Source organism: Ixodes scapularis, unplaced genomic scaffold, assembly GCF_016920785.2.
Source record: "Ixodes scapularis isolate PalLabHiFi unplaced genomic scaffold, ASM1692078v2 PGA_scaffold6__148_contigs__length_123643588, whole genome shotgun sequence".
Taxonomy (NCBI): domain Eukaryota; kingdom Metazoa; phylum Arthropoda; class Arachnida; order Ixodida; family Ixodidae; genus Ixodes; species Ixodes scapularis.
This window is the reverse complement of record NW_024609881.1, coordinates 59211675-59283763: the sequence shown is the minus strand read 5'-3', so window position 1 is coordinate 59283763 and position 72089 is coordinate 59211675. Positions and strand designations below refer to the sequence as shown.

The 72089-nt window shown below is 44.5% G+C and overlaps 2 protein-coding genes across 2 annotated transcripts; one reads left to right on the top strand and one right to left on the bottom strand.

The window, feature by feature from the left end:
* Window positions 1–26863: 26863 nt before the first annotated feature.
* On the top strand, window positions 26864–31234 carry LOC115316865 (protein ANTAGONIST OF LIKE HETEROCHROMATIN PROTEIN 1-like). The gene is made up of 4 exons (XM_040220641.3): window positions 26864–26935; window positions 27144–27269; window positions 28221–28426; window positions 29641–31234. Exons 2-4 carry the CDS (start codon window positions 27148–27150, stop codon window positions 30459–30461), a joined length of 1149 nt encoding a protein of 382 aa, XP_040076575.1. The 5' UTR covers window positions 26864–26935; window positions 27144–27147; the 3' UTR covers window positions 30462–31234.
* An 18002-nt stretch (window positions 31235–49236) lies between these two features.
* On the bottom strand, window positions 49237–68296 carry LOC120836148. The gene is made up of 10 exons (XM_040220659.2): window positions 68162–68296; window positions 65511–65668; window positions 64493–64585; window positions 63988–64105; window positions 62921–62962; window positions 62368–62495; window positions 62157–62228; window positions 54673–54806; window positions 50496–50551; window positions 49237–49352 (listed from the first exon to the last, which is right to left on the bottom strand). The coding sequence occupies exons 1-10, from the start codon at window positions 68208–68210 to the stop codon at window positions 49237–49239; spliced, it is 966 nt and encodes a 321-aa protein (XP_040076593.2). The 5' UTR covers window positions 68211–68296.
* Between the last annotated feature and the right edge of the window lie 3793 nt (window positions 68297–72089).

Genomic DNA, 72089 nt, shown 5'->3' with positions numbered 1-72089 from the left:
GCGTGAACTTCCTCTTCATCGGAGGCGAAGGCAGACTGACCGGCCGTCCTCTTGGCGCATTTCCAGTAGAGATTGGGTTTTTTGATAAACTGGCAATGAAGGTTCTCGGCTTGAGTGGCCGCTCCTTCAGCTGATGGCTTTGGCGCCTGTGAATATTCCATGCATTTACGACGCAGATGAAGATAGCATGATATATGAGGTACGTGTACCAGCGCCTCGACCGAATGGTGTATTTGTACAGCGACACCTGATAATTATGCCGGTCGATCCCCCCCCCCCCCTGAAACTGTTGTACATACCAACAATTGCCGGGCGTGCGATGTCAATGTGGAGTTTGGTCTTTAGGTCTTACCGTTTGACTTCCTGAATTGACTCAACAGAGACGAGGTTTGGCACTAGAGTGACAGCTTTCCTGTCAAAACAGCCAACTACCACAATTCCTTTGTCATTGTCAACTCTGTAATAATGTGAGCCTTGGCCAACTTTTCTCAAAGTCTTCTCACCCTAGAGTTTGCAGTCTCTCACCCGATTTTGCTTCAGAGTTTCAACGTACGGTATTCCTCTCGTTAACTCTTCAACAAGGCTCAAAGCCCTACTGAAAAAACCTGTACAAATGTATACCGGCCTATACCGGTTCACACCGGAGTCCTGTATTCTCATATCGGTAACCGGTAGCTCTGTACCGGAGACCTGTAACCACGTACTGGCGAAGCCGATACGCCGTACCGGCTGCCCATACCATGTACAGGCGGCCGGTAAACGCGTACGGGAACAGCCGGTAGGCCACACCGGGAACCGGTAACCACGTACCGGCGAAGCCGATACGCCGTATCGGTTGCCCATATCATGTACAGGCGGCGAGTGAACACGTACAGGCGAAGCCGGTACGCCACACTGGTGGGCCGTAATAACGTACCGGTGGCCAGTAATCGATGCGCGGCTAACAGCAACCACGTATCGGAGCGACCGGTAACGCCTTACCGGCGCCGGCACTTAAACCGGCGGTCGGTAACCTTGTACAGGCTCTAGCGGTATACACAATAGACCGATCTCACTAAGCGTTGGGCGCATGCGTAAAGCCGCCATAACTTTAGTTCACAGGAGGCAGACGGCCGTGCACGCGAGGGCTCGTGCCTTCTCGTGCTCTGCACGCGAAGAGCTCCAGCGAGGTTGTCGCACGTGCCCAAAGACTACAGTCCCTCGCTGCATTGTGGCAGCGGTGGCGTAGTCAAACTGGCCGGTGAGATCGGTCTATTTAACGCGACCAGAAATTATCAGACCTCGACGGGAACGCGCTCACCGCGAAACTAAACTGTGATATTTTTTTCAATGAAGAATTTTAATCAGAAAATCACATATTAGGTCATTTCAGTTTAACAGTTTCAGCTATCAAACTCAACCATTTTATGACATGCATATTTAAAGTCATAAAATGAGAAAACCAAATCCATGGGAAGCGAGGCCGAGATAAACGAGAGTTTGCTTCATAGCTTTGAGCCGTGTACCGCGGTAGTTTCGGTTTCGGTTTATTGACGTCGGATTGGATTGGATTTCGTAGCTGCAAGCCAGAGTGGAGCAAAACAACCAACGACGGACAATGTTTTTCTTAACAATAAATAAACTTAACATGGTAAGTTTCTATGCTTTTAAATGTTCTAAAACTATTTTGAGTAATAATAGTATTAATATAAACTAAGGCAGATTATTTATTTAATCCAATCCAATCCTTACATACCAGCGCCGCTGGCTAGCCGGCCAGTGCCAGCCAGTGCTGTGAACCAAAGCCGCATTGACGTTAGGGCTATCTCGATCGGTGTGTATCGGTGTCGATATGTACTAAGCGTACGTGATTTATATTGATGGCGCGAAGGCAATAGTCAGCGTGGTGAACCGTATCAAGAAGTTCAAACCGGCGAGCGTTGGCGACTTCGACCCCGACGTGCCGAAAAGCGTCTACTGGGAGGCTGTTGGAGCGTGCGCCGGGGAATGGTAAGTTGTTGTCTACGCATCAGGGGCTCGAAGCGCAACGTATACTGCAAACCGTTAATAGGGAGTTTTCGTAGATCGTTTTCGCTGTCCCGCAACGCCCTCCGCAACTCGCTATATACCCGGAACTCTACAGTCAAGACTATCGGCGGGCAGGCACATCTTCGTTGCAGAGGGGGAAACGCGGTCTACGAACACTCCCTAATGTTCGCCAGCCTCCGACTTTTTGCAAATTCCACGCGTCCAAAAATTAGCGAAATTTAAGGGCACGTGGAAAGCGGAAATTTCGTGGGCCCCCGTTCCGGCGTCCCCCGTTCCGGCGTCTAAAATTCGCGAAATGTGGTGGGCACGAATATGTCCTTGCGCCCGATTCGGTCCTTGCGCCCGATTTGTGAAGAACTGGGCGGCAAGAGCAAAGGGTTTTACGTTGTTTAACTACAGGGCGCTCCAGACGGTAGCCACGACACTCAAAATAAATCGCAACAAATCGTCTTTGTAAGCTCGACAAATTTGCCACATAAGTTCGACTAGGTGGTGCATTTAATGTGTAAAAATATCGAAAAAAATAATTTTTGAAACAAGGGTTATAGCGCAGGCTGGCTGGTGAACGGTCATATTTATAAACCCCGATACAAGAAGGGAAAGGGAGACGAACACGACGACTTTGAGATGTAATTCAGTGTGCATGTTTTGTTTTACAGAGACACGAGCTGAGCTGGCTGCTGCTTTGAAAAAGAAGCATGTGGCCATCCCTATGGTATTGAACTCAAGGTTCGAGGTTTATGTGTGCCTTTAGGCTGTTTTTCTTACCTCATCTTCGACTCTGTTCAGAAGGAGGGGGTTCGTCTTTTGTTTCCCTTTTTCAAATCAGCAGCATACTTCACTTCCATTACCAGTGGGCAGTAATTGTGGGTAAAATTGAACGGTTAGGCTAAAGAATATCTTGCATTTTGTTCGCTTTATGAGTAATTGTGTCCATTCATTATGGCTGGTCAGGACTATTTGTACAGACACTTTTTTAAATTGCTTGCTATTCTGGTACACAGATCCGGTGGGTAGAACGCTCTATGAAAGTGGACCACAAGCCGCACTTTAACACACAAAGTGCCGCAGCTTGGCCACTCCTGGTCTCGACTGTGCTGTAGCTGCAGTTGTCCCTCTTCAATTTCAAGAGACACTCTCCTGCTCGTTTCTCGACCGCATTAAATCTGAATTCGACACTCTTCAGTCTTACGAGATGTGCTCACCTGCTCCAAGTCAAGTCAAAATCTCGCTGTACACGAAGTTACATCTCTTCTCCACTATCGCAAGACGTCCTATTTGTTTGGCGTCCTGCTTGTGTTGCAGCCGAAGTTTCCTCTCTTTAATCTTTTCATCCGCTTCAATGGTCCTCTTGTTGCTACTTGCCTCTCCAGCTTTCAACAAACATGTTTTATGTTGTTCCGAAGTACCCTAGGCACTTTGCTTTCACTGTGCCTCAGCACGCTTGCGTAATGTTCCTCTGGTGAGACCTGCTTTCGCATACCGACAACGAAAGATGATACTCAAGTCTGGTTCACAGAGCTCTCCTCAGATGTGGCTATGTGCGACTGCGACCAGATGCGGCGCACATTGCTATGGCAACAACGGCGTTGAGTCACTGGCACGTGCATCAACGCAGCTCTTGCCTGCAACCAGTAGCTCTTTCGCAAATGCTTACCCATGTATGCTCGTAGTGAAGCGGATACGATGCCCGGCTTAGACTTCAACGGTTGTGGGTTTGAGGCGCAGTGCCGGCGGCATGTTTTTCTTTTCTGAATTATAATGTGCCGGCACATGCTGTTTTCAAAAGCAGTTACAAATCCTCGGACCAACAGACGCCTAAAGTGCATATGCTTTGCTTATAGATGCTATCGTATTTAAAAGCACTGAATTGCAAGTACAAAGCAACTGAGAGTTTACGTTCCTCATAGAAAGTACACTGGGAGCAAAGTAGTATTATCATATTTTACTTTCTAACTTAGAAGTACCTTTTAACACAATATTTTATCATACTATTTCGTTTACCTACACAGTGTTTTCGGACAACAGGTATCGTCCTTTACACACTAGAGTATGTAAAGGACGATATACCAATTATTTCCTGTACTGACAGTGAATACCGGATATCTTGTCAGGGGCGTCTGGAAGCATTTCTTCAGGGAGGGGGCAATCACAGGTATAGGGCTGAAACCTGCACCCAAAAAATAAAGGGGGGGAGCAATTTAGTGTGAACTATGTGTGTCCCAATTATGTGTTGGAGTTTATATTAAATAAATATTACAACACCTGGACCTTTTTCTTTTCCAGATTTTGATGTCGCCATCCCCTGCAGTGGGTGGCAAGTACAAGAAAAAAAAAAAGACAGAGGACAGGACGTCCGCTGTGTCGCTTGGGGAGCATGCCCGACTGGTTGAAAAGCTGAGGTCGGCAAAGCAGAGGGTGCTGAACCTGGAGCAGGAGCCCCAGATAGAGAGGACGCTATCAAGAAGCAGCTGCTGGCACTACTAGGTAAGCGTGGAGGCACTTTCAGTTGCTTACCTCACACACTACACATTATGTGCTCACACTTTATCTGAGGGATCAAAAGTAATTTTAATTTTTTTGTTTTTGGTCGCAAACAGAAGTAAGCATATACTACAGGGGTGCCTCAATGTATCAATGAGTTTAAGAGGTGTCTATAATTCTCTTTTCTTCTCTTAGGGTGCAAATGGAGCTTTGAGAGTTTGTTTCTTGTTGCTGATGGCGATGAGCCCGTTTTGCTCGGCAGCACTTTTGCTTTGATTGAAGAAATATTTTTCTGGTTCTGCAGTATGTCAAACAATTATGTCATACCAAGACACCATGGTCTGTGCGCATAGATGAGGCTTGAAGTGAAAGTTTGTTCTGTCAGTCAAAACATTTTAAATATGCGCTTTCTGATGAGCCTGGCCAGCACACATCCTTTCGTCATTGGGGAGACAGGAGTTCTTTTTGTTGAGGAGGAGGGAGTGAGGAAGCTGGTCGTAGGCATGACCACAGCACCAACAAGGCTGAACTTTAATCGGGCGGCAGATTGTGCCTAGCGACGCAACTGTGCAACTGGTTAAAAGGTGAGCAGACGATCTGCTACAGCATTGGATTTCGTCAGAAAGATTGAGCTTATATCTCGCAAACCGTTGGAAATGCTTGGCATGAATATTCATTAGCTATTCACCGGTATTTTTTTTGTAAACTAAACAACCTCTCTGCCGCCCACTGCCGGCGAACTTGAGCGCATTTCTTTTCTTCCTCTTTTTCTTCTTTGGTTTTGTTTCTCATCCTTTTGTTTTGTGTCCTGCTTTCGCTACTTTTCCAGTCCCGGTGTGTTACGTAAAAACAAATAAGCACACTGCCGGTAGTCTTCTGTGGCATGAAGTACTATGAAGCCCTCATGCCATTAACGAACCAGGAAAGTGCTAAAGTCCGAATAATCAAGCTTGTCTGAATTTTTGGCGTCCGAAAAGTCGGTTGACTCCTGAACTGTGTCTTGTTTCTAAAGAGTGTTTTATTATGTTGCAGTGGACAATGTCCCGTCTGGCGGTGTTGGGTCAGCTCCTCCAGCTTGCCCAGCAGTGGTTCCTGCAGCTGGCGCTCCTGCTTCAGTTCACGTAGTGCGAGCTGGTGTGGATCACGCTCGACCTGTACCGGCCGCTGATGCTGCTGTTCCAGCAGCGGATCTTGTAGCAGGCCCGCCGGAGGCATTTCCCGAGTGTGTGCCAGTGCTTGCAGAGGCTGATGACGAGGTAAGTTCAGAATTTCATGGAATATGCATTCCAGATATTGGGCGAGTGACTAAATTTTATTGTTTCCACAGCTCCTTGAATGAGGTAATTTATATGCTTCCTTAAATTGAACCATCGGGCTGCTTCAGAATGCTGTTGAATGTTAAGAGTAGGGCCGGGCACTGATAAGATATTTCTTTCCCAATTAATTGGCACTTTTCTGAAACGTTTTCTATCTAGTGTCCTTGTCTTATTTCGAGCTTTTTCATAAATCATGTACCAAGGAGCCCAATTAAAATTGTGTTATAATTGGTACCCTCCTTTCGCTTTCTCTCTTTACTCTGAACTCACTTAAACTGACACTTAACCCCCCAATAAAAGTTTTCATTTTTGGCCAGCCGATTTTTAATGGTGTCGAAAGACTACCAAATTAATATTTTGCAACAGTCACATATATTTTTATTAAAGCCAAAAAACGCAACTGCTCAGAACTGAAACTGAAACCCGCGCACGGAGGTCGGAGAAGTGGAGAGGAGAGAGTGAGTGGGCGGAAGTCACGTGGCTACACCCGACCGTGAGCTTTTTTGTTTTCCCCTCCGTGTTTTTTTTGTGTGCATAGCAGACGACATGCGTGGCTGGAACTGTTTGCTATGCGATTCTTTTGCAGTTATGTTTGTTCCACTCTCTGTTCTGTACTTCAAGATGAGGTGTTCTTTACATTGAGAAGTTGGAGACGAGTAGTGAGTGCCCGTGGTGAATTTCTGTGATTGGCTTTGAAAAGAATACCCCCAAGATGTTGCGTGAAGAGCTGCCTTGCATGTCCTGCGTCCGAAAAAAGTGGCATTGTGCGGCAGACGTCTGCACAAGTTTCCGAAAGATCAATGAGATCGGGACCAATGGCTGGCTGCATTTCCTGTAGAGCATTTCTATCTATTTCTAGGTTCAGCTTTGACATGGTGTCTTGGTGGAAAAGGACAAACTGTTCTACGTGAGGGGAGCCCGGGGAGACTCCATGTTCGTTAAAGAGGCCACGAAGTGGATCTTCGGCAGGGAGAACCTGCGTGGGCGGAGTGTGACTGGGGTGCTATGCCGGCGCTTCAAGGGCGCTGTCGCCGAGAGGGCCCTGACTCCAGTCAAGTTGGCAGCAGTAAGTGCCCACTTCTCACAGATGTCTCATACTTGGTGAGTCACTCAAACCTTATGGCTTCTGAAGTTGCAACCTGCTACGACAAAATTAATGTGATAAAATATTCCAAGGCTTTCAGAACTTTCAGTGTTATAGGCTTTTGAAAGGTCACGGTTCGACTAGTTCGAGCTTTAGGAACGTGAAGCTCTGAGCGCAAAACCGAAATGAAGAAGCCCTATCTCCCTCTTTGTTTTTAATATATGAAGAAAAGTAAAGTGACCTTGTCACGGTCATCTAGGTGCCTTGGTGCTTTCTGATGTATTTTTTTTTTTACAGTAACGTATCTGCTAATCCCTGCAAGTTTTGGGGGAGGTCCATGATATCAGTGGCCTGCTTGCAGGACCTTCTGCTGAGGCATTTATTTTTTCTTTTGAACGAAAAGCTGGCACTAGCAAAGTTGTGAAAGTGAGTCTGTTTGTTCACTAGAACTGCTACAACCGAACTATGTTTGGCTCTGTCCTTTGAGTACTGCCCTTTTTCTGAACCGCCTTCTCACCGTGGGTGTTCCTCCTTTCTAGTGCTCAGTTTTCTTACCAGGGAACTATCTCGTATGAATAGACCATTGAAGGGTCGTAACACGGATATTAGATTAGTTAAATGGTTCTTGATATCAAATCTGTGTTGTCAATTTATATACATGCCCAGAACAACAATTGCAGGTCAAAATCTTTCTTTCGCACTAAGACTGCCGGTCGAGAATTGTGTGTTCAGTGTTCATTTTACTTGTTCCCATGGTGACATTGTTGGGCATGAAATAAGTTATAGCATCCTCGATCATCCGCACCGGTGCGCACCGGGGCACTGAGGTGCGCCCCTTCATCTTCGATCAAGTGCACCGGTGCGCACCGGACGTCCTCGATCAACGAAGCGCACCCTCCCGGTGCGGCTTTTCGTTGCCCCAACGCGCACCAGGAAAATCGGCGGCGCGCCGGGGGGCAGTCCCATCAGGCATTGCGGCCAGGAGCGGGAATCGAGAAGATGGCGGGAGTAGCAGACGCGCAGACTATCGAGATGGCGATCTTGCAAAAACGAACACGCCTCGCAGCTGCACTAGATAACTCCTCGGGTCTTCTGACGTCGAGACGACGAGCTTCTCACCATCGCCGCGATTACTGGCGATTGGTGCGGTGGCAAGGAGCGCCCGAGAAGCACGAACTTCGTGGAAAGCGGCGCGAGGCGTTTCGATGACAGCGAGGTACGGCTATTATCTGGTGTTTCGTTTTCTTGAACCAATAATGATGGCCAACATATACATATGGAATTGTCACCCCCTTCGTGACCCCATCGACAGTCACGTCCACGATGTTTATTTCTGTGGGACCGTCAAATCCGCGAGTAAAACAATAGAAAAAATTGACAGCAGACGGGCACCGTGCGCTGACCTATGCAAGAAAAAACGAACAAAACGCGAAGTGACGCAAGGTGGAGCTCGCCGCGGTGCACCGGCGCGGCGCACTTTGTCCTCGATGTTGCACCGACACCGCGCTGCACGACCGAGGAGCGCTGTGCACTGTGCTGGTTTCAGGGCGATCCTGGTGCGAGTTGATCGAAGATGCTATTAGAGGTTGTAGGCAATCAGAGGCCCATGTTCATAATTGAATATACATATTTAGATTTATAGAACATACTTTTACTTAAGTTAACAGGCAGGCGAGCTGGTTAAGGATAGACGTGGTTACCCGGGAACATGGGGAAAAAAAGGGACAGACAGACACAAAGCTCTGGAGCTTCGTGTCTTTCCGTTCCTTTTTGTCCCCTGCTCCAAGGTCTATAATTTTCATAAACACTGAAATGCAAGGAACACACTGTTGCAAGCAAACTTTAAGTGCATAGTTGTGGAAAGTCACACTAGGTCTTTTCGATTTGCTTGAACTGGCCGATCTAGTTCAAATAGTGTAAGAACTGACTCATTAGATTCAACCCGAAGTTGCATGGACGCTGAACTGGCCTGTTAGATTTATTCCAGTGCTGCACGAGCTCAGCCTCAGTTCCACAGAATCTTGCGCTGGCCGAAGTCAGTTCAGCGTTCATGCAGTAACAGATGGCAACTCTTCGGTCTTTCGGAAACCAATTACAGGGTCGTTTGTAACGCTGCAGCTTAAGTTCACGCAGCCGCAGCCCGACTTGCGCACTGCTTCTGCACTCCTCTGAACTCGGTCTGAACTGGTTCAAAACTTTCGGGCCGAATCATGCATGCCTGCTGTTTTAAGCAGACTGCGTAATCGTAAGAAGTTACTCTTGGGGTCTACATGGTATCACAAGATATTAACAAAGCATAAATTGTAGCGGAAATTGCTTACTTATAATTGCAGGAAGTAAAATATTAAATTTTTCAGGGAACTGTAGATATACATGACTTATTGTTTTATTCTTTTCCCCTGCAGATGCCTTCAACGAGTACCTATGGAGGCATCCTCGAGAGGCCTCTCCAGGGAAGAGGACAGCTCGGGTGAATCTACTGCAGTATGCAAATTTGTTAATATCCTACTGCAGGATATTAACTAGAAGTTTGACTTCTAAGCTTGCTTAGAGGTTAAGCTTCTTGTTGGTGTTCTGCAGATGCCAATTTGCGTTCTCTAAATACACGTATAACCTGAAATGACCTGGCTCATGCTCATTCTTTGCATGACAAATGCATGCGAATTGTTAAACCTGCAAAGATCCATCCATTCGTTTGCAAACGTTGGACACCATGTTGATTCCTATTACTGCGTCAGAAGGGATAAACCTTTAAAGATATAGGTTTCTCTATCTGAACAGATGAACATGCATAAATATTGGTTCCTATATCTAAATGGGTCAACCTGTAAGGTACGGGTTCCTATATCTAAACGGGTCGACCCGTACAGGCACGGTTTCCCTTACCTAAACGGGTCAACCCGTACAGGTACGGGCCCCGTATCTGAACGGGTTCCTGTATCTGAATGGGTCAACCTGTACAGGTACGGGTTCCCAGTATCATACGGGAGACCCGTATCCCATAACACCGTATGAGATATACGGGTCATCCAGTATGAATTTTTATACGGGTTTTTTCAGTAGGGAGAGCTAAAAAATTGTCAGCTGCAACCTTGAAGTCTTCATTTGAAGGTATTTCAGAGCAGATGCTCAGGACAGTATCACCCCCAAGTCCAAAAATGTAGTTTTCTTTGGAGTGGCCTTGGTATACCTCGAACTGGTAAAGGACACTGGTTGTGCCTGCCCGTCCCCAAAGCTTGAAACCCCACGGCGTCAGTTTGTTTGGGATGTACTGTTTTAACGAGATGCTTCCTGTAAATAACGCCACTATCTCATCCACCGCATTGAACTCTTCTTGTTCAATGCTCTAGAGGTTGTGCTGGAATAAGGAAATCCAAGAACGAATCTTCCACAACTTGTCCTCCTTCGCTTCTTTGGTGGTCTCCATGTTGTTTACAACATGCATGCATTGCATCAGCTTCAAGAAACGATTTCTGGACCTCTTGTCAGCGATAGGAGAATACCTTGTCCCATTCTCCCAGTAGCACATGACGTTCGGCATTTTCTAAACCCCATTTTCAGGTATATTCTAATATATTGCTCCAGCTCTCGCAGAGTTCTGTCACGAAGCTGCCGTATTTCTGCGTACTGTACACATTTGTTTGCTTCACTAGCATGGTGAACATATCAGTACTTAGAAACTGGCGGAAAAGGAACAATGGTGAATCTATGGCATCCGGCTCAGAGAATACTTTGGAAAATTCAGCATGACTGTTTTGGAGCAATTGCTTTCGCCATTTGTTGTGTGGACGAGAGGACGAAGCTACAGATGATCTGAAGGAATTTTCTCCGGTTTCTTTATCATCACTTGTCTCAGAGGGCTCAGCCGCGGCGGGGGGACTAATTTTTGTCACTTTCCGACTAAAATCGCTGACATCTTCGCCGGCGACGATGTTCAATATGTTCCTAACTTAAGAACCTAAAATTAGAAGGAAAAGTCAATAAAAAATACGGTTAAAACGTGTACCAAAACGTGTACCAAATCCGGGAGGTACAAAGAAGGGTCCTGATAAGAGGGGAGCACCTTCTTCCCCTCTTCTTTGGAGGGCAACGGAAATGACGTCCTGTGCAAGGAGCCTATGGCTCCTTGCACAGGACGTCATTTCCGTTGCCCTCCAAAGAAGAGGGGAAGAAGGTGCTCTCCTCTTATCAGGACCCTTCTTTGTACCTCCCGGATTTGTACAGGCGTCGCTATTCTCCCCCCAGAAGATTATAGAATATTAACCTGCCGCTCAAAATTCTTACAAAAGCGGCTTCCCTCTTCTCCTCTTACTTGGTGTTCAAAAGTGTGCAATGTGACGTCAGTGCAAAGAGCCTATAGACCGTTTTATCGTGGGTAGCCCCGTTTTGAGAGCGAGAGAAAAAACAGGAAAGGGCTACCGGCGCTTTCGCCCTTTCTGATTGTGTAGAAAGAGTGCGAGTCCCGGATGAGAGGCCTGGCCGGTGTTGGGCGTCTGCAGTGCCCCAACGTCGTTCGCGCTTTTTTCTACGTTTCAAGCTCCCAAACTTAATTAGAGTCATGGCTTTCGATGGCGACAGTCCCCCGGTCATCGGGGCACCATTGCTGGGTGATAGGGTGCACGAATAACGACAGAAAGCGTCGAATACTGTCCGAGGACTTCGTAGCTTGCATGGAATCCGGCAAGGCGAGTACGGCTGGAATGTTTTTAAGCTCCATTGCTTTCCGCGTGACTGGAAATGATGAACCATTTATACATTTTTGGTTGCAATAGGCCTATTTCAACGTAGCCGCTTTTAGTTGTAATCAACAAGTTATACACGAAGCGGGAACCTCAATTAACTTTGTAAACGCCCGGAGCTGCTACATATCGTCTTGCTCTGCTGGTTTTATCTTCAAACGTAAACATTTTCGACAGAGGTCTGTCTGGTTAGGGAGAAATTGACATAGTTTTTGCGGACTCTAACCAAAGTTTTATTAAAAACACATAAACCCGACGTTTCGGGACCCGCTCGGTCTCTTGGTCACGGGTGACCGAGGAAGCGAGCGGGTCCCGAAACGTCGGGTTTATGTGTTTTTAATAAAACTTTGGTTAGAGTCCGCAAAATCTATGGTTTTATCTTCGTGTCCCTGTTCTTATATTTCCTTGTGAATGAGCGACGAAGACGCTTCAGATGTAGTTTTATCGTACCGCAGAAAGCCTCGAAGCAGCCACGAATTATCTTACTATTTGATGCAATATTTTGGGTACTCACCTCCAATTTCTATACCTGGCACATTCGCTGCCGCTGTTCCCCCCGTCGCCACACTGGCGGATGCCTTGAGCCAAACAAAGAAACGTGCACACTGGGCTCGAAAACGCAGATCGCAACACACGAGACGTTCCCTGCAGCGACTATCAAGCGCCTCAAAGCGCCTTAGTCAACGGAAACTACCCACCAGCGGCACTCCAAGGACGCTTTTGCCGGCTCCCTGGTATCGCGCAGAAGATCGCGATTAAAAAAAAAACAAAAAAAAAACAACAATACAAATACGTTTTCAACAATTTCCAGCCCCACCCGGGGGCGGAAATGAGCCTTCAACTAAGTGTTGTAGATGATAAAATCGAGTCAGTCACCACTGCAAATTATGACTATTAAGATAAGTTCAGTTACAAAATTTTACAAGCTGAAACACCAGTTATCATGAGAAAACTCGCACGCACATTGCGAGCGTACCCCATGTTCATCGGCGGTACAGCGTTTGGTGCGCGCTCCATTCACGAAATGTTCCGAGCGAAGTCGAGAGAATGGCGTTGAGGAGACGCCTTTTCGGTTTACGGACGAAATCCACTGCCGCCGGAGACAGGGGTCATGTGGAAAGCGATGGAGCTCAAAGACATTGCAGCCGCTCTCGCCTTGCCGGATTCCTTGCAAGCTTCATATGTCCTCGGACAGTATTCTATGCTTTCTGTTTTTATTAGTGCAACCTATGACCCAACAATGGTGTCCCGATGACCGGGGAACTGTTGCCATCGAAGCCTCTGGCTCTAACTAAGTTTGCGAGTTCAAAACAGAAAAGAAAGCGCGAACGAAGTTCGGGCACAGCAGACACCCAACACCGGCAAAGCCTCTCATCCGGGACTTTCACTCTTTCTACACTATCAGAAAGGGGAAAGCGCCTGTAGCCCTTTCCCCTTTTCTCTCTCGCCCTCTTTCAGTAAAACGGTCTGTAGGACGGCTTACTGTTTTTCGACTAACATGACGCCGACGGTATGCCTTCGAGCGAGCTGCTGCGTGCGGCCATCTTGCTCTAGCTGCCAGCGGCAGCCTGGCGGGGTCTTGCTGAACTAACCAAATCGGAAAGCTCTGTCAGCGTATCAAAACCGACACTGCGGGCTTTGGTCTTAGCCATAGAATTATTACAATAATAACTCTATGGTCTCAGCTTCGCGCTATTTATTGTCACTTTCAGAGTTATCAAACTCCACGTAGCAAATATGATACCCTTCGCTTTGTGGGGTATTTAACAACACAAGACTAAGAATTATGTTACCTTTAGCCGATTACTGGCTAGGAATGCAGATATTATTGCAACCTTTGCTGCTATTACACGCGCGGAACGAGCATGGGGCAACATGGCATTAGTAAGCTTATCACTGCGTGAATCTGAAACCGAAACTGATCGGGAGCATGCCATGTGGTATTACTTTAGCCGATTATTTTCATATCATGTTGCCTTTCAAAGCGTTAGATTACGAGAGGTGTCTAGCCGGCCAATCTATATACTCAGAACAACTGTATACTAATAATACTTGCAGATACTCTCTGTATTCGTCAACTAAACAGCGGCAGTCACTTGCCTAATCCTTGTCAGAACCGGGTAGAGCATATATACAAATCGGATCGCTAGGGTGGTCAGAGTAGAGAGTCGCGGTGGTGTTGTGTTGCAGTTACTTGTGCCATTTTGATATGTATGTGCCCGCAACAGTGTTCGGTATCGTGGTTTGTGTGTTGGCGCATGATTTGTCATAGGTGGAGTACGTACGTAGCGCAGGAGCCTCAGGAGAGTTAGTGAATGTGAATTTTTTTTAGTGCATCTAGCGGTTACTACTACACCTCCTAGGTGGCGCAAGCTGCCTCCTGATTCAATAGGCTAAGTGTTGTGCAGTCCTGTAGCTATTGATTACAAACAGCTCGCATACGGTCCAGCCGCCCAGGCTCTGCGGTCCACTGGGCTCCCTACGTGCCCCTTAGATGGAAAGAAATCGTAATAATAGTGGCATTCGGCCACCTAAATTATTGTTCTGTGTCGAAGAGCTGCGAAGTGCAGGCAGCAATGGATAACCACGTCGGTTGAGGTAGGGACAAACAAGAAGAGATAGGAAGAAAAAAAAGAAAGAAAGAAAGATTGCGGGGCGTTGGTGCGAGTTAAACGCCTCCCGCCGGTGTCGACGAAGGTCCCCAGCGATTCATCACCGCAAACCACAAGCATACGTTGTGTTCAATAAAGTCAGCATGCCCATTACTCGCGTTACGATTTCTTTTTTGAGCCTTCTCCGCCGGCGGTAAAAATACAGTCAATCTAGTGAGATGCCGTCGGGTGCAATCGCGGCGATTCCGGCAAACACGCTGCCGTCCTCCCGGCTAATTGGTACGGTACCGGTGTCTAAGGAAGGATCTTCAGTGTGTCTGATGGCGCTCAGAAGACGTCGAATAGGCGTATGCGCCCTATTCTCTAACTCGGCCGAAAAGCCGTGCTGTTTGCTAGGCCTTACCGGGGAATCCGAGCCTCGCTAACCGTCCGCCATGTTGCTTTTGGGGGTAGTCAAATTTGACTACCTGCTTTTTGACTACGTGTGGAGTCGTCATTTTTACCCTGGGGTCGTTATATTTGGGAAAACTTTTTACCACCCCAAAGGTAGTCACATATGACTACCCTTTTTTTTTTAGAGTGTACGAGCGAGCTCGACTTCGCCTTTCGGAGAGGACAGACGAAATAACTCGAGCGGTACGATGTTTGTTTAATAACTAGCAGACACGTATTAAGGAGCGAAGCCAAAGGACTCACGAGTGAGGTAGCCGATGCGCCGAGGTTTGTTTGCTAACAACCGAGGACGAGGATGGTTAGCGTCCGCAGGTTCCCTCTTTTCGTGTGCGACTTCGAGCGTATTGTGGAAGTGATGTCGTAGACTTGATGACAATAAGAAGTAAATATTGTTGTTATTTTCGACGAAATTTCATGGAAACTTATATTTCTATGCCCTGTTGTTTAAACCATAGAGTTATTACAATGTGCGCTAGAGGTTCAACTGGCGCTAGTGTCTATGCGACTTCCGGGAGGCAAATCGAAGCAGACAGCAACCAGTCTACTTTTGCTGTGCTTCTGTGCATTCCTATGGGAAAACGCCCGTGCATTTTGTCTCTTCTCCGAAAAATAACATAAATAACTTTTATTATTTCGGTTGTACCGGATAGTATGTACATTTATTAATATTGTAAATGTGTAATTGCTTTGATTACAGCATTTGTCTTTACCACTGAACGATGTTAAGCTTCGCTATATCTCAGGCCCCAACCTATGTTTCATGGCAGGTATGTAAAAACGAGCGACGATTTTAAGCAAACTAAGGATCGAAAGGAATGTAGAGCGTGTTCAAGGTTCGATAGCATTGCGGTGGCGCTTATATATTGCTAATATGCCCGCCCCGTAACTCTATGAAAATGACTCCGTTGTGCATCTACGACGGTTAAAAAACATCCGAATGTAAGAAATAAAGTACATGGACTACGAAAGGTGTTTTTTTTTTTATTTCCTATGTCGGGCGGTTTTTATCAGGCACCTGTTCTCTGACTTCTCCGTATTTGCAAAGATTTGGGGCGTGCGGTTGATGATTTGAACCCTGAACATGCATCTTTGCACATATTCATGAGCAGAAAGAATAAAGCAGTGCTTATTTATTGCAAATCGGACTATATTACGTGGCTTCCAATTTATTTTGATCGCCTGCATGCACAAGGAGTTACTTATCCAGTGTCACTGCGTAGTTCTTGCCATCTCTCTTGGTTTTCAACATGTCTTTCGTTCGTTTGACACGTATATCCCCCATAGTGGAAAGCGCCGATGCCGTGTTCGCGCTAACAGTGTCCGACAGTGCACATAAATACACGTACGAAGCGGTTTTAGCACCGTTTTTCATGCCGCGAATTTCAAATAAAAACACCGTGACTGACCAATATTTCGTCTACGTGACTGAGAAATGTCCCAATGTGCCTAGTACGTACGAATTATTCGTGATATTTGCTTTTATAATCGAGCGCAGCGAGAAAATGCACTCGTTTTTTTTTCCATAGAAATGCATTACCGGAAGTCGATTTCCGACTGGTTGCTGTCTGCTTTAATTTGCAGCAGCACACCAGCGTCACTTGAAACTCTAACGTACATTATAATAACTCTAAAGTTTAAACAGACGAACACCTCCTTTAAGGTAGCCCGATGGACGTCAATTAGCCTTCTGTATTTACTGAACCCTATTGGAAAACCCCAATATAAACAGCGTAATATGGATATTGGTAAACAATATCTTTTTATTGTATTGCAACACAATATGGACAGTGTATTGGAAAACATTACATTTATTGTATTGTATTACAATAAGGTTTTGTTATGGGATTCCAATATCCATAATACGCTGAAAATATTGGAATCCAATACCGTATAAACCCTTATTGGATCCCCATGTGTCATATGGCGATCCAATAAGGGTTTACGATTCCAATATACTCAGCGTATTATGGATATTGGAATCCAATATATTATATCGGCTACCAATAAAACTTTATGCGAGTTGGAATATCACGTTCAGCACGACATTTCTTTGGAACGCAGTCTCTTCTTGTGTGTATTTCTGAGTGATAAAATAAAAAGTGTTGTTGTTGTCAAATTATGAATAAAGAAGCAAAACACTGGGCTTATCCATACCAAATATATTTAACATATTCCTGAACTGGAGGATATGGCATTTACTGCATAAGAAAGTTAATTGTTTAGGACCCTCATTCAAAAACTTGCTGTTTGAAAACAGAATGTGAAATCCTCACCTTTTAATGAAAGCAGCACCTGCTAGCTGTAGCCATATAGAAACTGCAAAATAAAAATTTGTGATTAGTTCGCAACAAGTAGCAATCCTTCACTAAGCCGGATAGATTCAAAATTTTGTCTGCGTTTGATTGTGGAAAAATAAGCTTCCACTCCACTGCCACGGATCATTCTGAGGTCCGTCAATTAAATAAACCTATCGGCTCGTCTGGCTTCACAGTTCCTGCTTTGCACCTAACTAAAGTATCTGGAATGCTCACCTTTGAGGAAAAACAAACTGGTGCTTGCTTGCTTGTAGGCCATGGAAACTGGAAGAGAGATTTGCGATTAGTTGCGTCCAAGTAGCAATTACATTGAGTAGCCCCGTAAAGTACACTAAGTCGAAAAGATTAAAACAATTACATGCGCAGGACATAGATAACCTCTTGCAATGTAACTGGGCATACGTCAATGTCGCTCGCGTGTATTACAGAAAAATAAGCTTCAATGCACGAGCCCTCAGACGTTCCGAGCTCTGTCAATTAAAAATGCTGTACCGGTCGTCTGGCTTCAGTATTCCTGCTTCGGGAATCTGGAATTCTCACCTCTGAGGAGAAGCAAACTGGGAACTGCTGGCTCTTAAGCCTTGGAAACTGTCAGAAAGATTTGCGATTAGCTGCGTGCAAGTACCAATTTCTTTGACCAGCCACCTACAGCACACTAAGCCAGATAAAATCAAAATTACATGTGCGTGACATAGTATGCCTCTTGTGACAAAACTGGGCACATGTTTTGTCGCCTACAGCAACACTGAAGCCAGACAGTCAAGCGATACGGCATATTTAATTGACGGAGCTCAGAACGACTGGGGACGCTTTCACTGAAGCTTGTTTTGCTACAATACACGCGTGTATTGCAGCAAAACAAGCTTCAGTGAAAGCGTCCCCAGTCGTTCTAAGTTCCGTCAATTAAATATGCCGTACCGCTTGTTTGGCTTCAGTATTGCTGCTTCAGAGCAAACTTGAAAATCTAGAATCCTCACCTTTGAACGAGAGCGAACTGGCACCTGCTGGCTCGTGGGCCATGGAAACTGCAAGAGAGATTTTTGATTAGTTACGTACACGTAACAATTTTTTTCGAGTAGCTGCCTACAGCACATTCAAATTACATGCACGGGACATAGATGCCTCATGCGACGGACCCCCTTCATCCTTGTTTTCCATTAACTCTGCTCACCTTCACCAGCCTCCAATTTCTGCGCTACTCCTTTAATCTCAATTCCCTGGTTCCCAAAGGCCATGCCATGGCTTGTGCCAGTCACAGGTCTGTCAGCTCTGCAACTGGCGCCATTGTGGCAAAGACGCCAAAGCACCTGGCGCTTGATGTGCTCTTTTAATATTTTGAGCATTGCTGAAAACAGGTGGATGGGTGTCTGGTATGCCCTTTGATTAGTTGCGGATCGTTTCGAATAAGAGGGTAGGCTCTTCTGCGATCTGAGCGCATGCTCGGTATTTAACAATAGTTGAAATTGAACTCTGCAGGAATCTTCAATCATAACAAACAGAATGTGCATGCCAAAAGGCTTAGCAATTGAAGCACTCACCATCTGTCTATTTTCGTTTCTTGTCCGCAAGAAGCTGTCGTATATGTAGCCTCCCTTGCTTAAGGCGCTCCTCCCTAGTGTCCCGGTTGGGTCTCGTCCTGACGAATCTTCGGTGGAGACCTGAGGTGCAGACAACATCAGATTAGACCTTTTGAGATAGAACCATATACTTGCTGGGAGGAAGTACACCCAAACGAATTTTAGCCATGTCATTCATAGGGAGTTTTAAAATGAAAGGCCTGACGTAAAATGAGACGTCAATACTGACGCACCCCTTTTGCGAACCTTAGACTTTGAAGGCCTTGTCCCTCTAGCTAGGGGGACAAGGGACATGAATCCCGGCATGTGGATGAAATTTTTACCTTAAGATCCTGACTCAATGCCCATCCCCGAATATTCGACCACCACACTTTTAGAAAAAAATAACTTTTTAGAAAACACCAAGTCATCGACCACCCCTACAAAAGCCTGAACCAAGCCTACTCGTACCATGGCTTGTTTTCTCCGTGCCGCCTTGAGTTAATTCGGGCTGACAATTTTTTTTTTTCAAATGGAACCCAGATTCTTAGTTTTGGTTTCACTTGTAGAGGCAGGTGGATACTTTTGTAAAGCTTCCTCCCTATGCGCTTCTCAGTCAACATTTTTGCAATGGCCAACCCCGGGCTGTGATTTTTGCGCTCCTTGACAAATGCTGAAACTCGTATGGCAGTGATGTGGTTGGCCTAAGCCGTTTTGGAGCAAAAAAAGTGGCCTTTGGAGCAGCCAAAACAGTGTTTTGGAGCAGCAAAAGTAGCTTTTAAAGCAGATATTCTAATAAAAATAAAAATATTTGTTTTAAATGCTGGACACGCCAAGAGAATCATGCTCACCGAAATAAACCAATTATGGTGAAGTTCGGCCACCTGGGAGTCTTTCAAGATGTAACTGAAATGCCAATGACATGACACATTTCTTTTTGCTTTTCGAAACATTCTGCATGGCTGGAGCAAGCTTTGCTTTAGCTTAGGGTAGTAATGAATGTCCAATTTGAATGTCTCCAAAGAAATATTGCGACATCCTACAAGTGTACAGTGCTGTAGGCATTGCCAAGCAATTCCGAAAAACTGCTTGCCACCGTTTTACTGGTTGCCGACGTGCCAGATTTTCGTCAAAACTAATTAAATGTAAAACAATGAATTGCAAGCGTCCCGGCTGGTGCCTCTGTTGTGCAATTATGTTCGCATCGTTGGTTCACATGCACGTGAGGGCAACTCCTGCAGGCTTGCAGGTCACGTGCTTCGTCGCGCGATTGAAACGACTGTTCGATCGAAACCGAAACCATGCCTCTCCGCTCTGCCGCCAACTGGTTGCCAAAAGTCTATGCAAAATGTAACTGCACAGCATGCGACAAAAAAGAGTCCAGCGCCGCGTGCTTGCAAGGCCGGCAGGCGAGGTACGAGATGAACACGGAAAAAAAGAACCTGAGCGCATTGATGCAAGACATCGCGAGCGAGGGTCGCTTTGTGCAACGACTGAACTCGAGACAAACAAGCGTTCTCTGCGGGTTCAGCGTGCGGACATTCCCTTCTTTGCTTTAGCTCACTTCAACTTTTCTTCACAACACATTTTTCACGTACCGGGGTCCCTCTCGAAAGAAAGCCCACCAATAGAAACCTAGGTAATCAATACTTCGACACAGCAGTCTTTGAACTAGAGAGGGATTTTGTAGCAGCGTATGTTTTAAACAAGAACATGAATGTTGATGAACATGCGGCGGTCCTTATGTTTCAGTTTAGGAAGCTCCATATCTCCAACGTCTTGCGGCCGTTGATTTCAGGAGCGAGAGCTTCAGCTCAAAAAGTAACTCCCGCCGCGCCGAAACATAGTTTCGTTTCACAGCGTCACGTCATGGCTGGTACCCAGCACGCTAGCGTCGCAGCACACACACACACGCCGGCAACTATCGTTAAAAAAAAAGAAGGCGAGACGAGACTTACGCTTACGAGACGACGAGACATGAAAGGAGAGACGGCATGGCGGAAAAAACCATGCAAAAAACCATGGACGATTGATGCAGGGTATTTTGTGTCGGGCGGCCGTTTGCGCCGCCTAGCTCATGCATGCACAGTTACGGTACTTAGTTTAGTTTCAGTTTTGAAAGGCGACCAAAATTGGCCCTTTGGCGCAGATTACTCATATTTTGGCAATATGTAGCAGGATGTAGCAGGGTTAGCCCCTTGGCGCAGTTTGGCGCAATTGGCGCAGCCATCACATCACTGATATAGGCGGGCAATAGCTCGCCTTGAAAATACTTGCTCTGGGTGGCCGAGAACAAACTCGTGTTCCTGATTGGCAGCCATTTGCTGCGAAGAATACCTGCACATATCCTAAAGAACCCAGTCTTAGTCTAACACAGATGCTTTGGCCAGACAGAGACGCAAAAGCCTGACACAAGACCACTATAAAGACAGGAAATAGAATGTCTGTGAGGAATAAAACACACAACTCAGATAGGCATCAATCACTCACCTTGAAAACATTTGCCATGAGCGGCAAAGAGCAAACTTCTGGCCTTGATTGGCTGGTGCTCGCCACCAAGACCTGCATGTATAAGAAAGACCCGGTCTTAGTCAAACTTGGGTGTTTTTGCAGAAGAGACGCAACAAAATACTAATGCAAGACCAGAACACATAGGAAATGGCATCCAAGAGGAATGAAACACAAAACTCATACAGGCTTGTAATAGCTCACCTTGAAAATACTTGCTCTTGGTGGCCGAGAACAAACTTGTGTTCCTGATTGGCAGCCATTTGCTGCGAGATTACCTGCACATATCCTAAAAAAACCAGTTCTAACACAGATGCTTTGGCCGGACAGACACACAAAAGTCTGATACAAACTACAAAAAGCAGGAAATAGTGTCTGCGAGAGATGAAAACAGACCGAGGTGGAGAGGCTCGTTCTGTTTCACCTTAGTCAAAAAGTGTAGCTCATTTTGCTAAAACAATGCATATTTGCTAAAAAATGTAGAATATATATTTTGCCCCACTTAGCAGAGTATACTGCCAAGGGTACCTGCAAACCAGAATAAGTCAGACTTAGTTTTTTTTTCTTTTGATGAGCGACAACAGAATCCTAAACGGCTGATGAAACAAAATATAAGCCTACCAAGCCAGACTAGCTTGCCTTGATGCAAGTACAGTGCCTCGGCCGACAAATGAGTTTCTATTCTTGGTCACTTGTCATATTTGATGGGAATAGTAAAGTAAATGAAAATAAGGCTATCTCTCTTGCAGCCGACAGCTGCAAACGAAATTCATTTACCTCGATAAACGACCTAAAAATAAAATTGGGTGGTGGCCAAGTGGTTTATAGTGTCAAATTTCAAATTTACAGACAGTGTAGTTCTGGTTTAAGTCCTCCTGGTGTATATTTTTATCCTTATTAATTTTTCTTTTTGAGGCACTAGCACATAATTTATATGCTAATTCAACTTTAGAAGCGTTTTAAGAATACTCCACGGCTTAATAGTGGTCGAAATAATTTCTCATGAAGAGCGGCTTTCAACTTTTTTCTTGCTCTCGCTGCTGCTTGCTTCCTCACCCTTAAAATGCTGACAACTCGACACAAAAGTAATAAAGAAAATGTGCTTCAAATGTGCTGAAGATGAGTATTTCCAAGTTGTACCCCTGCTTCATGCCCTGACCATGCTACCATACCATAGCTGAGCACAGCGACGAATGGTCCCAGGTGCTGTGACCCGACCGTATATAGCCTTACGGTGTGGCGCAACTCATGCAGCCCCTATGCATGATGATGGAGCCAGTGTGCGAGGTGCGACCTGCTTGAGCTGTGCAAGCCACAGCTTTACAGCCTGCAAAGGGTGGGAAGATGCCCCTCCCCTTGCAGAGCTTGCAATAGCTCAGCAAGAAGCTATTGCAAGCACTAGGGAGCCAGTGTGTGAATAAAAGCACTTCTGAATGTGAATTAGTGTGTAAATTATGCGTCTATACGTTAAAACTTAAAAAAAAGTATTATTTATAAGTATAATATATATATATATATATATATATATATATATATATATATATATATACTGTAAACAACTAAATTTTCGCGAGGAACTAATTTTCGCGAATTTCGCGAATCGCCTACAAACGCGAAAAATACGTCCCGTGAACAACTCGGGCAATATGTGAACACTACGGAAGCTAAGCTCGGTTCGTGAAAATTAGAACCCGCGAATAATTTCAAATTTTCAGCTTTGGCCCGATGCGCAAAAATTTGAGTCCGCAAAAATGAAGTCGTTAACAGTATACCAAAAAAAGGCAAAAAGAAAAGAAACGTCTCCAGGTGGGTTTGAACCCAGAGCTCCACTGCCCTTGATTTCAGTTCCCTAAGGACCACTTCAGACGGGGCAACGTTTCTAGCAATTTTGAGGTTGCTGGAAGGTAGTTCCCTAGGTTTTCCCAGATCAGCACGAATTTCTGAGATCAGGTTCGGCTCAAAACAGACAAGCAACTCTAACAAACTGGAGAAGTTTGAAGCGGCAGCAGCCAATCAGGGACGCAATATTTTCACGTGACACCCCTGTGGTGGTGAGGATGACAGCTGAAGACTTGGTCCTGGTTTGAAATGGATCATTTTGGAAATAAACTTTTTCAGAAACATGAGTGAGTATTCTGAACGCTACTCAAAGATATAAAAACACGTTTTTAGCACGTAGTTGTGCGTCTATATAGTGCAAGAAAAAACCAAATTCATGATGATGGCAAGTCATAGCAATTCGGTTGCAGCGTGTGAACGCAGGCGGCCCGTGTTGCTGGTGTTGCGACGTTAAGTTGCTGGGGGAAATTGCCCCGTCTGAAGTGGGCCTTAGGCTCGCTTCCACCGTTCACGCTCAGCGAGCAAGCCTGCTTCAACCGTTCACACCTCAAGGCAAGCTCGACAGCTACAAGCCACCTAAATGTCTACCGCCGCATCCCCGGCCAGGTCGTGACGCGACATAACTTATTAAAAGTCTTGCTGTCACTGCCACGACCGGCCAGAGTGAAGTCGAGAAAGAATCATATAAATCATTTCGTAGCTTCTTGGAACGACCCCCCTCAAGGGAGAGTCGTCCCTCCGCCCTTCGTCGATTGCTGGGCTGACGCAAAGCAACTAGCCGTCTTGGCCCAGCAGTTACAAATAATAGTGCTCATTAACTCGGCTGCCAGCATTCCAGGTGCCAACCGCAATTTCCGCAGTTTACCCGACACCCGCTGACAATCTTGCCTGCCAGTGTTCCCGGTGTCAACTGCCATTTCTGCAATCTTTCCAACACCCACTGACAAAACCCTTTTTGTACTCCAGGCCTCGACAAGCGCTTACTTGCCTACCGCATCACCCCAAGCCTAAATCTTAAATCTGCAATAAGTCCTGGCTGTTTCCCCTCCTGCCACTCGTTATCCTGCCTTCCAGCGAACATGCCGTGACTCTCCTCTGCCTTTGAAGACAACTTTCTTACATCTTAAACGCGCTCCCCGTCTCTTGCCAACCACTAATCTGGGGTACCCGAGAAAGCGGTCTGCAACCTCGTTCTTCGAGCCCTTTAGGTACTCGATTGGAGGAGACACCTGCTGAGCTCTGCCGTGAGACAAGTCGCCAAAATTCCAACATATTTGTCTCAACGGGCATCGTTAGCGTTAGTGAACAACCCGCTTAACGAATCCGTGAGACTCCCTGGGGACGACTAGAAGCAGAGGCATACCAAACGAGCCCCACGTTGGATTTTCCATTTTAATGTTGGTTTCTTTATGGAGTTCGCTTAGCTACTAATAATCACCGCCCAATTGGTATGCGCTCCGCCTGTCACCCAGAGAGTGACATACAGCAACGAGAAGACAGCGAATAAGTTGACTGTACCTCACGGTTGCCTGTCGTTCGGAGCCGGCAGTCCAGGCACGCCGACCCTTGTTGTCGCCCGTCGATCAGAGCTCACAGTCGGAGTCAGTGTACAGGCCTGCGGATCGTCCTTGCCACGCCAGCGCTGCGTAGACTGGCTGTCCCGGGCTATCACTGCCCGAGTCTCGCTGTGGAATCACCCCGGGATCGTCATGGCCTAGGCTAGATGGCCAGGACTCGCCGTTTCTACCGGTCCGGACTTCAAACCTCGCTGGTGGACCGCTCCAAGCCAGGCAGCCCGGCTCCGATGTTCCTGCCCAGCTCCAGCCTCGCTCAGCACGCACTGTCTCGCGCCAGCTCGTGACTTCTCCGCCGACCGCCTGTCATGCCCTCTGCCTAGTCTTTCACCCTTGGCTCCCAGAAAGTTAAGGAAAGGAAATGTACCATTATGTTCAGTGAAGTTCGGTGAGAAGACCCAGGACTCGGACAAGAATGCCGTTATCTTTGGTGTGACCCAATGAGACTCTCTTGCTGCCTTTGCTGGGGTTTATCTAACTGATGTACCCGTCTGAAAAGTAGAAGAAACATATGTGCATAACACTCATTATTCACAAGAAAATTTGTCAACATCCAAAATGACCCACGGAGAAAATTATGCGAGGAATTTGTCGGCCACGTTGGCCGAGTTACCCCTCGTGGCCAATGCTTCTTTGCAACTTTAATTGTAGTAAACAGTCATAAAGTATATTACAAAGTGCAATTTGGTTTTGTACGAACCTACAACACACAAAACAGCACTCTAATACAGTATGTAGAGGTACCTCTAAACAAATTCCAGGGTTTCATGGAGCCTCCTTCAGATAACTGATGTTGAACATAAAATATGTGCACCAAGGAGTGAGCAAACAGTGACTTCCAATTAGTCTCAAGCACCAGCGACATCTCGACAAGGAGTGCAATGTGTAGAATGTCGTCTAGAAATGTGCAGCCAAGATGAAAAGGCGAGATATAACGATATCAGAATAAGATCACACCAAAAAGGTTCCGTTACAATCTAGGCACAGTAATGAGTCAACCGACGTTCAGCCGCGATTCACTTTGCGTTGAGGTGAAACATGGCCAACAAAATATAAAAAACGCGTTTTTTGTTTGTTTGTTTTTCTGTACATTATTTGCTTTGCGCCGTTGATAGAAGCACAGTTGGGAGGCGTCACAAAGTCACTCGCTAGCGTTTTTCAAATTCGTTCATCGGCATTCGTGGTCTACCCGGGAGGAGAAAAGTACGAGCTCAGAGCCGAGCCGCCAAGCGTCGATTGCGACTTTCTTAAAGAGAAGCTCCGGTAACACTTCGGCGACTCGTCAGCTTCAAACAACGCTTCTTCGAACCAGCTTCGAACGAGCCTGACGCGCCCGCGAATCCAATGCGCCGAACGGTCGCGGCAGAAAGCACGCCGGGAAGAAGGGGGCTGGAGGCTGAGTATCCGAAAGAGACGCGGCGCTGGTTTCTACGTCTATTTCACACATGAGATAACAAACTGGCAAAGCTAGCCGAGTGTGAACGGTGACTGACGTTACATTGGAGCACACGCAGTCGAAATAACGCCTGCTACAGAGCACAGCTAGAGGTTTTCGACAGGGGACACATGCGTTCAAAAAGGCCGCGATTTAAAAACTTCACGTCGCCGTTCTGTCCTTCGGTGTTTACTTTGATCCGCGTACACCAAAGCACTCAATGCTGCAAGTAATAAAGTCGTGTATACGTACCTTTCGAAGCAATTGAAAGTGTGTAGGTTTCGCTCGATGCCCACGAGCACAGAGTGCGACGAACGCCAATCCCGCCGGCAGCGCGACGGCGCCGGCTGGCCGGGTCGCCGCGTCAGGCCTCATTCACACAGCCGGCGCCTCTCCCGTCCCGTCACCGTCACGGGAGCACGCCGGGGCGGGGACGCGACGGCAGGGTGTCCGGACAGGCCGCGCAAGCAAAGCGACGACGGCCGCGACGGCAGGATTGGATTGGATCGGATTGCGACGACTAACTATGAGACAGGGAGAATTCTGTTCATTTTATTCTAATAGTTCTTTTAAATCTGTTAAACGGCAGTGTATACGCTTATTTATTCAACTTAAAGTACAAAATAAAGAGATAATTGTGCCTGAACATTAGTGCGTACGTTTATTTTTTCGTAAATTGAGGGATCTGGCACACTTCAATGGTGACGGCTGGCAACAGGACAGATTTGTTTATGTTGATATCTACAATCGAGGCGCGCGAACGCGCGCAAACGAGGAGCCATGGCGAGCCACGCACACCACGGATCATCGTTTGTGTTCCTCAGCACACTTCTGCTGATGTACCTATTCCGAAAACGAAGAGCAGAGCGCGCGAGGAGGGCAAGGCGGCCGAGGAGTGTGTGGATGCGGAAAATGTGCCGGCATCGCAAGTCCGGCCACTCAGGAACGCTGATTCCTTTGCTGCGAGAATCAGATCCGCAGTATTTCTTTGAGTAAGTACTGTGTCTTGAGCTTTGGTGTACGAACCTTATCGCCATATTAGTAAAACATATAAAATAGCGCAACAGAAACGAGGACAAGAAGTAAACAGGACAGGCGCTTTACTTCTTGTCCTCGTTTCTGTTGCGCTATTTTATATGTTTTACTAAGATGAACCAACTAGCCCAACAACGTACCTTACTTATCGCCATACATTTGCAGCTACATGAGGATGTTGCCGTCAACCTTTGATCGACTCCTGACCCTGGTTGAAAGCTCAATCGAAAGGCAAGACACCAACTGGAGAGAGTGCATTCCAGCGAAAACTCGACTGGAAATCACGATAAGGTAGATATATTTTCGTGGAGGAAGAAGAAAAAAAAAAAAAAAAAACACAAAATAGCCTGCGGGGAGTGTAGTTCGAAGTACACACCAAAAGTAAGGTGGCGGCAAAGGCTTGTAGAACAATCCATTAATTTGATATGCTTGCTCTGGAACATAGCAACTGCGGATTACAGCACGTGCTTTGCGTGTATCTAAAACCCCAGTGTGCTCCTTGATGATTGAGCAGTTTAGTAATGTTTTCTCAGTCCCCATGTGTTGTTTGTTGGCCTTAATCCTGATTCGTGTTAATCTGACCGATTTTATATCAACTCTTCACAAAACAGTATGTTTGGAAAAATTCACGAGGTTGGAGGACAACAAATTTTGCTGTTACGGTCCGGAACTCACCTTGCGCTGTCCGTCATTTTTTAACAACTCTTCGCAGTATAGTATCATTAAAAAAAAAAAAAGAAACACAAAAAAAAAAAAAAACATTAGGTTTTAGACTTGCCAATTTTATTGTAGCTGTCTGGAACACACTTGCACTGTTTGTCATCTTGTCATAGGAAAGGCGGCATGACTCGTTGCCAGAGATAGTAGAAGACTTATGACATTAGAGGTATAGTCTCAGTATTTCTGGATCATCTCAAGCGTATCTGTGTTTTGAGGCCACGTTGCTTTTTACATCCTTACAATGAAAACAAACCGCACAAAGGAGACAGAGCAGCACTAGCAGTGCTGCTATCAGGTCGCAAACCCAAAGCACGAGTCGGACTCGTGACTGGGCTTCCCGGTTCTTAAAAAGCAGCGCGAGTTACATTCATGATTAGTGAGCATGTACATGAAACCATGCACATTCTTTCTGCCTCAATGCTCACACACAATCTGTGACACTACACGCTAATAAAGGGCTTGCTCACTACTGAGTTAGCTAGTTGCAGTAACCAATACGGTTATATGGTTGGACTATTGCAGATTTCTCGCCAGCGGTGATAGCCAGCGGAGCCTGTCCTATGCATTTAACGTGGCAAGGTCAACCATATCTGAAATAATCTCGGAGACGGCCCAGGCAATTTGGGAAAACCTAAAGGACGAGTATGTAAAATGCCCAAGAACACCCGCAGAATGGAATGAAATTGCCAGGGGCTTCCTACAACGTTGGAATATACCAAATTGCATTGGTAAGTGGTACAGTGATGTCTCATTAATATGCATGTGTTTGCTTCCCCAAAAAATCGTCCATAATGTGACTGACCAGAGAAGCGCACGGCCTTGCCTTTTATGCCCACGAATGTGACTGATCACAGATCTCATCCCGGCAGGGCGCAACATACCTTTCAGCTTAAAAACTGGAAAAAACCCTACCACCTTTAGTTGCTTACGTCTTATCTCAAGACGGTCAAGGGACAATAATGAGTTCCGCATACACACTGTAACCTCTGTGATTTACTAAGCTTTTTCTCGGTTGGGATTGTGGACCCGCATCAAAAAGAAAGAGACGGTCAACAAATAAGGGACAATAGTGAATTCCAGGTACGCATACTGGCCTTTGCAGTTCACTTTTTTTTTCTGTTGTTTGTGGACCCGCATTAAAAATAACGAGACAGGCAAGGAACAACAGACAATAGTGAGTCACAAATATTTTTCTTTTTTTTTTTTGCTTCGTGGGTTAGTGTTTATAATAACGAGACAAAATGCCTGTATTTACCTATTTCGTCCCCAAAATAGCTGTCCATAGTCTGAACTGCGGGTTTCTAAATTAACGGGGCAGTATTGCATGGCGAGTGACCGGTTGCCAAAAATTTCGTCCATATTGCGGGGAGTTCATATCAACGGGGCCCATATTAATGCAATATGACTATACTCCAAAACATTCTGCTGCATTTTTACATGGCATGCATGCTCCGAATGCAAATGTAGTGGGCACTTGTGCAACCTTTTGCAGTATTTATACTGCTACTGGCACAGTTTGTTAACATTTTGCAATTAATTATGCTTTGCCATCCAATAAGTTGCAGTGGCCAAGAAATAGCAGAGTGCTGCATGTCTTCAGCATATTCCAACCAAGGTATATTGCACAAAGCATGTGAGAGATCAACCAAGAGGTGCACGCCAGCAACCAGGTGAGGACGTGTGAGAAAGGAATTGCTGTCTGCACAGACAAAGCCCCAGCATGAACATCTGTCCTCCCCCAGTGGCCGTGTGAAAAGCTTACAGTATTCCTGTGCATGCCAGCTACCAGGTGTGTAAAAGCATTGCAGTCTGCACAGGCAAAACCGCAGCATGAACATCATTCGTCGCCAAGTGGCACAGCAAAAAGCTTATGGTCTACTCTCCTACATCAGCCTTGCTGCATCATGCTGAGGGCAAATTTCACTCGCCTTTCTGTTTTCAGGCAGTATCGACGGCAAGCACGTCACAGTGGAGGCTCCGAGCAACTCGGGGTCTGAAAACTTTAATTACAAAGGAGGATTCAGCAAGATCCTGCTAGCTATGTGTGATTCGGGCTACAAGTTTCTGTATGTTGATGTTGGTCGCTGCGGTGGGGAAAGTGACGGTGGCGTATTTAGGAGGTGCCAGCTCTCTGGTGCTCTAGAATCTAACCAGTTGGGGGTTCCCGAACCAGTTGCGCTTCCAGGAGGAAATGTTACTCCCTATGTCATTCTTGGGGATGAGGCTTTCCCTCTGAAGCCCTATCTGATGCGGCCATACCCGAAGCGTTCAATCAAAACCGATGCAGACAAAATATTCAACTACAGGCTTTCTCGTGCAAGGCGCGTAATTGAAAACGCTTTTGGTATTCTCACAAGCCGGTGGCGCATCCTAAGGCGGCGGTTCAAAGCGAACAATGAAAACGTTAACAGATATGTCCTGGCCTCTATAGCCCTTCACAACTTTCTCATGACCCAGAGCGAAGATCGAAACAAGTACTGTCCTCCCCAATTTGTAGATTCCGAATCATGGAATGGGGACATCCTTAACGGAGAATGGCGAAAAGAAAGCGGCACTGAAGCAATATTTTCTCAAGCTTCGCAGTTGGGGTCGAACAAACCATGCAGCGTCGCAGAACATGTTCGCACAAGCTTCAGAGATTATTTTATGGGGCCTGGAAAGGTGGACTGGCAATTAGAGTATATCCATAGAAGCACACCCAGGAGAAGTTCAGGACAAAAAACCAAAACAGCTTCACCATCCACTTCAGCTTCAGCTGTTTAACTTTTTTGTCCCTAGCTGTGTTATGGATGATGGTCTTTTCTGCAACAAGCCCTTGCACTAAAAAAAGTTTCAAGGTAATGTGCGTACAGCTTTGTCACCCAGAACCCCCCTAATATGTTTTCCTTATGTTAGATATTTTATGTCAAGATTTGAATGGTAGTCACCGCTACATACGTGCTTCCTATGCTGCATGGCAGCCAATTCAATAATTGACACACAGCATACATAACATGTATGTCACGGTGACTCATTTGAACCTCGACGTAACCATGGCACACTCGGGGCAGTGCACTTTGTACGAAGCGGATAGCATGTATAAACTTACACTGCTGTCTAATCTGCTGGATGGCATTGAATTCCTGAAACTGTTTATTATTCCAGGTAAATATTTCCCAATGTGTCTGTATTTCCCGTTTTAGTATCTTGTCAACAAAAGCGCAACGTTGTCTTTGTGATTCCTTTTTCGTAATAACTTTATGATTTCCTTTCAGTTTCAGTGACTGCTGTGCAATCAGCGTTGCATGCACCGTTCTTCAGAACACTTCCCGAACAGGTGTATTAATTTTATCTCTGTAGCCATGAGGTTGGTCATATAGTCTTAGATATGTTATGATAGACGTTCAAATTTGCAAAGTTCAAAGCTTTGGAGTTGGAAACACTGACTCAAACACAATTTGAGGTCTTAACACTTTATTTGTGTAGTTTGCTGCTTCTGTTTGTTAAGTGTAACCATGCCTTCTACCTGATTGCATAATAAAAAGTGTAGATCATATCTTGACTATAATATATTGCTGTGCCTTTGCTGTTGTTGGAATACCTAAGGCATAAACATGTAGCAGCATCATGACATTGCACAGACCCACAAAAATATATAGATTAAACAGTCTTCATGGAAAATTGTCAAGGAAGACAACATCCTTGATCTTGACTACAACAGTATCACAGAACTATACTCAATTTCAGCGTAACTTGGTGAAAGGCCAAAGGTAGGTTCCCAGCAGGCCTGCCGGAGCATAGCATGTGACAGCACATCATGGCAGTGCACTCAACCTGTGCAGAGCCGCCAGATGCTTCGCTCAGATTGGCTCGACGGGGCCTTGGCTTTTGCCCTCTGCCATATTATCATGAAACAGGTACGAACATAAAAAGTACACCAAACACAAAAGCCCACTCATGTTCAGAACAAACAGCTGTCTGTCCTGTTGTGTTACCCCTTTACCACATCATCGGCGATTCATGGCAGATACCAATTGTATGCATAAAACATGACAGCAGCAGCAACTTTTGCCCAATCCTTGTGTGGCTGCAAATATTGCACGTATGTCATCTTCGAAACGATGACGGCGGATGACGGCACCATTTATCCACTGTGTTTTCGGAGGGCAGCCCATGGTTTTGGTTTCAAGCTTGCTTACAATCAAATGTAGTCACATATGCACCAAGTTCTGTGCATGTGACTTAATTTAGAAATTCAGACTTGTTTGCAAACCCTTGAATGCACCTCACACATTATGAAAGCCAATTTTTAGCACACATTGTTTCTACCACACAAAGAAAAAGACGTAATTTGGGAGAAAGTCTCCCACTTCCAAAGGAATGTCCGAAAAATATATGAAGGAAGATCTATAGGTCTGACACATACATGAAGAAATATTTGTTATAGAAATAAAAAAATATCATGTGGTAAAGTGTGAAAAGACTGCCGTTACATTAAAGGAATGCTGAACCAAAATTTGGATTTCACGAAATAAGGCAGCAGAAGTGCTCAACAGGATGCTACAAGCCCCAAAACATCACTCATACAGCAATATCTCAAGCGGACGACTGTACTTTTGGAAAAGAAGGGCGCATTTGAGTGAAGAATGTGACGTCGCGATTCCCCCAGAACAGTTGATAATGAACAATGATAAAGATGGGAGAATGCAAAGAGGAGCGGGAATGAGAATCGCGGTGTGACATGGTTCATCGGCCTCGTGGGCCTCCTTCAATCGTGCCTCTTGTTTCGAAAGGTACGACCATCCGTTGGACACATCGCTGTACGAGTGATGTTTCGGGGTTTATAGCATCTCGCCTATCGCTCCTGCCTTGCCTTATCAAACCAAATTTCAGTTCAGCATCCGTTTAGTCTGGAGAGTGGATATCATCTTTAAGGGGCCACTCCAGTGTAAAGTAAACCTGGCCATCCGTGTCACAGAATGCAGTCTCCACAGAAAAATAATTGATTAGACATAGATTTATGTCCCGGAACTCATTTTATTTGGCATCTGTTTTGTCTGTTTGCCTGACCAGCTGAAAAGTGGACACTATTTGAGAAGAATGTGACACTGAGGCTGCCCTTTTGGCAGCCTTCCATTAGCTGGAAGGGCAGCAGATGCCTCGCAGGTTGGTTACCAAACTTTTGTTGTATGTTGTACTAGTCCCCCAAACAACATACATTGTTAGAGAGACTATTACTTTCAGTGTGACATTCCCCTCCAAATAATGGCCATTTTCAGCGGGCACCCACAAGCGAACAGGTGGAGAATGCATAATGCGACATGCATGTCCTATTTGGGATATTTAGAAAATGTCTCTTTGCACTGCAGTGGCCCTTTAACACTCGGAAGTTAATTGTTTTCTTCATACCGAACTTCAAGAAGGGCTATGTGGCACCTACGCATCACCTCATCTTGTTCCTTAGCACTGAGAGACTTTGCGGTCTCGGCAACGAAATCAAAAAACAAGTTGCACCTGTGCGGAGGGTTCGGCCGTGCCACTGTCCGCATTGCTTCAATATAAGCTTCTTTAACCTCACCAAGGTCATCAGATGGTGGTGTGGCAGTCTTCTTCCTAAGAAAAATTGAGCAATATATATGCCACAGTCCTTTGTGAAAGTTTATGTACTCCCGTCTCATGATACACAACCTTCGACACCCTTCTAAGGCTGGTTGAAACCAAAAAGGATTTTCCTTGTTGTCCCTATCCCCGTACCGGAATAAGGACGATTCTGCGAGACGCCGTGACGTCACTCCGGCGTTTGTCCCACTTCCTGCATAGGGAAAGGGACGAAATGTGTCTTTTTTCGTTTCAACACCTACACAGTAGGTGTTAAAACCAAAAGGGAGCACCTACTGTGTAGGTGTTCAAACAAAAAAAAAAAGAAACACATATCGTCCCTTTGTGTGTAGGTGTTCAAACCGAAAAGGAAACATTTCGTCCCTTTCCCTATGCCGAAAGTGGGTCAAACGCCAGAGCGACGCCATGGTTTCTTGCAGAATCGTCCTTACTCCGATACAGGGACAGAGACAACAAGGAAAATCCTTTTTGGTTTGAACCGGCCTTTGCATGTCACTCAAGCACTATATTCACAAGCAGAAAATTGTACTGGTTGTGCTGATGCCTCAAATGGGAACTTCCCACCAAAGTAGATGCTTTGATAATCAGTTTTAACTTCTGTACGAAGGTTGTTAACAGCTGGAGATTGCTTGTTCATGCCAGCTGTATTGCAAATGGTTATGGTAATATGGTCACGATGCAGCATTGTTACATTTCAAACCATAAAGGAGCCAACAGGGTGAGCATGTTATAGAGGTGGCGCAACAACTTCAGTTTGAATTCACATACCACATGCGTCAAGAGTTTGGACCACTTCAAACGCCCCACAAAAATCAGTTTATCAATAGGTCGCACTGCGATTTAGTGCAGAAATTCAGAATAGAATGATGATTTTTTTTTATAAAGCGTCTAAAGGGTCTCGGTACCTCTTTGGTTTTGGCGGCCCGCCGGAAGGTCTCCCTCCTGCCTGCTTTGTAGGCGCCGGCGCCGGCGGTTCAGCTGGGCGGCTCTCTAGCTCAACAGCTGGCTCCTCTGTCTCCACTTCCTCTGTATATGCAATGCTGATGAAAAGAAAACTTTCCCATTAATAAAAGGAAACACAGTAGGCCCTATATTGTCAATGTGTTCTCCCTTCTTAAGATCACTTTTTTCAGACATGGAAAAATGCAGCAAGATACTATACTCTGTTTCACTTTATGATGTACCGCGCAGAAGGCTACAAGCGCGAGCTCCTTGCTCCAGGGCACATCTCGGCGGCACAAGCTCTCGTGCAATAGGGGCAGCTGTTAACGCTATAGGCTCGCGCTTCTAGCCTTCGCTGCGGTACACCATAAGGTGAAACGAAGTATAGTGGTACCACTTTGTAGAAGGCAAGATGTTTCACTCTTCATGATGTCGTTAGGGGCATGCATTTAAAATGACTATGAAAATACATTAATTATAGAGCCTGTAAAAGATCTACATCTCAGTAAATTGCACTGCATTTAGAGGTCCAGGCACTGTGTTCCCATCCCGTGCGACTGTGCCGGGCTCTCACTGCTCCAAACTAAACTATTAATCAGCTCCACAAGACTCAAGTTCTATGAGTGAACTCACCTCAGCCTTGCTTGCCCAGATTGCAAGCGTACACTAGGCTCCCCTTATTAGCTTTGTATGCCCTAGGAATACCTGTAGATATCTAAGCCCTCGCCCACATCCCTCCCTTTCTCCCATCTTCCTCTTTCCAATCGCGATGAGATGATTATACAAAGATACTATTACGAAGACGAAGGAGCCGAAGAAAAGAAGGTCGAGGAGGAGAAGAAGAGGTGAAGGCCGGTGCGATCCCTCAAGCCCGCAGTAGCAACATCATTCTCCACTTCATCCATCTCTATCCATCTATAAATGAAATGTCTATCAGTGTAACATTCTTTTGTGTCACCAACTCTCTAATAAGTATGTTCGGACAACACTACTGCATTTGGAACATCGCTGTTTGTCTATACCTGTCAGGGTTGCCGTCCAGATCGAGGGTGTCGTGCCTGAAAAATATATTTATTTATTATTTATGAATACTGTCCACCCCAAGTATGGGGCTTTAACAGGTGCGGGGATAAGAGAACACTCAAAGATACAACATCAGAAATACAGCACATACTAGACACGGAGTCCTTTAATTACAATTTTATGAGCACTCTTTCATTCATTCCAGCTACATAAAAAAATTAATTGAGAGCCCAAATAAGGGACTGCCTCAGAAACCATTATTTGCTGTTTTGAAAATTAACACTGACAATAAGGTCACCCAGAGTAGGTGGAAATCCGAAGTGTTTGCAAAACGGTAGGTGCCCAGCAGTTGTATAGATCAGAATACAAAATAAAAACCGGCACCTTCCGGTTATACCGATCCCAAAAATTAAAATCAGCGGCCATTTATCGGCAAATATAGAGGACTCCAAACCCTAGTTATATATATACAGCTAGCATGTGACATCATATTTGCCCTCCTTGATGGAAGACTCACTAATGCAGTGGAAGCTAGGCTCATTCGTTTCTGCTCACTTGCAACGCTTGCTTCCTGTTTGTAAAATTACTACAGTAAAGGGCTATGCTCCGCCACCAAGAAGGAAGACCAAATTAGGCCACTGCAAGCTATCTGTAGTATATGAGCAAGCCAAGTTTACCAGAAGGAGCATCCGGCTGTCTCGGCCTCAACACTTTGTGGAGATGGGGTCCTGAAAACGAGTTTGTTTGACATCACACCGCATTCTCGGATTCAATAGCAGAATTCTCTGTTCCGTCTCATATTTATGGTCAGAATATCACTTGCGTGTCAGCCGGTGATGCAGGCTCCAGGATCAAATTGGAAGCTGTACTGAAAAGAATGAAAGCAAGAGGTTGCCACAATGTCAACACATAGTAACCGACGTGGCCTTTTCATTTCGCTTTAAATTAAGACGGCCTGCAACCGATACAGCTTCATGTGCCCAGGATAAGCACCTGTTTCACTCCATCGCGAGGTAATACGAGGTAACGCGCAGATTCTCGAGTTTTACACTTCTATTGGGAGGGGCCCTGATGTCCCTAATTGCAGTAGACTGCAAATTATGATCAAGCCTCGACTTGCCGCAAACAGTGCCCCACCTGGAGGACTTCGTTAAGATATATTTGACCAACGATTGTACTCACGTTCCTAGCCGCTCGGTCGCCATCATGCTGTGTATGATGGCGAAATAACGCCAGGAAATCTTGGGAACATGTGACGCCCCCGCGCCAGACTTCTTCGCGGCGTCCAGCTTGTTTTTCAGCCGCCGCCAGCGGTCCTTTAGGTTGGCGAATTTCGTAGCCGCTGTGCCCTCTGAAAATAAGCATTCAGTCCACTGCGCGCGCACGGACTTCGGGTCGCTCACCTTTCATTCCCAGTTGCTCCTCGATTATCTTCCATCGATTTTCTTTCATCTGTGTGTCTTTAAAATCAGGTTGGCTATGATCAAAGAGAAATCTATGTTCCCTCACCAACTCGAGGAGTGCTTCGGCGTCAAAAGGTCGCTCGGCTCGCTCGGCATCACCGTGCTCGGCATTGAGGGCTGCCATTTTTCCGTCTGCTATTAACAATTCCCGCCGAAAAGGAACAACAAAAACAAACAAACACAAGCGTTGGCTGACTGTTGGCAGCCGAACGGTGAAAAATCTTCCAAACTTAGCGAAACTTTTCTATTTTGTGATTGGTCGGTTTTTGATGGGGGCGGGACTCCGTCACCCGCCGGGATATCGGGACGCCGGTGCCGTAGAGCAGTTCCCTACGTCGCCCGGCACCCGGCGCGGATCAGCTTTCCGTCGAAAACCGGGCCGAAAATCCTCTCCCCTGACGGGAACGCCCCTCGCGACGGTGACGGGATGGGAGAAACGACGGCTGTGTGAATGAGGCCTCAGCCGGGTCGCGCAACCGACGCCCGCCCGCTGCGCACTGCGCATGCTCCGCTTCTCGGCTCTCTCAGCTCTCTCGGCCGCTCCCGCTCTGCCAGCTCTGCTGGCTCGGCAGCACCCCGACTCACGGGCATCGCGGGCTCGCCGGACTCGCTCCCTTCGAAGTTCGAACAGTTCGAAGTTCAAACTGCTTCCAAAGCGCGAGCTTGCGCGCGCGCGCGCGGGTTGGCGATGGAAACTATCTTCTCGAAAAACGAGGCTGTAACGTATCGTTTGATGGCGCAAATGCACGTATTTTTCACGTCGTTTTTTGTACAGTGTGTGAATCTCGCGAAACAGGCGACGAAAAGTGGTGGGTGAAATGTGCTCGCATGTCGTCGTGGATTTTGTGTACCACGTAGGATTACCCAGAAAGGTGGGTCAATATCGATAAATGTGCGCGTAAGAAGCAACTACATGCACGTGACCTGTCAAACCTATTCACCCTCATTATTTTATCGTGCGAACCGACATTGCCACGTATCGTGTTCGATTTCGTTCCCAACACCGGTAACTTCGAACGTATCGTGTTTGATGTTGTGTTTCTCGCCGTCGGTAACTTCGTATTAATATCGTATTCGGTCTGGTGGTTGTGTCTCAACACCGATGGTTTCTTGTTGTATTGCGATGTTGTGTTGCAACATCGAATTGTATCCCGGTACGTTGGGTTTACCGTTTGGCGATCAACTTTTGTTGCATTACAACTGCAATAAACATTTGTTGGAAAACAATCACTCCAATGAGCACGTCGTTATTGGGCTTTGTCATTAAAAGGTAGGTCGCGGCGGGTGTTTCGGCTATAGTTATTCTGAATGGTTTGGTGGTTGTCTAGTTTCAAACGCGCGAGGCTGTGTGTACTGTGTGCCGTACTAACAGCTGTACATACTTGCATTGTCGATCAATGTTAATGTGTTCGCAACGCAGAACGTTTATACTATGTGTGTATCCACACCCAATATATTTCTCGCGTATTGCCGTGTGGATATGCCAACGTAATTCATGTTGGTAACTTGGTATCCGCGTTCTGAGATTTATGCGCGCGATATCATATTGTACTCTCCTTTGGTCCCATGATCGACGACCGATATTTGTATATCGTGTGGCCGTACAGTATGTCCATGTCGGTCACCAATATGCACGCGATGTCGTATTCTATTCCAATAACCGTAAGTTCTGTCGGGATATTGTGCTTCGATATCGTGTTGTATACCAATAACCGCAAGTTATATCGAAATATTGCGCTCCAATATCCTGTTGTATACCAATAACCGCATACTATATCGGGATATTGTGCTCCGATATGAATTCCCATCGTGCTTATTGGGTTAATCGGATAACAATACGTTTTTATTGGTTTCCATCATCTTCATTGGAATACAATATTTCCAATAAGCTGACTTCATATTGGCCTTTTTCAATAGGGAAGTCACATTTTTCTAAGCTTACTGTCTTCACAGACAGGGATAAAAAGACGCTGCTTCCTTCAGTGGAGCGCGCGTGCGGCCCCCAATATGTAAGCGCATCACAGACCTGTTCTTGGTCTTTTTTTGTGCGGCCAGGAGCTGCTTGTCCCTCTAAGGGTGCAAGGTGCAGAGAACCACGCACCTATTTAATAGGATAGAGTCTCGTTTGTTATCGGAATTTACCAGACAAGTCGCTCCACCAACTAAGAACGGATATGCACCACCATCCACCGAATCAAGAAAGTGGTCTCAATCTATCAATCCTCCCAAAAATTTAAAATGCGACACACCGTCGTGAATGCGCCCACCATACCCTAAAACGCAGCAAGTTTTTATTACCCATGGTAACACTGCCCCTTGGGCAGCGCCTGATCCTAGCCGACCTTTAAATCACACAGGAATGAAGCAGAACGTTCTTTTCACTTTTTTTTAACCAGCAACCAGGTGAAGGATTCACGGCTACAGCCACAGCTGCTACAGCACGTCCGCCTTTGCCGACGCCGAAATGTTAATATCCGCAACCCCCCCCCCCTCAGGAGGCGGAGCTTAGTATAACCTCCTCCCCCACCTTCACACCTCCTTTCCCATTCGCAGAAGACCGAGATGCGCCCACCTGCAAGACTAAGGCGTTCGACGCTGGCGTAGGTATATAAATATACTGCCACCGCTTTTACCTTACGTGAATTTTTCTTTATTTTGAATCATATTTGCATTCCCTGGCAGTAACGCAACCTGACGCTCCTAAAGTATAAAGGGACGGTTAATTGGACTCAAGTTAAAAGCCTCTGCGGTCAGTTTCTGCTGACGAATTTAAACTTTTGTACTCGAAGCGACACGTATTTCTCAGCCGTTAGGCAGAAACGCTAGGTACTTATTGTCCCCAAGGAGCTGGTCACGTGACAAAGAAATGCCTCTTGGCCGCAACCGCGGCCGCGGCCGCGAGATGAGCAAGCCGCCCCCGGGAAACAGGACATTGGGCGCAGAGATGCGCTCCGATAAGAAATCGAAACTTGGAAACGCGCCCAAATGAAGCGTTGTTTACAGAACGCGTAAAATGTCACCTTTGCGTTGTATGTAATTATCCCACTGATCGTTACGATTAGGCCCCTGTTCTATGTACCCCTGTCCGTAAAACTCACATGCCCAAAGCACATAAGTGTAGCTTTCATGACGTTTTTAAACAATTATGTAAAGCTTTAAAAAATCGCCTTGTATGTTAGTGAGAAATGATTAAGGTACACCTACCCACTTCTTATGAGTTGCGAATGCGAAAGCACGCACGCCGCTCTTTGCTCCCTTTTTTAATCTGCGGCGTACAACGCGCTGATTTTGGGCGTGGAACGGTGAAGCCTCTGCCTCGCGGACACGCAGCACCATCGGGAGAGCAATCGTTCAGAATCTCGTGTGCCTTGCGGCGCAAAGATGGAACAGACAGTAACGTAGTTCCCAGCAGAACGAACCCCTTGGTTTGTTTCATGCGCCGTATATACTGCCACGCGCCGTACAACCGATAAGAGGCGAGCGAACGCGGTGATCACTGATAACATAACAGTCTGATGACAGAGTCAGGATGATATCACACAAACTGAGGCGCAGCGGCCAATGGGAGCCTCGTCAACGCGCACCAGCCAATAGGACCGAAGTCTAAAAGGTGCTGTTGGCTAGCTTTGCGCGTGGTTTCATTAAAGGGGCCCTGCAATCATGTTTAAGCAACTACCTTTTTTGCGGTTTCCACGTCTCTTGGGGTCCGGGCAAGCCAGCGGCGCACGGAGAGAGTAACTAAATATCAGTGCGTCATATTTTAACCGGACGGCGCGGAAACCACCTCCACCGACGAGGGCGACCCGCGGTACCGAAAGCGCGCAAAATGTGACGTGTTTGGTCCTAGGCTACTACTGGTCAGAGCCGCCAAAAGCTTTTTCGTAGTCGAAATACAAAATATAAGTGGCGCGAACCGTTTCAACTATTTATACAAGAAGTTTTTGTTCAGTATTTTAGATCAGAAAGGAAACAAATGCAGTTTATAAAGTACGGAAACAAAAAAAGACCCGTCGACATACCCGCCACCAAGCGGCGGAAAAAACGGCGCATACTAGAAAGAATTAGTGGGATGAGGCTACGACGAACGGCCAGCGTAGAAAAGCCCCGGATGTACGCGGCGGCGCTGCGGTCGTATACCGGCTCAACGATCCGACCGGTTCCGAGCGTTCCGAAGTCCTTTGGCGCGGGCCCTGCTGGCGATTTGGCCATTTGGCGGCATGGCAGCGCGAAGTGGCTCCCGTTCTGAACTGATCTTTACCCCGTGTTTGCGGGGTAAAGATTGTGGCCCATGAAGTGTTATGCCGAAATAGTCTTTAATCACGCAGCAAATCCAATGCGAGCCGCCCCGGCCGCCTGCTTCATAGAGCCTATCCGACATATGCTTTAGTGGCGCCCTCTCGAGCCGTTGACCCGGAGTGCGGCAACCGTGAACGCTCGATGAGCTCACTGCCCCTCCTCTAGTTCACGGCCACTCAAGCCAGGACCTACAACGTCACGAAGGAGGTTATTTTTTGCTTGTTTTTGTAATTCTAATTCGCCTATAACTTTTAAAATAAAGAGAAATTTGAGAAAAGAAAAGTTTGATTAAGGTACTACGTTCAGTGCGCTCATGTTCGGTGCCAATTAAAACCGGTCAAAAAGTCATTGCAGGGCCCCTTTAAGGTGCGGTTTTGCATGGTTTCAAAGCTGATGACGTCGGGTCTCTCCATGAGACAGTTAATGCTTTCGCATTGAAAAACGCGATACCAGAATGGTGGGGCCATGAGGGCGAATTCATCCACATTGCTCCATCATGCTGGCATCGCCTTTTCGCTGGTATAGGATGTTCCATACTACTTTTCTTTTTATTATTATTAATAAAGTGGTGAGGGTGAGGCAGATAGGTAAGGCTGGACTTTTGTCCTAGCTCGCTACACTGGACAGGGAAAAGGATTAAGGGATAAAAAGGTGGGATGAGGGGCTTCATAAATGTCAGAAGAGAGAGATGAGAGGATGATGAGATGAATAGTTAAAAATGTTAGTCTCTGCCTACAGGGATTGCACTGACCGGGTTTCCTCGAGAAATTGTTGTTTGATTACGTTACGCTTGTATAGTTGAGTGCCCCTGCATGGTTCCATTCACATGCATGGTTCCGTTGGCCTTCATGGTTCCGACATAATCCACTAGGTTGGTATGGGACGTCCCATAATACGAGACGCTTGAATGAGGTTTTTTCCATAATCTTTCCATCATCAAGTATTTCCAACAGGGTGTCTTGATTGATATATGTGTCAGGTGTCTTGGAGGTAATTTTAACGAAGTTTTAGCCCGATGTCCTTCTTGCGCGGCGCACAAAATAATTTAAAACAACCAGCAACAATTACACCGGGACCCAGAAGATTGGCGCCCTAGACAGCGACAAAATCCAGCTTATGGGTGGACCATGACATCAATTGAGGCTCGTTCGGTGATTGGCTGAAATGAGCGTAGTCCGCTCCTCCTCTTTTTTGATTGTAAGTTCTTTAAAAAATTCAGTGTTTTTGTTCTTATTTAGTAGCAACGAAAATTATACGTTTTTTTGACAGAACGAGTTAGTGCTATTAAAATAAAATATTATTTCAGTCTACGGGCGAGGAGAGGAAAAAGGCTGAAGAGCCGAGAGGCGTGTAACCTGAAAAGCGTTTAGTTTGGTATCAACAGAAGATCGTGCAGTTGTTGTTTTTGTTTTCTGTTGAGAAAAACAAAACTGGGGAATCAATGTGTTTGTCCGGTTTGTCGCGCAATTCTTGGTTCCAGGCGTGAAGGGAGCTGCAGAAACGGTTTTAGGCTGACGGCTGCAGTTTCTGGTACTCTTCCGCGTTCATGTCAAAAAGCTTTTGTCAGACCTCGTCTAGCACGCCGCGATCTTTCCGGCACATCCATCCAGCTTTTCATCCGAGACCCTTTTGCGCCTGTGGTGTACTGAAACATCGGTACACGTCCCCGCGCGAGCCGAAGACTGTGTTGCTTTCACGCCGAGCCTCCTCGAGCAGGACCACACTTGTGTCACGTCTTGGGTTAGCAAAGCTGATTGAACTCTGCGTTTAGTCTCTCACAATGTTCTGTCTCACTTGGTGCGCCACAACGACACGCAACGATTAGTGATCGTCGTAATGTAACAGCGCCACTCACAACGCGATTGGCAATAAACGATGTCAACAAAAAAGAAGGTTCCTACACACAGCGGCGTTTCAATGCGTTTGAATTCACTTTATTCACGAAGCTCTAAATTTCTGAGATACGTAGTTTCATTGTGCAAAAAGTAAAACCGGTTTTATTTTCTAGAACTAAATTTGTATTTTAAATTTACTCATGACTCCTTCAAATGAGACGGCATTTCCTTTGATTTACTTCTTGCTCACTTTTTTTTTTTTTGTCTCGTGATGAAGACGTTGGATTTCAATGTCGACAAAATATGCTGACACGCGCGAGAAGATACGCGATAACCAGAAAGCTATCATGCGCAACTGAAACAAATGCTTTATAAGTGTCCGCTGTTTTGTATTCTGGGGCAATTGATAAATAAAATGGATTTGCCTCGAATGATCAGACACAATTTGCTGCAGTGCTCTCGCTCTTCATTGATTTGTAGTCCGGCAGATATCAGGACATGGACTAATGGCTGCCGCGAAGAATCTTTTCAGTTCTACTAAAATTAAAGAAAAACGACCCGGTCGGTCAAGTCTCTGTATTTCGTTTTTCGTGTTATTTTCGCAGCTAAAGCTAAATGAAGGTAATAAAACGTTCTAATAGATATTTTATTGTAAAAAGATATTGTAAATGCCTATATTTATTATGGTTATTTTCTCATATAACACTCAATGCGAAAGACAAAAAGAAACGCTTTAATTTATACTTCTTCAAAGGCATGGATATTTGGGACAGCAATTTTCCACCTTGTAACTGTTCAAGACAGCTCACTAGCAATAATTTTGCACTTTCCAAACCAGCACCGCTGAAAAAGAGGGAACAATTTTCATATCAGATTTCTCAAATTTGTCGCGGCGAGACACCGAGGAATATTAACCAGCCGTTAATTTATGCTTGCTACGCGATTCTAAGCACCACGCAGAAGATTTAAAGTAGGATCTCTCCATTACGCGTACTAATCTGGTTTCGGTTTTTGGAGCATGATATACGTTAAAAATAAGCATTAAAAAATCGGACAAGGTTAGCGAGAAGATAAGTCTGAAAATATATAGTTGTAGTACATATGTGTATTCATGTGCGAACAACTTAAGACAAGACAAACATACACGTATACGCACTAAATACTGACATAGAAGAAGCGCCTCCTGCGTCAATATCACTTTTACGTAGGTTTGACCTGTTCGCTATTTGTGAAGAACTCTCCTTATTTGTTTTCCGTCCGGTTATAATGTGTGTGCGAGCAACATGTGGCATGCCGAATGGGTTTGGTTGCTTCGAACGAGCAATCAGACAGCACAGTTCCAATTATTTTGAGCTTCACGTCAAAGAGTTGTTGGTAATTAACATCAGACTAAGAATGCTTAAAATTTGTAAGCGGTGTTTGGTCAATCTGCGGTCTTTTTTTCTTCTACGTAGTTCGAAAGACTGCTCTTGCTGGTGATCCTCGCTGTTCAATGTGGAATCGGAGATAGAGAGAACTAAGCAGTGTCGCGGTACACATGTACCCCGATAGAATCTCAGAGAACCTTTTGAGTGTCTGTATCTTTCTTTCAAGCTACATGTGAAATATGAATTTTGATCTCAGTTCTAAAAAAAATTTATTGATGTACCGCTTGTATTGCAAAACTGGGAGAGGCTTAGTTGTCTCGTTACATTCGATGCCAAATTTTAACTGTCCGATTTTTACCATACATTGAAAAACCATCATTTTAATAAACCCGCCCCATAAACCTTTACAAAAAAAGGCCTAAATTATATTTTAAAAATGGTTTCGAGAAGGGTAGATTTAAAAATTGCACATTAAACTCTTTCACGAACTCCTTCACTCTTTCCACAATGCCAGAGGGAGCTTCAGAGAAGAGGACAGTCGGGAAAAGGAAACGTCTAATCACTGAGAGTAGAGGAGCTTATCTTCCTCTGATGGTGAAACAAAGAAAAGTTCACGTTTTTTTTGCCCAACCTATCCGCCCTGGGTTACTCAGGTGTACTTTGTAGGTCGCTTGGACGACATTATAATTTTTGCACCATTACAGATGGCAGACTAGTAGTGTAGCAATCACAGCCTTTTTGAAAACAAATCCAAAAAGCCTAAAAGAACAGTCGGAGTATCACTAAAGATCAATTGGAGCCGGATATTACTTGCACCTCTAAAGAGTCAAGCTAACTAAGAATATATATAACATTAATTATCTACCTAGTGTTCCCTAGGAGAATATATACTGGTAAGCCGTTCTTGAAGCACACATAGAGTCGCTGTCAGCTGAATGATTGCAGGATGTGGACCATTATGGTCTTGATCCTGAGAGCGTCATCGGCTCTTCGACGCTCTTATCCTCTGATCTTATTGGCTACCGAACAATAGTAAGATGTTCAGTACCCGGCACTTAATGCGTTTCTTATGTTGTTGGTACTCTAGCTCCCCTAACTGACAGGTTCCCTTCTCAGCACTCATCAGAAACACCTATGCCCCCCAAGCTCCTTGAAATCTTAAAAAGAAAGTATCTTGGATATCCTACCTCGCCATTATGCCCGCATGGGTAGCCAAATGGAGCGAAGTGGTAGTTCTCCGTTATGGACCAAAAGGTTTTCGAATGACGGCACTTTATGACGCAGTTCTTCATACTCTGAAATTATTTGTGGCAAGAAAGGCAGTTAACTTCAAATATTTGCTGTAGGACAAAAGTTTGATTACTTTTACAATATTAATTTAGATATCAAATTCTGTAGAACATATGTGCACATAAGCAAAGACACTACAGCAAATGTCTGAAGGTCTCCAAAAGCAATGTTTTTTTACAATTGAGATAGATGGTCAGCGAATAAGGAGGTGTTGACAAATTTTATATCTATGGGCCTGTAAGATCTCTTACTGGGTGAAAACATTAAACTTTAGTGGTACTTGCATTATTATTTATGGAAGATAATGTGTTGTGAAGTAGGTTCTATTTCCGGTACATGTTTAGCGATTTCACGTCCCTTTCTTTTTTTTCTATTTCCGGTACATGTTTAGCGATTTCACGTCTTCCTAACCAACGGTTTAGTCCTTATATATGCGATACCTAAGAGGCGTTTGAATTAATGTGAATAAACAAATTTAAAACATGTCCTTTTTCTTTCTTGCAAAGAAAAAAATTGAGATTGTGCTTTTCGAACCATAAAGAACGTAGCTCTATGCGAGCCTGAGACGTAACGTATGTTCATGACACAGCACAAACATAATTGGCATTACTTAAAAGGTAACTTTTCTTATTGGAAACGTGTTTATTAGGGCACCGACTCAAGGGTTTCCAAAACAAAAAAAAAATGTCGTGCACGGAAAAAAAAGTGTGCACGCTTCTAAAAGGCGTGAAGTTTGCTGCGGGCATTAACCATACAAACAGCACGCCTTTCCTCTTCGCCTCTCCACTATCGTCCCCTTCTCTCCCTTGTTTTCAGACGATTGGCGATTCCCAACATCAGTGGGGTCTTGACGACAGCCAGCATAGCGTGTGACTCCAAATACACGTAATCAGCACCCTTAAAACCTCTCTCCAAGAACCCATGTCGTGAATAGCAATTCCCCCAGCAAAAAAAGAAAAAAAAGAAAAACGTTTGCATGCGGATTGGAACGGCATGAGACCATTCATTTGCAGCGACAGCAAATACTGTGGCTGCACATAACGTGTCCTGTTTGGACAGACCTGCAGCATGCTGCGGATTTACCTTTCCTCTCCCTGAAATCCTCTCCTTGATCGGATTTCAGGGAGACGAACAAAGGGGAATGGGTGTGATGCTCACGGCCGAATAAAATTCCTCCGAGTGAATGCGTCGGCAAAACCTTTCCGGTGTTAAGAAACGGCTCGCAACCTCCTTGGTGACGTTAAATAAGTCACCGTCGGATTGTGTTTTCCAGCATTGCTCTCCATGTGCCCTGCAAACAAACACGAATCGATCATTATATGTTTTAAAATAATAATATATAGAAATTTGGGTGTGTGCAATAGGAGAAATACGGAGGCTTTTATGTTAATGCAATTAATCCAAAGGTGCAAGCGAGCTGCACTAGAGTGATGAAAATATTCCCTGGAGAAGAGGAACAACGGGGACAAAGGACAAACACCAATCTCCAAACACAGCTAGGTGACCGGTGCGCGACAGAAAACATCGGCCTGGTCCTGGTATCGAATCAGGGACCTCTCTATTTCCAGTGGAGCTCTCTACCTACTGAGCTAAAAAGGAGTCAGGCGTGAGTAGAGCAAACGGGTTTTATCAACTCTCGCCGGTCGAACACCAACAACCCTAGTGAAAAAGCCACTGGTATGAGAAATTTCTTGTGTTCAATTCGCACATATCAATCACATAAGATATATAAGAAAATATACGAACCATATAAGAACCGTAAAAACTATAAAAGACACATAAGAACATATGAAAAACTTTTCACAAGTTTTTTATACATCTTATATAGTTCTTATATGTTCTTACATATCTTGTATGATTCTTATGTGTTTATTGGACGGAGAAATTTCTCATACAACTGAGATTTTTCAATACGGAAGGGTAAAAGGGCTGCCTATCAAGGTTATTATGATAATGATAATAATGCAAAGGTGCAAGCGAGCTAGAAAAGCATGATGAAAATAATTGCTGTAGAAAAAGAACAAGGGAACAAAGGACAAACACAAATCTCAACACAGCTAGGAGAAATTAACTGTGTTTGGAGATATTTGTTTGTCCTTTGCCAGGGCCTATTTTCATAACCGGTGTTTCCCTGATTCATGAGATTAGATTAATAATACAACATTTAAATTTTTAATGAACACACACGAAGAAAGAGAGAAAAGCATCCTTCCACTAGCAGAAGGCAGCCAATATACTAAGCCTCTTTAATTGGAGTCATTATCCAAAATCCTTGCCAACAAAATTTTTCAGGGCCCTGTCACACTGAGCAGTATAGAAATAGGGTTGCATGAAAGAAAAAAAAAACTGAACAGAAACAACTTATACGATGTCGTAGATTCCTAACATATATCGGCGATTTCATTTTCCTCCTATAGGGCTAAATCGTTGTCAGCGAATGAAGAACATCTTCATAAAATGAAGGGTGGAAAATACTCCCCGTGTCAAGTTTTCTAGCCACAGTCATTAGTTGATGTCGCCCCGTAGCAACTTCCGGCCCTTCAAACGCTGTAGCACATTGAATAGTGGCATATCCGGCGACGCCTCGTCACACACGAACGAAGGTAAACAATCAAGATGGCGGAGTGTTCCAAGCGTTGGGCCCGCCGTCAGCGCGGTGTGATAGGGTGGTCGGACAACACATCGGCCAACACGGATTCCGGGTGACAGCAATGTGTTGCCCTGCTGTTCTTGTTGCCGCGATGTGAGAGGGTCACCAGAAACGCGTTTTTCTTGTGTTGCCTCAGTGTGACCGGGACTTAAGGGCGTCGAATCAATCAACATTGTAATCTTTCTTTCGGTTCAGTTCGCTTACGACGGACGTACTATTACTCTAAAAAGAAAAATTATTTGTCACGTTTAATGAATTCAGCTACCGTTTGGTAAACGCTTTGATGTTTCTTCAATTCGGTATAATGCACATAATTTGTTTATAGCGATAATAAGAGCACAACCACAATACAATATATTTTCGTTGTGAACTTGCAACCTCGTTGCCTCTCCAATGACAGGTGAGCTGCAAGTTTCTTTCAACTATCCCTGACAGCTTAAGGAACATGGTGCCGGTATTATGGTAACGCTTTTAGCGTCGTCATTCGTTTGGTGGATTTAGCTGCCTTTTAAGTGAACTACGATTTAAGTAACTACGATTGGAAGTAACATCCCCGTTAACTGGCAAACGATGCATTCAAAGTTAGGGTGAAATAATAGCATAGGAAATGTCACGGGTCCAAAGGAAAATAAAGGTTCGATGATGCCAGCGCCTAAGAAAGTTCAAGCAAATACGTACTTCATAACAAATTCCATCTGCGCCTCACTACAATGCGAAAACGCGAAAGGCGGTCCACGTTTCAGTACAGGACTCATAATGTATTGATCTGGGGACTTGCAGGCAAGAGCACCAGGATGATTCGGGACTTTTGTCCAGGGACCACTTCCATCGTCCATGCTCCCGAGCCTGCGAAAATAATGTTCATGCTATGAAAACCATCTAATGCTCAGCACTATAATCAGGGACAAATTAGCAAACGCAAAGCAAGGCTCATTATGCTTACGCTTTTTATCGGCCCATAATGCATTGTCCGTAGCGATGATGAATGGTATGGGATTTATTAACGGTGACTAAAAAAGCTTTTCCCGGGTGGTACGCTTGGCACATGTGTTTATGGAGGAAGCGACAAGATACTTACAAATGCCCGATTTCGTGGGTTATTGTGGTGAATCCATAGAACAGAGGAGGTTCTTCCTCGCACATAGCCACATTCCAGCCTTTCACGCAGACCATTCCAGTATAGGCGAGACCTGGAAATAATACTCCATCTGTTGCTTACGAAAAACGTTCAATAACGTTGCTTTCAACCTGTAAGAATACGCTGGGATGTGAAAAAACCCCTTTTTGGAACAGCAGCTATTTAGAATTATGAGACGTTCAGCCACTTAAAGTTAATATTTAGCCGAGGCATGACCGCTTGCGCAAAAGTCTCAAATTCCAAGGAAACAAGCCGTGTCTAGAAGTGGGGCTGCGTGCTTACAGGGACAATTTGTTTTCAGAAAGGTACAAGCAAAGCAAACACACAAACAAACATCTACAGTTAATTTTTTCAGCGCAAAGCTAAATTACGAATTACTAAACGCTGAGTCTTCGGTCAAGTGTAGCGCTCGTGCTCGAACCTGATGCCAAAGTTTCACAACTTGCTGACTCAAATGTTATGAGCAGTTTTAGGAAATTCTCAATAAGACGATGGCAGTCGACGAAGTCCAGCAACGCATGAAAATGAGTGGCGTCGGCTGCCAAAAACGGGAGTCATTTAGCCAGTGTAAAATTTAAAAAAATTGCTTCTAACTTTCGAATTCGCAAAGAGTGAGTTTTAAAACTTTGGCATTAGGTTGTACCGTTAGAGCTCCATTTGGAAGGCACTAAGCGTTTGGCAATGCATAGGCTGTCTTGTCATGAAAAACACTTTTTTTGCGGACACGCGTACACTTCAAGTCTTACAGTTTTACGTAGAATAAAAATGTAGTCATAATTTGTTGTTGATTTTCGCGGTTCGTGTTGTAGAAAGATCACCACGAATAGAAGTGAAAATTTCAAGAGATATTTGTTGAATGTGATTTTTATGACCATCATCTGACGACAACCCTTCATGTCAAATTTTATTTCTGAACTAAGTGGCCAAAACGTGCTTTAAAAAGATTTTGAACTTGACTTTCTCCAACTGCTTCAAAGCAAGAAATGTTAATTTTATTCAGTCAAGGTCATCTTCTGTGAAAACTGATACCAACTTAAAAATCCCACTCAGTGATTCGTGTTACTAACTAGCAGAAACGGCGAATGTCCATCGTTATTCGTTAAACATCTCTCGGAAATAATTGGTTAAACTCCGATTTTCTCAAGATTCAGCATAAATGTGTGGTCCGGAGCACCTTCTGACCCCACCCTCTTACCGTTAATATCAGAATATAATTTCTTATTGTACTTGTCACGTCTCCCTAAGCTGCGCCTGAAATGCAAATATGAAAATAATAATTATGCGCATTCCTGCTGCTGTGAACATTAATCACGTGAAACGGTGTATGTACATATAGTTTGTGCTTTTTAGGCTTTACATGTCCTTTCTTAGAAAAGCAGTGAAAGCTACATTTATGCAGTCTCTGCAGGTGAGTTACACGGCGATGGGGACGTAACAAAGAAGCTGTCACAACAGCCTAATACTGACAATTTGAGATCACTGGGATTCGCATAAATAAAGGGTCTTAATATCCTCGGAAATAATACATGAATAACTTCCAGCATGCAGCGCGTATTAGACTAAATTATGCACATCTACCCCTCGTTTTGAGGGGCAACGAAGCTTTTTTACACGTCTCTTGTCGCGTTGCCGTAAAGCCAAGTTAAGCGGCACTTAAAAAAGAGGGCATGTTACAATTTCGGATTGAAATGCTTTTTACACAAGCTTGCTGGAACGAGTCGGACCGAAGTACGAGGGTAGCAAAGGTGGCGATGCAGGCGAGTTTGTTCATCACTAGGTAAGGTAAATACAGCCCAGAGACCACGAAGACAAGGGGGAGACAGATATCAGCGCATATGTGTCCTTTCTTGAACACATATCGGTTAGACAGATATAAACACATATGTGTATAGCTAGATACCGCCTCCTAATAACTGAACTATGCCGAAATAAAAATAAAGATGTCTGTTTTTCAAGAAAACATGAAAATGTATTATTGCTTTGAACCCGTAATCTAGATGGTACTAGCATATAATGAGTGGAACACTTATCTGCCAGTATTACGAATGAAACGCATGACATAAGAAAAACATATCAAAGCTTTGCAGGTCACGTTGTGGAGGTTAAAACAAATCATCCTCGGGTGTTTTTCACCTAGCAAAAAACTGCCTCCTTACAAACATTTACTACGCCCAATTTTAGGATATGGGAAGGTTGTTTATGATCGAGTAGACTTTTTTCGGTTTTTTGTTAAGGTTCGTTGTTCTAGCGCTCGTGCTGGGTTCTCTATGCCGTTCGTGTGTGCGCTCTCTTTACCTTCTCGTGTGCAAGGACATAGTGAAAACATTCCGGAATCCAACTAAATCAAACGAAGTGAATGTAAATATGAAATCGATTTATCTTCTAGTCTAGTTTTGACGAGCGTTTGAGTGAAACAGCCTCGTGCATTTTTAATCAAAAGTAAAATCAAAGGCCCAATGGTCATATTATATATAAACAGGACAAAAAGGAAAATAAATACAGCTTTGATGCCCTTGATATTTATCGTCTTCATTTCCAACAGTGAGTTTTTGGGGTTTCGATTCTCCAGCATTGTGGCACATATTAAGCGAAGAATCAGGTTCGCTACACATTGAAACGGGCAGCACATCAGACACTGTAGAGGAAACGTTTTGCATGTCGCCCAATAAAGGTGCGTAAAATAGAGGAAGCCTTGGGCATCTCTTGTCACCAGGTAGATAACATTTTACATAATGAATCGAATTCAAAACAGAAAGCTTTTCGCAAGATGGGTGTCGCATTTTCTTAATGCGTAGCAAATCATCTCATTCGGTATTTGCTCCGATTACAAAAAACATAGCAGAATGGAACTTTGAATTCCCTCACACTTTATATTTTTCCCAAAAGTCAATATGTCTTGACTAGAAAGAGATTTTGGTTGAATGAAAATGTAACAGAGGAATTCAATTCCGTATTTGCAGGTCTCTAAACAATTCCGATCCAAGAATGAATAGAAAAGCTCGAAAGACCTCGCATCAAGTGCGTTCATCCTGGAGGGGATTCTGTTTTCAAATACCACAACTTGCAATGGTTTTGTTTTCATTCCATATTCATTTCGGAAACATTTCGATATATCCTACTGTACACCCAAGAAACACTACTAGCACAACGGCTTCCGTGTATTGGTAAAGTGTTATTCTGCTTCGAAAAAATTAACGACGTAGTTACGGGGATCACACCATATGGGGTAAAGTGTCGAAGGCGGCTCGAGTATTCGACACGGGCACTCAGTGATCACTCGAGATTGGCTCGTGAGAAAAAAACAGCTCGACGAACATTTGAGTAGTAGTTTGCGTCTAATCACTGCGGTACAGTGAATCGCCCAACTGTACAGGGTAATTCAAGGAGAGGCCAGGCTCTTTAAATCGACCGCGAAATTCGGTTCCTTATCCTATCGTGCTACGGGTTTGAGCAGCGTTGGCCACAAATGGTGCATTTTTTTTGTAAAATTTACAAAGAGCGAATTGAACTGAGGAAAAACTAAAGAAAGAAAAATGCTTTGCGCCTATGGAAGCGCAGCGACGCCATTGGTCTTCATACAACACGGCGCCGTTTCGCACAGCAGAAAAGAGATGGCGCAACGAACGCCGCCAACGAACGAGCATACGGCGCCGAGAGCCGGCGTCTTTAGCAGACGATCTTTTCGACTCAAAAGCGACACGCGTTCCGCAGGCGGCGACAGCGTAGAAAGTACAGTTCCTTGTTTGCTAAAGATGTCGTATGCTCGTTCGTTGGCGGCAGTTGGCGTCGCGACCGCTTGCGCCATCTCTTATCTCCCGTGCGAAACGTCGCCGTGTTGTTTTAAGACCTGTGGCTTCGCTGCGTTCACATAAGAGCTGAGCCTTTTAGAGCGCAGCTCTTAGGGGCCCATTCCCGGCTTCAGCGGCGTCGCCGTCGGCGTAGTAGAGGTCACCCCAAGGTTATGTGACCCCCAAGGGCATCACAAGGTCACGTGACCCCCAAGGTCACCGCACGATCACGTGTCCACGAAGGTCATCCCAAGGTCACGTGACCCCCAGAGGTCAGGTGACTCCCCAAGTCACGTGACCCCCCCAGAGGTCACGTGAGGTCACGTGACCCCCCTCAGGGTCACATGAACCCCTCCCCCGAGGTCACGTGACCCCCTCCCCCGAGGTCACGTGACCCCCTCCCCCGAGGTCACGTGACCCCCCGATGACGTCATCGACACTGATGACGTTGCCGTCATCCGCATCGTCATCGTCATCATCACTGATGACGATGCGATGACGTCATCGTCACTGATGATGTCATCAGTGACGTCACCGATGACATCGTCACTGATAACGTCATTAGTGACGTCACTGATGGCGTCACCGGCATCCGCATCGTCATCAATGACGTCATCGGTGACGTCACTTATGACATCACCGGCATCCGCATCGTCATCGTCATCATCACTGATGACGTCATCGGTATCCGTCTCGTTATCGTCACTGATGACGTCAGCAGTGACGTCACTGATAAAACATCGGCATCGTCACATCGTCACTGATAACGTCACCAGTAACGTCACTGATGACGTCACCGGCATCCGCATCGTAATCAATGACGTCATCGGTGACGTCACTTATGACATCACCGGCATCCGCATCGTCATAGTCATCATCACTGATGACGTCATCGGTATCCGCATCGTTATCGTCACCGATGACGTCAGCAGTGACGTCACTGATAACGACATCGGCATCGTCACGTGACCCACCCACCCAGTACCCTTCCCTCCTCCTCAAGAGCTGCGCTCAAATTCGGCGTTACAGGGAGTTGTAAACGGCTTTCACTTTTTTCTTTCTTTACTTTTTGCTCGGGTAAGCTCGCTTTTTTGTGAATTTTATAGAAAAAATGCACCACCTGTGGCCCACGCCGTACAAAATCGGAACGCGATAAGATAAGAAACCGAATTTTGCGGTCGATATAAAGAGCCTGGCCTCTCCTTGAATCCCCCTGTAGTAATACCCCACCGGCCTTTGCCAAGGTTGTGACACTTGCCTGCCTCGAATCCGTAATAGAAGATCATGTGGCCACTTGTTCCGGCAACGAGTTGAAAGCTAACTGTGCTCGGTTCTGTACGAAAAACAAATTCTACGCCTGCTTTTGAGTTGAAATAAAAGCTAATTTGTTTTGAGAGGTTATGGAAGTCAAAGATATGATCTCAGCAGTGCGTAATTTATTGTTAAGTCCGAAAATTGTCGCACGACCGCCGTAATCTATCACATATCCTTCGGGAGCATTGAATCGCCATAAGGAACTGGAACATGTTATCTCTCCCTCACGGCGCAACTAGACCTCAGGCTCAATTACGTGATCTTGCTTACCCAACGAGCATCACGTAGAAATCGGCGGGCCTTGCGAACGTGGTGCTTGCAGTGTATGGTCCAAAGGCTCTTAGTGACTCGATCGCTGCGATTAGGTTATCTTCCTCCTCAATAAAATACTCCTCTGCTTTCGTCTGTAAACATAAAGAATTAAACGAGAATATTTATATTTTATTACTTTTTCAATCAGAAATTAGACCACCGTTGAAAATGGTGCTTGGTTATCATCGAAAAGTAGTACTTCCTAGATGCAATGATGTTTCTAGGTCTAATTGTTTGTAAAATTGTGCAATACTTGGCATTGAGTCTTCTAAGTAAAATAAGCTAAAAGAAACATACGGACCTTTGGAAAACGAATTAGAAAGGAGCTAGTTCTGTTTTTACAACGCCATCTGTCATTACAAAAATAAAAATTGTACAAAATTGAAATATAAAACGAATGGTTACTTCGAAATAAAGCCAACGGCTTTGACTGCGCGAACAGAAGCGATTTGGTCAGACAAATCCCCAATTGCTTTTGATTGGCACTATCACATTGAGTCATATCTCATTCTTTTCTTATTCATTTCCACAGTGTTATGTAATCGCGACATTAAAACAGTGCAAGGTCATGGCCCAAATAAGTCGTTTCTTTGATACCGTCACCGAACCATAGAACCCTTCTTCGCAACACAGACCGACGCTCCTTTCTTACCTTGTTCGGGGCCCCAACATACCACCAGATATAAGATATGTGTACAGGCACGCACTAGCACCCTTCCCCTCCCCTCCCTCCTCTCAGGCTTGTTCGAAACTATTTTTCTGCATTCGATTAGAGGGATACCTCCTGTTTGCAACAAATGTACCTTGGTTTTATTTCTCACACATCACACACTGGTACAAAGAATCGACTGCAACTTTTGTCACACACTCATTTCTCCGACTAAAGCTCTCAGCAATGCCTATATTTCATAAAAAGCTTGAGCATAGTTCAAAAATGAAAAAAAAAGCGAAATGACGACACTGTGAAGACGTACTTCATTCTCCCCCAGTTTTCTGACTTTTTTAGCCCACTTGCGGCCTCGCGCGCGTACGGCTCCCCGGTTTCCAACTTGAAGCAAGATGACTCTTGTTTGGACCTCGTCTCTCTCGATGAAATGAACGAACGCGAAGCGTATCGGGTGCGATCTTCCCGACGTGGCTTTAATTTTTCGTTGCCATGCCTCCAAATAAATGTTGGTTCTGGATCTCCTGTTCCCGTGATGGTGCTACCGTTCCGGTGGAAAATGCCCTCACTCAAGTCGCATCAAAGTAATCAAGTAATCCAATAAGCTCCGGAACACCGACCAATATACGCACCGACGCAGAAACGCCCAGGGGCAAGGGATGTCCGAAGGCGAAACAAAGGAAAATGCCGCGAGCTTATGAATGACGCCCTTAGCTGGCTGTTTCTTGAATATGCGTTTTAGAGCCCAGCCCCCTGAACAGAAGCCCACATTTTTTGCGCTAAAATGAAAATGGCGCCCGCGATGAGCAGCTTGAGAAAACACGACGCGCAGACCGCCAAAAAGCGCCTGCTCAAAATCCGTCATGAAATTTTCAGGGGTCAAGGAAGGAATCCCAGCAAATGTGAATGTAATTATAGCCCTTCAAACGCACGGGCAAAAGTTTGTAGCTAGCCGACCCGACAACAGAAATCAAACGGCTGCGCTAGGCACTCCGTCAATTACAACATGCAGAATTACAAGTTGGTCACACATGTAAGGTACTATCGGACAAAAATGAAATGCGAACAGAGGAGCGCGTGGCTCGCGGTACAGGCTGCGCCGCCTGGAAGTGAGCCTAGGGGCGAGGGTGCGTGAACTACTTCGATGTGTTCACGCCCCTCGATTGGCGCTCCCCCAGCTTCGGCAGTGCGCCTCTCAGTGCGTTGAAAGCTGTCACCGCTATCTTTGCCTGTTCGGCAAATGCGGCGAGCTTCTTTGCACCGCACGCGCAGAGCCAGCAAGGATAGCGGTGATAGCTTTCAGCACACCAAGAGGCGCACTGCTGAAGCTTGGGGAGCGCAGAGGGAGGGGCGTGAACACGTTGGAGTAGGCCACGCACCCTCGCTCCTGGGCTCACTTCCAGGCGGCGCAGCCTGTACCGCGAGCCACACGCTCCTCTGTTCGCATTTCATTTTTCCCCGATAGTAGAACAAATAAAGTCTCGTCCGGAAAAAAAAATAATTTTAACTGACGACAGCCGTTGCGTGCCATCTCGTGTTGCGAAGGCAACTATTCAACACGAGGGTATCAGCGGTCGTGGACGATGAAGAAGGGCTCTGCTATTTTTGTCTTTTTGTGGGCGTCGTTGTCTTGCGGAGTGTCGGCTGATGAAGGAACCGCCGGTGGCTGCGATGAGCGCCTTTCTCGATACATCGAATCCTTCAGGCTGGCCAACGTGGGTACATCTGCTGCTTCTTCATCTGGCACCTAAAGGAATCTTAGTGTTTTTGTTCAGCAAACTTTGCTTAATACTTTGGAGGCGTGATAGATATAATAATTTGTAAGGAAACTGCAGAGCAGGTTTCGAGAAGTTCCTTCTTAAACAACCTTGGCATGGGTGTATTCGGGTTGGGTGCTGCTGACGTTTTCAGCACCAAGCGCAGCTGGTCCCTCACAAGCCTCTGCTCGCCTGTTGCATGGTTATGGTCGCCTATAAGTAAAAGGAGCGTAAATGTGCAATGGCATGTTAATGGTCCTTAAGCATGCACCTGGTGGCGCTAATAAGAGTAAGTAAGAAACGATATAAATAGCAGTGGTTTCTATCATGCATAAAGAGACCGACAAGCAGAAATCGAATATAGCAACTTACGGGATCTGCTTTTCACGGTGTCCTCTTCAGTCAATATCGTAGCCGCGTATCCTAATGAGTTGTAACGGCAACGAGACGAAACCATTCCGTTTGCTTTGTGCCGTCTTTAGTGACATCTGTAACCTTCAACGTAAGGGCGCTTTTCTTCTCTCTGTTTCCTTTATAAAAAGCCGGACATCATCCCTGACTGATGTCTCACTGTTGATTGGGTCGTGTTCTACTTCGGAGTGCAACGTTCTTTTCTTGAGTTTATGACTCAGCGCCAGCGTTGGGGTAACGCGTTACAAGTGACGACGTTACCGGTAACGCGTTACTTATTTTCGTTAACACATAACGTACTCGTTACTTCTTTTCAAAACAGTAACGGGTAATGTACTTACGTTACTAGTTACTTTTACTTCCTAAAAGTTTAAACAAAATTACACAAATATTCTTTCGAGCTTCAAGGCGCGAAGCTAAGTGATTTTTTTGCGTTTTTCTTCGCTTTTTTTGTGAATATTTGGGTGAAGCCATAAAAAGATAAAGTAATTATGTTCAGTGTCTGCATGGACATAATGTTACTAGAAATATGGCGATTAAGTACACCTGTAACGTGAAATTATCAAAACATATCAATTCATAACTAAAAAACAAAAGCCAAGATAACGTGCGTTAGTTTATATCGGTAACTGTAACACGTTCCTTTCATTTCCAATTAATCGAATTGAATTGGCTTTATGGAGACACTAGGCCTATGGTAACAGGACAAAAGGCAGATTAGCTCTGCCTGACGCGGGCCTATCACCCGTTTACAATGCTGAGCAGGCGAAAAAAACAACAATGATCATTAAAGATTACAAGAAGATAAAATAGCACATCAGCAACAATCAACACAGCATGTTTTGTACAACGCTTATACAATCGTCAGTGCACTTAATACTTTGGAAATAAATGAGACAGGTAATTCAACTCATACACAATGAAAATATAATCTAAAAGTATTTACTCAACATGACATGAGACAAGGTCCCGCTGTAGAGTAATTTTAAAGCTGTGTTTTGTTCCACAACCTGAGATTGTTTTCCTAACGGCTGGTGTTTTATTTAAGAAATCAGGTATCAAGTATGCTAACTGGTGAATGCCCATAGTTCGTCTTAGACCAAGTTACTTTATAGGAGCCGTGTCGTAGATTGCATTGTGTATTACTAGGAAGATGTGCGTCAAAAAACAGTTGAAGCCTTTTATTGTTTTCAGTGGCAAGAAAACTATGTTTAAAATACGAAAGCCGCTTCCACCCTAAGAAACGCCCGTACGTCTACTTTCCCGCACAAAACATGAAGAGCCAGTCACCGCAACTTGCGGAGGCAGCTCAGCGAATGACGATGCCGAAACATATTTTTAGACCTAAAACGCTATCCGAGTTGTGTCATTAATCAATGCAAAACGTCAGGCTTGCGTTGCTTAATGTCACAACTCAGACTGCCTTTTTTGGTCGAAACATATGCTGCGGTATCATCATTCGCTGAGCTGCCTGCATAAGTAGCGCTGATTGGTTCTCCGAGTGTTGTGCAGGAAAGTTGACTCACGGAATTTTTTTAGAGTGTGCAACTCCTTGTAAAACCGAATTAGAGCGCAGCTCTTGAGGAGAAGGAGGGAAGGGTACTGAGGGGAGCGTATACTCCTCCCTCCTCCTAACCTCCTCATCCTGCCTGCTACTGCTCAGAGTCACGCCAATGGCGACTGCGACGGCGAGGCCTTCGGCGTAACCGTGAGGTCACGTGACCCTCGTGACCTCACGGGGACATGTTACCTCAAGGGGTGAGGTGACGTCGCCGGGGCCACGTGAACTTACTGGAGTCACGTGACCTCATGGGGATCACGTGACTTCACGGGGTCACCTCACCTGACGAGGGTCACGTGACGTCACGAAGGTCATGTGACGTCACCAGTGTCACGTGACCTCACGGAGGTCAAGTGATGTCACTGGTGTCACGTGACCTCACGGGGGTCACGTCATCTCACGGTTACGCCGACGCTGCTCAAGCCAGAAACGGGCGGCTAAGATCTGCGCTCCAAAAGAATGGTGCTGTGTGGTCAGTATGCTCAAGGTTTTCTGTTCAACGTATAGCTTTTGCTTTTGCAAAATAAACAACCTATCAATATTTTTGTTGCTGTTGAACAAGAAAACCAATAAACAGTAATGGAGATGAAAGTAACTAAAGCATTGTGCAACTGACGGTTTAACCAGCATGGAACCAGCTATCTAATTTTGTATAAAATACCAATAGATCTCAAGCTGCTTGCATGCATTTTATTTATATGAGGTGTCCAGCTTAAACTTCTCCTAACAACTCATAAACGATTACACGCTCGATCACCGAGTCTTGGAATTTTTAAAAACAATTTCACAATCGTCAGGTTTACCTCGTGGCTTAAAACTTGCATATTTTGTTTTCGTAACGTTTAACTGAAGGTGATTGTGGTCAAGCGACACCGATAACTCGTTGAGCCATGTGTGAACCGTAACTTCTAGATGATGTAAAAATGGACGAGAAAAAAAAAAGCTTGTATCGTCGGCATACAAAAACTATTTCAGGAGTGTTTACGATAGGTACAATATCATTAATTTAAATAATAAAAAACAGAGGACCTAAAATAAACCGCTGTGGAACCCCATGCGAAATTTGTTCTGGCTTGGTACCGGTATCCATTAAAACACGTGTATTGTGACCGGCAAGATAAGTAACTACGTACGTACCAACACCTCGTATTCTATAAAACGGTAGTTTCTCATACAATATATCATGCTTAGTGAAATCAAACGCTTTTCTAGTCTAAAAATATTCCAGTGGTAAATAGTTTATTTTTAAAATGTTGATTAATTTTCTTTGATACTAAGTAACGCCAGTTCTGTTGACTTTTTTCTTGAAAACCGTATTGCTGCATTACAAAGACATTTCTATGATTCAAAAATTTGCAGAAGTGCTTTTTATCTGATGTTCTAATACTTTAAAAACCAAAGGAAGTACGGATCTGAGCCTACAGTTTTTAATGTTGTCAACAGAACCAGGGCTTTGTGCAAAACAGCAACTCTTGGAATTTTCGTGCCATGGGGTAAAGTAGTAGTTGCTGATGCAATGTTACATATAAGCTGCAGAGGAGAACACAAAAGATGGGCGACAGCTATGATTGGTTTGGCCTTGATATTTTCTGCTGTGATGATTAACGTATTTCGTTACTTTTTCTCGGTAACGCCTAAAATACTGCTGCAGCGCCCACAATGCATCTCAGAAAACAGAACAACTGAATTCCGAGTCCCGACTTTTGCCCTACCTATTTCCCCGCTGAATTTAGCGGGAACTCACGTCACGTCACTTTACGTCAAGGGACCTATAGAAAAATATTGTTTCTCCGCTAAATATAGCGGGAAAAGTGATGTCATGTGACTTGGTCACGTGACCTTAACGAAATTTTAATTTGGCCACTAGATTTAGCAGTAAAATTGACGCCACGTGCCCTCAACACCAATTTAGTTTCTCCGCTAAATTTAGAAGAAATGACGTCCCGTGACTTAGTGACACATGATCTACATATCAATTTAGGAAAAAGTCGTCTAAGTGGGAAGGGTAAATAACTTGCGGATATTTTTATCTATTTTACTGCCATGTCCGTTGTCATCTTACACGAATTGCTAAAGGTATGGTAGTTTATATAACTAATAATATTTTCATCATTTACCTATAATATAAATCACTAAACTGAATATATTTTTGCATCCGGCACAATTGTGTAAACCTGCTCTGCAGCACTATCATATCGAAAACAAAACATTGTATCAAGCTGACCAATACAATATTCTTCCAAACCAGAAAACATGAGCGTTAACAGCATGGTGGTGAATAAATTCAGGACGATTTAAATCGTGATTTCTATTATGATTTCTATAGTGCTTTGATTTATACCTGCTTCACTACAATTAATTGAATAAAAGCATTTCCACAAAACTAATTCCAAAATAGTTTCATAATTTACCATTTTTCTATCATGCGATGCATTGTATATTCATTGTGTTCTTTTTAAATCAATTAATCGCTGAAGAATACAAAAATCTCATAACGCACTCATAAAAAAAATCTCATAACGCACTCATAAATCTCATAAAGCAGTCGTCTGAGCATATCGCAGCCACACGATATTAAGCTGTTTTTTTTTTGTTCTACAAAGTCAGAGTTTACTAAACAAATGTCACTTAAACCCTGCTTCAAATTTACAGTAATTATTTCTTCCGCATTATTTTCAGTGGTAGGATGGATTTATTAGTCAATCTGTGATGTTCAAAAATACATCTAGTGATCAAATGCACTAGTTTATGGCTATACTGATGTTATATAATTTAATATGGTATAACGCAAATAAATCTGAATTAAATCATTGGCATCGAATAATTTATAGTTAAACAAATAGTTATTGTTTTCCTCTCACTCGAGTCCCCTTGGCAAAGCGTAATCTGATCGAAACGGTTCTAACTAAAAAAGTCCACTTTAACTGAGAAAAAAATTTTTTCTTCTAAAACGTTTTGAGTTTACAATTGTGTTGCACTCTTGGCGGCAATAACAAGACTTTCAAACTTAGAGATACCAATCTTTGGGGGTTGAACAACCAATACGCACCTGAAATCCGAGTATTCCAACAAGCTGGAGGTTTATTCGGGGCTTGCGAACCGTCTTGAAGATAGCATTCACCTTCGTGGAAAAAATAAGGCATTCGAATGGGTGTCAGTAATCGGAGCACGAAACCCTCAATAAGCACTTTTTGTTTGGTCAGTGAAAACAGATATTACTAAATTATTTCCGAACAAGAACAAATGTTAAGCATACGCACCATGTTCATTAGCCTTATGATGTATCGAACCTGTAGGTGTTTGTTTCCTTGCAGGTACTTGTGTATTACACTGTCAAACATGACGTACATTTCAGGTCGCCACACGGCGGGTGGCTCTGCAGTGTCACCTAGAAGGTTTCAAATGATGGTATGTCCTCAGTGCTTCTCGAGTTTAGAATTCACCTTGTAATCTTTTTTTTTTTTTTAATAATCACGATGCCAGATAAGTTGATCTTGATTTTTGTGCAAGATAGTGAAACAGTCTCCCGAATCAAATGCTTTCAAACTCATTATATCATCAAAGTGCGGCCTCGAATTGTAGTTACTCGCGCAGCACGTGCTGATGTCTACCGAATTATTTCAAAGCAAAAACCTCAAGCAGAAAAATTCTGAGGGTTTCTACTGTGTACAGAAAATGGCATCATAGTTATAAAATGGCTAGTATGTATGCCGCGCATGTAACTTGAATTGCAGCCTGCTCCTTGGTGTTTGTATAATTGGTTGAAGGGACTGCTGAGGAATGTTAAATGTTATAAAAACAAAATAAGCTTACTTCTTGGCAGTAGACTTTCATCGGAACGGTCTTCTAAGGGAACTGTAAACATAATAGTGATACTGAATATAAAAAGTAATCGAAGTCAAAGGTTATAACTTTTCAAAGGCATGCTTCTTGAGCAAAAGTATAGAAGAACAGTTAGTGTTTTGCTGTAAATTAGTTTTTGTTTGTTTTTTTTTCTTTTTTGCTGGCCCGTTTTTGCGGTTTTTAGTCGTTAAGATATCTTCCAGATAATTTTCACAAATAATTACAATATCCGATGTCAGCGCATGTGTTTACCTTAATGCCATCACCTCAAAGCCGAACCATGCCAAAATAGAGTACATATTTTTTTTCGTTTGAAAGAAAAGGCGAGGAAGTGATATTTTTGACGTGTTACCTAAACAGTAAGTATAATTAAGTAAAAATATAACGGACGTTATAATTGCCAGTATATTCCGCGTCCTAAAAATTATTTGTACAAACATATATGCTCGGAACCCTTGAGTGCTACCAATTAAATTATTTAGGAAGAAGTGAACGGCAACTTTGAACGCACTTAAGCTGTGTTAACTTGAATATAAGGATATAATAACTTTTTTCCGGCTGCCAAACGAGTGACCCCTTCCGTTAACTGCGAAAGTGCTAATTATTGGTACGATTTGAGGTCATACATACTCTGATACTGAATTCTCTTAAGCTCAGGTTACATACTCAGATCACTAATACAGGAGCGTTGAAATGATGCAAGTAAAAAAAAAATAATGAAATACTGAGGGGCGGTGGCCTCTGCAAGCACTTCTTTTCATTTCCCAATGACAATTAATTAATGCGATCATTTCGCCACGCTTTAAACGGAATGTTTTGTTAGAGAAAAAACGGGAGGGTAATTAATTCATCGAGATAATAAATGGCAATCAACTGAGAGCGTACCAGAATTGACACCGCAGGCGAAACAAACGCTGGAGAAAAAAATTCGGTCGTATACGTTCAACATTTCTAATAATTTTTGCTTCGAGAAGTCTAGCCTTCAAAGGTAGAATTTTCAAGAAATATCTAGTGTAGTGTTTGATTCTGTCACTTACTTTCCAAGTGTATCGGTTCCTCAGGCGTCGGGAGCGGAAATATTCTGTGAGGGATTCGGCCGGATTTGTCATGTATTCGCAGTGGCTCAATTCCGTGTGTAAAGTTTAGGTATCCTTCCTGTTAAAAAAGTGAAAGATTTCTGAATATTGCAAGCATTGCCCGTTGCAGACTGTTTTTGAATCGCGAACCAAACATTTCATCCTTACTAAAAATTCAATTGGTTAGGAAGCAATATATGGAGAAAGTATTCTAAATATTTATTTTAAAGTTCTCATAAATAATGTTCTTTAGACGCTGTGGCGATGTGAACTTCCAATATGCTTAATACATCTTCATTTTTTCGAAACTTAAAAAAGCGCTGCAGGTTTATAAAATGTTCGCGAAAATCTATGTAGTTAACAAATACAGGATTTATAAATAATGATTGCATAACCTCCTGCACATTTGTATAATCGTATTTATTGTTCCTATACGAATATATACTTCAAAAATATTTGTACATACCATTTTGATTCCCACACTTGCTTCAGTAATTGTAAAGGAAGCCTTGTGTTCCAAATTTGCATAAGCACTATTACGCATGTCTGTAGTATCCACCTGAAAACAACATATGAGTAAAATAACTGCGAAGTGATCTTCATAATAGTAGCAACTGAAATGCTGAACGGTTATTTTTATAGCCAAGCTATTTATGGCTAGGGTTTCGTTGATTTTTTGTGTGCGTCAACAAAAACTCGGTTTCGAAATTTGGTGCAAAATTCCTTCATTTTATGCAAAACCTTATGTCTCAACACTTGGATATGCATTTTCAGTAGATTAGTTATCAATGGGCTCCATTTTCAAGATCAGTAGACTCTCAGGTAGATAATAAAGGTTTCTCAAAGATTTCGCGCTGTGCGACCCGCGTCGGCTATGTCTACTCTCGCACCGCCCTCTCCTTGTAGTCGCCCCAAGAGCTTGCGAGCCTAGTTTCCGTTCATTCCGCTGTCCCGGATTGGCGGTCCCGTCGCGGGTGTCTACTTTCCGCCGGGTGGCGGTCGCGTCGCGGGTGTCTTTTTTTCCTCCGGCTCGTCACGGTGACCACCGATCAAGACAATAAATATGGTCGTACTTTTGTTCAAAATTCTTTGACACGTCTGTGTCGTGTGCGAAACATTTTATAAAAAATCAGTAAATGATTACGTTCAATGAATTTCAACAAGACACAGAACGAATATCGGGGCGAATGGTTGTATAAATCATCGAGGTAGAAAAACGTTCTCAAAGAATGCAAAAAAAAAAAAAATCGTGGGAGACGGCACGTCATTTAAACAAATGTGCGTTATTTGCGTTATTAATAGCAGAGACAAGTCTGCTTGAATGGCACTTTCAAATGTACGAAAACTTCCAAAGGCACTAGCGGACACATCAAATAACTTCTGAGTGAATAAACAGGTAGAATGTTTATTTTCTAATTAAATTAAGTGAATTTCAATCAATGAGGCGGAAGCATGCTTCCTTGTGAAAGGTAATCTTTCCTTACCAATTCGTGATTCACCTCTCCATCCCTAGCCTCGGAAAAATACAGACGGTCCCCTAAAACACTGGATTCTTCCAAGTCTATGACGTAGTCTTTAGAAAGTTGAACAGCGCCTCTTGAGTTTTCGCTTCTGCTTTCAATCAGAACCGGATACACGACACCTGGAACGTAACCGCTCCTGTTATCCCACTGTTCCATACTTGCAGGAAACTTCTCGGTACAGAGGACGAAACAAAACGTTGGTCACAAGTCACGGTGTTTTTTTAATAAAATAATTTTTAATAGATCTCGTAGCAAAGTTCTCTGTCACAAACAAATTACAATTAACTCAACAAAAAATAAGAAAGCTCTTCTGCAATGACAAGACGTTTGAAATGTAATGGAATAAAAACAAACCACGGGAAGCAAGCCTATACTCATGTGAATAGTTCGAACGGAACAAATTTGGAAAATCGGGGAAAGAGGGGGGGGGGGGGGGGGGGGCATCTTCTACTCGTGCTTCGTTATCACTAGTTATTCTTTTATATGCATTTCTTAATATGCAGCTTATGAGAAGATATCCTACTTCTATAGACTTCAAAATGCTATAAGAGTGCCATACCACATAAAACAAAGGAACTGAAGAATTTAGATTACCTTGTTGTTGCCAAGTTTTTTAATATTGATGGTTATAATCCTAATCTTTTATACCACGCCTACGTTCCTGTTCTTGGGAAAAACTTTCGGAGATCTGTCAAACTTTTCGCAATTCAGCGCTCTAATTGTACGGCGCCATGATGAATGAAACATCGTTTTGGGACGGTCACATCCATTTGGTAACTCCGATTGTACACATAATCTGAACAAACGGAGGCTAAGAAAAGCGCAAGAGTAATTTTCTCAAATGCCCAACTACGTGAAAGGATTTCTGGCAGTATGGAACTGGGAAAAAAAAAAACATTACGTTATTGTGCATTCCGTGCACGTACAATGCAATTGGCGTTCCGCATTAAAAAGCCACATTTGCATCCTCTCTTATTTTGTAGGTGTAACAGGAGGAACCAAGTGCATGGTCTTTATGCAGACCTGACGTACGTCAGACGTTGATTACGCGAACAACTGCTTCGTGTATAATTACCTCGGTGTCGCTTTCTACATATGTGTGACGCCCTTTGGCCGGCTGAACTGTGGAGTACGATGCCATTAGAGCTCGTCTGTGACTGGTGCTTAAAGATCCTATCACATACATATTTTAAAAGTAATCCCGAAGTGTTCACAAACGACCTCACAGGAGCCAAAGCGTCATGCTCCCGGATGTCGCAACCCTTGCGCTTCGTGCTAGAATTCCCGGTCAAAATTACGATGGAAAGCTCGTACTTTTGGCTCCTACCACCACCGATGCAACACCGCCAGGATCCTGGCCGCTGGCATGGAACTTATATGACGACGAAGTGCGTAAAAAGACGGACAACGTTTTTAGAACGCGGAACGTGGCTTACGTACTGCTGGTTCCAAACCATTCTTTGGAGCCAGCAGTACTTAAGAACGCTGCTTAAGCTAAGTTGCTTTGACAAATCTATATAAAAAAAAGAAAAAGTATTACCATGTTTGGTTAAAAGTACAAGAATTACGTGCCAGAGCTATAAAAATATAATCACTAGATTTGCGTTAGCCTAGTCGCAATTTTATTTTGCTTGTGTTGTTGAAGACATTTGGATGTAGTACCGGGTGCATCAAGTAGCGGGCAGACTCTGTAAATCGACCGCAATATTCCGTTTCTTAACAAATGGCGCTACGATGTTCTGCAGCTTTGCTCACAGGTGGTGCATTTGATCAATAAAATTTGCAAAGAGCGAACTTACCTGAGGAAAATGTTAAAAAAAAAGGCTGAACTCCTATGGAAACGTAGTGAAGTCACCAGACTTCAAACACCTGGGCGCCCGATAGATTGAGGAACGGTGGCTTCGCTGGGTTTCCACGGGAATTAAGACTATTGCTTTCTTTACTTTTTCCTCAGGTAAGTTCACTCTTTGCAAAGTTTATAGAAAAATTTGCACCGCCTGTGGGCAACGCTGCACAAAGTCGTAGCGCGATGGGTTAAGAAACCGAATTTTGCAGTCGATTTAAATAGCCTGGCCACTACTTGATACAGCCGTTAGAATACCAACGTATTTAAGTATCCGAATTAACCCCTCCTGGTTATCGGAAGATATAGTGGCATATATTTATAAGAGGCCGCTCCTTCAATCATTCACAACCTAAGTGAAGGGCCGGTTGACTGACGAGCATCTCATTATTTCTTCTCATCCAGTAGGATTGAAGCATTGGAGGATAAGAACACAGAAGAAGCAATCACGAAGCAAGAATCAAGGTTATATTATTAAGACACACCCTGCGCGTCTTATTTGTCAGCGACTCTGAAGGAATCTATGAATACAATCAATGCAGTATGTCTACCCAAGCCTATTTAAACCCTGCGCCTTTCGGGGGTATGGTGCATTCCGTAATACAAATTATTTCTCGTCTGCAATATTGTGTGTGGAATTTCCATGATAACTGTTTATCGTGCCCAAAAGCTCGGAGGTTTAAGCCCAGGAGAAAAGTAAAATTCGATATTACGTCACTAAGAAAAACGCCATGCAGAAGGGTCTTCGTAAATAGAATCAATACATCACCGGCGTGAGCAGTAGCAACGCTGAAAATAATGAGTGTAGCCGAATACATTTTCCGTCGCAAAAACGTGCGTAAAGGAGAGAAAAACACTTGGAAATGTAAGAATGGCTATGTCAGGAACCTTTTTAAAGGGTGAAAAGGATAAGTGCCCTTTAAAATTTTACACAAAATACCAGATATTGAAAACAATAAGTCAAATGTCGTAAGCAGGAAGTTGCATTTATTATGTTGTTAAAGACAGCTTTTTTCACGAAACGAGCATTAACAACGCAACTCACCCTTTTCAAATGTCAGAGCCATCTCGTGGCAGTCTCAATAGCTCCAATTTCTCCGCACTAATGACGGTTATAGAAGATCAAGATCGTCTACCTTGAAACACTCCCGACTTTATGAATCAAAGGCCACTTACGAGGACCAACTTGTTAGAATGGATTCTCCTCTTCCCTGCGGCACGCTTTCATAGGCGCTCGCTTCTCCAAGGGCGCGGAAGCTGCGTAGCGCCGCCATTAGAGCGTCGAGTTTGGCTCTGAACATGGAACGTAAACTATTTTTTGAAAAAGTCCGATTGAAGCGTGTCAAAAAAAAAAAAAAAAAAAAAAACGTTAGCGGTTTGCTTTTCGCGGTGGATTCTAAACATGGCTTCCACTTGCATCACATCAGCGGCCATTCTGGTGGCCATTGCTTGCTGAGCACGTGGCTTCTGCATCACTGCACGAAAATAAGTATGTAATATGACGTCACATGCCGGCCACACATAAACGCCGCGGCTAACGAGACAAGCAAATATCACGAAACCGGCCCGTTGGAGACGCGGAAGAATACACCAGGGGTTTTCGACAAATGGCTTCCTCAAATCCCTCGTCGCTCCGATTAAAAAAAAAGTGCGATTCCATACACTGAATAGCATTGATGACACGTAAAAGTGAGATTAAACAATCGTGTGCTTTAATAGCGGCATCTCACTTTCTGCTAGGGAAGGTGAGAGCAGCTCTCCAGGGCTACGTTTACTCAACTGATTTCTATTGACTTTCACGACCGAGTAAGCATCGCGCGCGTCTCCCACGGGAAGGCACTGGACCAGGGCCCCACTAGCCGAATTTCTCATTTTATCTTTGTAGTCTTTTCTACAACGTTATCATCTTGTAACGTATCGCTCGTTCATGTTCGGAATGTTTTAGAATACAGACTATGTACAAAAGAAGGTGAATTTGGCAACATTGGGTCATTGGTCTCTTGTCGCCGTCTCGGGATGGACGCTGTTCTTTTTGCTTTAGTTAGGGGTGCGAGTTCATCTTATTGTACATTTATTTTCAGTTTTTAAATGAACCAACTTTTTCATCCGTGATAATACAGTAATGCCTAAGGATAACACCCAAAACTGTAGGAAGACTGGGAGGTATCCAGGACTGCCCGGTAGACGACGCCACTGTGTTCAAGCATTGTAAGCGGTCGCTGGCGTGTCAAAACGACCATTCCCCTGGTCGTTTTGGATCACTAACCTAAATCCACTACACCGTAAATATTTTAACACCCAAAATCGTGTTAAAAGGGTGTTTTTTTAACCAACACCCTTCCTACACCCTTTTTACACGATTTTGAGTATTGGTGGGTGTAACATGGGTGTACGAGAAGGCTTACACCCTACATACACCCCTCTTACACCCCTATCACACCCACAATTTGAAATATGCTCAGGAAATCGTGTTAGAAGGGTGTAGGCACTCGTCGCAACACCCCCCGTTCATAAAGTGTAGAAAGGGTGTGATGGACTTATATGATTTCAAGGAGTCGGAGTTAATCACGTCGAAGGAACCCTTGTCTACGCGAGGAACCGGTAAGGACATCGTGACATCGATTGATCGTCATCGCGGTATAGCAGCATGCGCCCCAAATCGAGGAGCTAGCTATGAAATGAGTCGGAAAAAAAATGTCGCCTGCATTAGCAAGCACGAATTTTTATCTAATATGTGCTTTAAGCGGTGGATTTTATACTTTGTGCAATACCAAGACGTAGCTCAAATTGCTTGAAATTATGTAGCGATGCATCGGTCCGACGTCCTGTCAAAACTTCAGGACATCAACGACAACGTGCAAGAATGCGCGTCACATTAATCTTACACAAATCCGCTTTCCCCTCTGTTCGGTCAATATCATTGTCATCGACGTTGTTTTTCTTCACGCCAGAGGAGAGGCCAATCATTCCTACCAGTTTTTGCCCAAAAACCCAGCGCAAATGACGATGAGCAGTGCTCTATGCTTCCGTCCTGGTCAAGTGGTTACGGACGTCCACACACTTTTCATTCACACGGTGTGAGACGGGCGTAATGTTGATACTGTCAATTACACCCATTATTTTATAACCGTTCATATTTATTGCTTTGATGAAACGGTTGCTGATGTACGGCGGTACCAACATCGAATATAATTAATCGCCACAGAAAGGCGCGTATGATTAGAAAGTGCTAGAGAATGTTTTTTGCAACTCCGATCGAACTCTTCGTCCGAGAGGAGCCGAAAATTACGTGTCGCGCGTGCACCAGGTTTATCAGTTCAACTTCGATTTAAAAAAATCACCTCTGCTCGAAAAAGGTGACCGAAGACGTGTAAATATACAGCCCAGGCAACACACCATATGTCGCCGATATTGGATCTATTCGAAAAGATTCTGCCCACACCATTTTGGTTTAGCCAATATTTAACGAATGGGGTGAGCCGCGCCAACGATATCCTGACATAACGTACGCGACGCCGTTTTTAGTTGAGTGTTGAGAGTATCCTGCGTGAATCGGCTATGACGGAGTGGTATTTCTATTTCTTTGCCGCCTAAAATACGATGTTAAAAATAAAAAAAAAAGATTAGCCAAAGCGGAATCTGCTTGCTTTTAGCCCAAGAAGTCTTTCTTGGGCAAAAAGCGAGCAAATTCCGCTTTGATTAAACTTTTTATTTATTTTCTTTTTAACTGCGCTGAAGCTTGGAACGAACAGTGGCGCCTTTTTTTGAGTAGCACAAAGTCACCTGACTGAACCAATAAATACACTTCCAAACACATGAAGAAAAAAAAGGAAAGAGAAAGAAGGAATTCAAACGCATAAACAAGACGACGATCAAAGAGTTCTACCCAGAAAGCATAAGCCACTCCCCGGCTCCACACTTTTCGAAAGGGAACCGCCACTTGAACAACAACTTCAAGGTCCCACATACAAGGCGACCCTCCCTGTGCAGCCCAGGAGGCAGCAGAGGGAGATTAGCAGCTTTGTCCACCCCCATTTGACCTCTTCTTCTGATAAGCCTCCCCACTTTCTTTTGTGTCCGTGTGGCTGTGAGCGAGTGCGAAGGCCGCTTCTAGCGAATCAGAGGTGTGGAGCGAAACACGTGACCGCTCTCCGTAGGACGAAAACGCTTGGACGAACATTTGTCACGCGACTCGCTCTGACGCGCTGATGGCTTACTGGGGTCATAGCCTTCGCCGTTTGCCAGTTTATGGTGAGTTGTAGGGGGCCACGTAAATCCGGTTTCCAAAAAGCGTCCGTCAGTGTTCTCTTTTTCGTGAAAGCAGGTCCTGACGAGTTCCATTTCGCGACCGTTGTTTTTCGTCGTGAACGGCCGGAATACATCTATGCCAACTTTTTCATATATTGACCATTTATTTCGTCGGAGTCTATGGAATTATTGTGCTGTGTTTGTTGGACGAGTTTTGATAGAGAGCTGCTCATCGGTGACCGCGAGGCTTCCGTTGAATGTGAGCGACCGCCTTCATCTCCGGCATTGTGTTTGCGGTGTTTCGTGCTGCCCGAATCGGATTGTGCATCTATCACGACTGAGAGCTGCTCATCGGTGACCGCGAGGCTTCCGTTGAATGTGAGCGACCGCCTTCATCCCCGGCATTGTGTTTGCGAATTGTTCTGTGCTGCCCGAATCGGATTATACAT

Coding starts and splice junctions, on each gene's coding strand:
- LOC115316865 (XM_040220641.3), top strand. CDS start 27,148: ATGAGGATGTTGCCGTCAACCTTTGATCGACTCCTGACCCTGGTTGAA. Junction 27,270..28,220: donor CGACTGGAAATCACGATAAG/GTAGATATATTT, acceptor GGACTATTGCAG/ATTTCTCGCCAGCGGTGATA. Junction 28,427..29,640: donor GAATATACCAAATTGCATTG/GTAAGTGGTACA, acceptor TTCTGTTTTCAG/GCAGTATCGACGGCAAGCAC.
- LOC120836148 (XM_040220659.2), bottom strand. CDS start 68,210: ATGTATTCGGCTACACTCATTATTTTCAGCGTTGCTACTGCTCACGCC. Junction 64,586..65,510: donor GAGAGGTGAATCACGAATTG/GTAAGGAAAGAT, acceptor TGTTGTTTTCAG/GTGGATACTACAGACATGCG. Junction 64,106..64,492: donor CAAGTGTGGGAATCAAAATG/GTATGTACAAAT, acceptor CTTTTTTAACAG/GAAGGATACCTAAACTTTAC.